The 60948-nt window shown below is 52.8% G+C and overlaps 1 protein-coding gene and 1 long non-coding RNA gene across 2 annotated transcripts; one reads left to right on the top strand and one right to left on the bottom strand.

The window, feature by feature from the left end:
• Positions 1–12173: 12173 nt before the first annotated feature.
• On the bottom strand, positions 12174–18285 carry LOC146894992 (uncharacterized). Its single transcript, XR_015001438.2, has 2 exons — positions 18065–18285; positions 12174–12886 (listed from the first exon to the last, which is right to left on the bottom strand). It is a non-coding gene; the product is annotated as an uncharacterized LOC146894992 (long non-coding RNA).
• A 381-nt stretch (positions 18286–18666) lies between these two features.
• On the top strand, positions 18667–44412 carry Cdk18 (cyclin dependent kinase 18). The gene is made up of 16 exons (XM_048430706.3): positions 18667–18993; positions 35346–35494; positions 35691–35770; positions 36217–36342; positions 37605–37661; positions 38523–38637; positions 38792–38886; positions 39170–39232; positions 39809–39932; positions 40088–40208; positions 41156–41253; positions 41410–41515; positions 41622–41664; positions 42174–42264; positions 42523–42600; positions 43125–44412. The coding sequence occupies exons 2-16, from the start codon at positions 35371–35373 to the stop codon at positions 43157–43159; spliced, it is 1356 nt and encodes a 451-aa protein (XP_048286663.1). The 5' UTR covers positions 18667–18993; positions 35346–35370; the 3' UTR covers positions 43160–44412.
• Positions 44413–60948: the final 16536 nt, after the last annotated feature.

Here is a 60948-nt window from a genome sequence, read left to right on the forward strand (position 1 = left end):
TGTCTAAAAGTGTGTATGTGTGAATATGTGTGTGTGACCATAGATGAGTGTGTTTGTGATTTGGAGTGTGTGTGTGTGTGTGTGTAAATATGAGAATATACGAGTGTGTGAATGTGTGTGTATCTGCCTTTGTATTCTCAACTTCTCCTGAAGACCCACCCCTAATTCCCAGGGGAGCCGGTCTGCAGAAATAAGCTCTTATGTCTGAAGCACCTTTGGGCGGTGTAGAAAGGGAAGTTGGGAAGTTCTACCGGTTTTCCTCCCAATGTGGGAGCAGGAGCACAAAGAGAAGCTGTGGAAGATGGAGTCAGACTCCTTGGAAAGTACAGTCAATAAGTGTAGCCTTCTGCGGGGCATCACTGTGCCAGCTCTGATACCCACACCCTGCTTTCCAGCTCACAGGTTTGGGCAAGTCACTCAATCTCTCTGAACCTCACATCCTTCACCAGAATGAAAGACTATTATGTCACCCGCTCTGCCAAATCAGAGAACACTGGAGGATTCTGCAAGGGATTGAGAAAGAACGGGCTTTGCAAACTGCTAACAGACCTGGGCAGAGAGCATTTACCTTGAGGCCTCACCTCAGTCTGTTCTGCCAGGCAGAAACAGAGAAAGGGCCAGAAGGAAGCCTGGCCCGCCCCAGCGGGAAGCTCTGCATTAGCCGGGTCCTTGGCAGGCTGTGAGAACAGGAGCTGATCAAAGGGCACGATTGTAAACAGCAGGGGAGGGCCTGTCTCCCCAGGCTGGGTACCCTGCAGACCTCCGAGCAGCCAGCAGGGCCTTCCTGCCCTCTAGTGGTCAAACCGGAAAGTACATTCACCTCACAATCTTGTCCATCTGTTGATGCTACACCATCAAGGCCATAGGAGTGCTGTTATCTTACACAAGTTTCAACAAACCTTCAAGATCTGTATTACGGTTCCTGTAGTAAAGATAAAGTTGTTCACACTTAGAGGTATAAAATTTGCTTTCACAGTAGTGGAGCAAGCTGTGCAAAGAAGAGTTGGGAAGACACGGGCTCATTATTACAGGAGCATTCTTACTGTGGCAGGGTCTAGAAAGGCTCTTGGAGAGCCCAGCCTAGTGTGCTCTCCACCTCCACAAGGAGCCTAAGGTCTCCCTTCTTTCTCATGGCTCTTCTCCAAGGCCCACCACCCTTTTCTTCTAGGGCACAGGACTGTCGGCTTTTCGGTAAAGGGAGAATAAGGAATGATCTAAGTCCGAGAGGCCTGCGTGGCAACTACCAGCCTCTGTCCACAGGCAGCAGTCAAGGACATAGTCTAGCTAACAGCATGGTTGTGTGTCGATAAAACTTTATTTAGAGATGTTGAAATTTTGGAGCCTTCTACTATTTTCATTCATTACAAAAATGTTATCTCTTGTATCTTTTTTTAAGCACTTAAACAATGAAAAGTCTTGTCCAAGGCCTTGAGTTCAATCCTTAGCATCCAAAGAGAAAGAGCTACAGCTCTTAGCTTGCAGGTGAACAGAAACAGGCACCAAACTGCCTCCGACCTTTGCCCTAAGACGTGGGAGTCTCCCGTATCCATCCTTGCTCAGCTCTGGTCTGATGGCTCCTTCTAAGGCCTTTCCATTGCTTCATTTCCTTATCCATTCCCCTCACCAGAACCCATCCACGGTCCTGCCCCCAACCCTGCATGTCCCCTTTAGGCCTTGCCTCAGCTGCAGAGCCTGCACCCAGCCACTCCAAAAAGCTTAGGGTCATACTTCCAACACTGTACGTGAGGTTCAGGGGACGCTGGGACTCTGTGTAGTTCTTTGGGACTGAACAACGGCCGGACCGGGAGGGACTGGGCGGGACAGAAACCTCTGTCAACGCATTGGCCTGCTCTACTCTCACTCGGGAGGAATTATGAGGTGCTGGAGGGTTAGAACCTTTTTCAGTTTATGTGCATTGGTGTTTTGCCATGGGTATCGGGTGCCCTGGAACTGGTGTCACAGACAGCGGTAAGCTGCCATGTGGGTGCTGGGAACTGAACCCGGATCCTCTGGAAGAGTAGTCAGTCCTCTTAACCGCTGAGCCACCTCTCCAACCCTGGGTTAGAGCCTTTTGCACTGGGATATGCCACCCTGGATCTCAGAAGAGAAAAGGGATCACTAGTCAAATAGTCCCATAGGCATCAGAAATGGTCCCTTAGCCATGGGAAAGGATGCCGTCCCTTAGAGAAAAAGAGCTTTCCAACACCCCTGGTGGCCAGCAGGTGGCAGCAGAGGTCACCGAGGAGGGTTCTTGGAGACTTGGGAGCGAAGCTGTTGTCCCAAACTTGAGGTTTACCTCCTGTGTTGGGCAGGAAAAAGGGAAACCAAATCAAAAGGAAGTGGTTCTCCTGGTGCTTTTCAACTAAAAACCTTCTGGATCAACTCAACAGATGCATGGACAAGAACACTGAAGTAGAAACTCAAAGCCATGATCTTTGGAGCAGAGCTGGGGAGAGTGGGCTACCCACTCTGAGGTTGCCAGGACCCAAATTCCAATCGGAAGGGCTTCGAGCTGCGTGGCCTTGTGTATATGTTTTATTTATTTCAGTGGCGCATGTGTGTGACTCCAGCGCTAGGGAGGTTAAGGCAGTTGGGGCAGCTTGGACTACACAGTGAGACCTTGTCTCAAATAAAGAAATAAAACTTTAAAATATGTATGAACTAAATGGATATATATGCAATGACTGAGTACATGCATGGATGATGCTGGCGGCATTATCTTATGGAATCGGGTGAGTGCTGGATGTATGTGGAAGTGTTTGGCACTTGGAGAATGTTCAGAAACTTTTAACAACAATTAATATGGTTATTTACAATGTTTCACTTTTATTCTGAGAAAGTCTCATTCAGTTACCAAAACTGAACTGAAACTCATTCTGTAGCCCAGGCAGGCCTTGAGCTTGTGATCCTCCTGCCCCAGCATCCTGAGTTGCTGAGGTTACAGGCTCATACCATCAGGTCCACAGTACGATGTTTATCTTTAAGATCATTCCTGAATGGGAGCCCTCAGGTCTCTCCTTTCCAGGAGGATGCCCCAAGATCTAAGCGTGAGACTCCCCCAAGGCACTGGCAGAAGCACCAGTATCATACTGCCCCAGGAGCCTCAGGATCTGGATGACACAGTGGAATAAGACAGCTGTCTGGCTGGGGTCAGCTCCCCCTTCCAGCATCCCCTCCCAACATCGCCCTGTGACTGTTTTGGACCCTTAGGGATGTTCTAGGCCTAAACTCCTTCCTGTTCCAGGACTTGGGGGTTGGAAGCTGCCCTCAGGTCTCTTACCCCACACATTGCTTTCCAAGTGGCCCGCATCAGACAGGCACGCGCGCGCGCGCGCGCGCACACACACACACACACACACACACACACACACACACGGCACCTGTGCTGGCTGGAGGAGAGGCAGGCTTTAGATTCAAGAGCGGTGACTTTCTGCTCAAGAATTTCAGCAGTTGAAGTACTGAGCGTCTTGCCCCTAGGCCTTGCAGCTTCTCCCCAGGCTCCCTTTCATCTGTCTCCTCTCTCAACCCTCACAGTGGGTGGCACTGTGAAAAGTGAAAGCTGGCACTCCGACGTCCCCTAGAGCTAGAAATGGGTTAAAAAGGAGAGTAATTCAGTTCCCAGCCTGAGAGTGCACCTCCCTTCTCCCTTCTCTCAGGCAGTATTGCTTCTCAGAAATCAGGAGGAGCAGGCTACCAAATTAGCAAACTCAAGGACCCCTGGGAGCAGCAGTCTAAAAACAACTAAGGGGCCACACAGGAGGTCAGAGGCCTAGAGCAGTATAAACTGAGACGGCAGTGGGTTAGTTGGCCTCCTGCATGTCTGCAGACTGACTCCCGACCTTGCTGCGTTAGCTCTGTCTGCTGTTCCTGCAGCCCTTGCTCCAGCAAGGTGGGGAGCAGGCCACGATACCCTGGGAGTGGCAGACTCCTCACTTGGATAGACACTTGATCCTTAATTGAGCTGGTGGCACTGGGGAAATGCCCCTTGATGTCCAGGTACCAGGGCTCAAACTCCGGGTGAAGTCCCACTCCTGGGAAGCATCATTCTGAGGGATCCAGAAGGCCAAGAAGAGGTGTAATGCACCAAGCTCCGATTTCATGTAAGTGACAGAAGGTACACGGGGGAGGGGCAGAGTGATACAGTGTGCCCCTGAGGCATCATGACGGGGGAGGGGGTTGGTTTGGAGCTGAACACCATAATCCTTCTGCATTCAGAGAACTGACCCCAAAGTGAGATCCAGGATGAGCTAGATAATTTGGGGGACCCACAGGAAAATGAAAGAAGGCAGGGCCTTTTGTTTAGTGGTATTAAGGATTGAACCAGAGGGGCTGGAGAGATGGCTCGGAGGTTAAGAGCACTGGCTGTTCTTCCAAAGGTCCTGAGTTCAGTTCCCAGCAACCATATGGTGGTTCACAACCATTCACAATGATATATGGTGCCTTCTTCTGTCCTGTAGGTGTACATGCAAGCATACAGAACACTATACATAATAAATCTTTTTTTTAAAAAAAGAATTTAATCAGAAATCTGGGGGTGGGATAAGAGGGGGTGGGGGAGAGGGAGCACACCTTTAGTTTTTAGTCCCAACACTATGGAGACAGAGGCAGGCAGATCTCTGTGAGTTTGGTGCCAGTAGAATCTACATAACAAGTTCTAGGCCATCCAGGGCTACACAAAGAGACCCTGTATCAGAAAAAAAGGAAGCAAAAAATAATTTAGCCAGGTGTGGTGGTTACATACCTGTCATTCCATAACTTCAAAGGCTACAGCAAGGAAGATTAAAAAGTTCAAGGCCAGCCCCATAGAAAGACTGTCTCAAAACAACAGCACCAAGACTCTCAAGAAGTTAGCAATAGGGCACTCAGCCAGGCATGGGACTGCTGAGAGACCCTGCTGACTCGGGTCCAGGTGGTCGCACATTCTGAGTCTGAGAACTCTTTCTTTTCTCTTTAAAGATTTTATTTATTTTTATTTTGCGTGTATGAGTGTTTGCCTATGTGTATGTCTGTGCATCAAATGTCTGGTTCCTGAAGAGGCCAGAAGAAGGCATTGAATCCCCTAGAACTGAGGTTGAAAAAGTTGTGAGCCACCACGAAGGTCCTGGGAACTGAACCTGGGTCCTCTTCAGAAGGATCAAATGCTCTTGCCTCCCTCTCTCTAGCTCTGAGAATTACTTCTCTTTTTTTGTTTTTTTGGTTTGGTTTGGTTTTGGGGTGTTGAGATGGGGTTTCTCTGTGTAGTCCTGGCTGTCCTGGAACTCATGATATAGACTAGGTTAGCCTTGAACTCAGAGATCTGCCTGCCTCTGCCTCCTGAACGCTGGATAAAAGGTGTACACCATCACCTCCTGGTGATATTTGTCATTTCTTAAGTACTCTACAGTGTGTGTGTGTGTGTGTGTGTGTGTGTTGAAGTGTGCATGAGGCCAGAGGAAGACCACTGGTGTCCTCTCTACTATCCTCCACCTTATTCCTTTGAGACAGGGTCTCTCACCAAAACCTGGAGCTAGTCAGCATCCCTCAGAGGTCCCCCATCTCTGTCTCACCGCACCCCCAGAACTAGGGTTAGAGGCATGTGTGTGCACAGCCACACTGGGCTTTTAATGTGACTGCTGGAATTTCTAACTCAGGTCCTCATAATTGCACAGCAACGAACCATGCCCCCAGCCCACGCTAGATGTTTTATAAACAAGATTTCATTTAACTTTCAAAAAGCTGCAGAAATAGTCAGACCACATTTTCCTCACGGAAAGCAAAGCTTAGGGAGTCAACCCAGTGCCCAAGGCCACAGGCAATCCCGAGAGCATCTGAGCCAGACTCTCCTGTGGTCAGAGACCATTTCTTTCTTGAGTGACTCTATGGTCTATGACTCACAGAATCTCAGTGGGGATGGAGCTGCATCCTTGTGTGTGGCAGAAATCAGCCACACACATCCTGGAGCCTGACCTGCTCCAGCCTGCCTTGCAGGTCAGTCGTAGACAAAAAGCACACTTGCTCCGGATAGACACCTCTGCATGAAGTGAGCGAGGGAGAAAGTCCCTCGCCTCGGCTAGCCCCCGTCTTCTCAATCCTAAAATGAAATTATAACATTTGTTTAGCCCTCAGGGTAAATGTGACCTGCTGCATAACTGCCATGCGCACCTCTTCAGGGCAGCGCCTGAGCTGTCTTCCAGTCTGCGCTGTCGCTGTCCAGCCCTTCTCTGATCTGTTCGCTCTCTGCTCGCCATCTCCTCCAGGTGCAAGGGCCAGGGGATTCTCAGCTGCCGGTGCCTCCTGATTTCAGGGGTTACTGCTATTCACACCAGCAGGGTGACTGGGGTGGAGATAAAAGAAAATGCCAGCTGTGGGGGAAACCGGGCCCCACAGGAATTGCTGGATTCCTTTTTTACGTTTGTTTTTTTGAGCCGGGGTTTCTCTGTAGCTTTGGAGCCTGTCCTGGAACTAGCTCTTGTAGATCAAGCTGGCCTCGAACTCACAGAGATCTGCCTGCCTTTGCCTCCTGCGCTCTGGGATTAAATCCGCCCGGCCCATTGCTGGATTCTTTTTTCTTTTTTTAGATTTATTTGTTTATTATGTGTACATCATTCCTTCCATGTGTGCCCGCAAGCCAGAAGGGGGCGCCAGGTCTACAATATAGATGGCTGCTGGGAATTGAACTCAGGGACTCTTGAAGAACAGTCAGTGCTCTTAACCACTAAGCCATTTCTCCAGCCCCCATTGCTGGATTCTTACCAGCACCGCAGTACCCGCTTCTGAGGAGGCAGCTGCCTGCTGGTGCGCATGGGGGGGCTCTTTTATCCCATCACTCAGCAAAAGTCTCACCCGGGTTCCCGTCCTGCCCCTCGCCTCCTCTCAGGAAAAGAGGCCAATCCTTTCTTGTGGGATGCCTCCTTTTCTGGAAGCTTCCATCTGGGTTCCTGGTCAGGACTGTTCTGGGTGCCCTTGGGTCTCAAGAGGGCATTTGTGTTTCTGCCGAGCTCCGCCTTGAAATCCTACCTCTGTTCAGGTCTCATTCTTCTCAGGGACAAAGATTCCCCCTCCAGACCTTTACTACCCTGGAGGGAAGAGAAGGCAAAGGGGTGGGTGGAAGGAAACCTCAGGTCTGAGAACCTCCCGCCATTCCAGAGAAGAGAGAAGCCTGGCCCACTGACCTCCAGCTGCCCGGATGACGTGTGTTCCTTCTATCTCTCCAGGAGTAAATATTGGCTTAAATTCATTTACCAATTGTTTAATTAAGAGCAGTCAGTCATGGCTCATGAGTGGTAGGGATCCTGGGAAGAAATGTTCAAAGATAGCAGTGCCCACGGGAGCTGTTGTGTTGGCAGGCTCCCTGGGCCAACAGTAGCTCTGGGTAAGTGCAAGCCACAAATTCCTTCCTTTCCCTGGCTACATGAGCCTCTGTCTGGTGCCACCAACTTGTGAGGCTGGGCTGGGCACTTGGAATGCAGGCCTCTGGAGGGGCTGGTTTCTTGCCAGTCCATTTGGCACTTGTCTGATTCAGGACGGCCTGGTATTTTAGGTATTGTACCCGGTCACGCCACCATTGTTTGGTCACCTGTCAGTGACCGCACATTCAGACATGCCTGAATCATTCAGGCAGAAGGTCCGTGGACCAAGCTGATCACTCAGATGGGTTCCAGTGAGTAGGTCTGGTATCTGCCACACCATGTAGCCAGATTCTACTCCGGGGAAACTATAGTGGCTCACAGTACTGGGTCACATGGCTCATCCCAGAAGAAACCCGATATAAGGCTAGGCCCCTTCCTCTTCCTCACTCCTCAGTGCCCTTTGCCTGTCCACGATGACCCCAGATGCTGACCCCTGCCCGCCCCTCCCTGTTCTACAGGCCCTGTGATCACTCAAGCCACACCTGGCTGTGCTGGGGCCCCAGGGCCTCCTAGGCTGCAGGAAAAGGGGAAGTTGGCTTGAGAGGAAATTAGGAAAATCAGCAACAACTCCAGACTACAATCTTCCCAGGGCTGGGTTCACTCGGTGTGACTGCAGAGACACCCTGCTGTCTCTCTAATGCGGGGCCTCAGACAGTATCTTTCCCATTGGCCCTTGGTCCCCGTCTGGCTGGACCCAGTCCTGCCCGACAGCTGGGACTTGAACAAGTGGTAAGAGGACACAACCTGCCTAGGCATTTCTCTGGGTTGTGCTAACCCTCAGAGGCCATGACTCATGACCACAAGGCTGTTTGTACCGCTCCATCTCCAGATTGGGGGTGGAGGGCAAAATCAGCACTGGCAAGGTGCCAAACAGAGCCAGCATCACTTTGGGGAGTGGCAGGGCTGGAGAGGGTTCTGAGCACTTCCTGGCTGTAACAGCAGAGACAAATTCCTGGGCTCTGGCTAGGAGATGAGCACAATCTAGTGCTTGACTTTAATATAAAATGCTAGCTGAGCTGGGTGGTGGCGCACACCTTTAATCCCAGCACTCAGGAGGCAGAGGCAGGTGGATCTCTGTGAGTTCGAGGCCAGCCTGGTCTACAAGACCTAGTTCCAGGACAGGCACAAAAGCTACACAGAGAAACCCTGTCTCGATAAAAAAAAAAAAAAAAAAAAAGCCACACTCACATCTTTTATCTTTATAGTTCTGTTTTTCCCATAAAACCCAGAGCTAGAACATGCAACGTGGCATCATGCAAGCCCAGGAGGCTCAGACAGGAGCGCAGAGAACTCGGGGTAAGGATGGGGAAAAGGTGCTTCCTTCCCAGCCTGGGCTGCTGACCTTCCTCCAGCCCCATACCCTCACCCCGGGCAGCAGTATTTGCATAGGACTGCTAGCCGTGTCCATTTCTCTATTCTATGGCTAGTGGTCATGGCTGGCTGGAGCCATGAGGGCATTTATGCCAAGCTAATCGCTTGGTACCTCTCCACTGTCTGGTCAGCCCACCACTCTGTCTCTATGGAAGCCTCTCTAGGGAGGGGCCTTGCCTGCCAATCCATTTCTCCTACCACACATCTGCCTCCACGCCAGGATGATCTGTGAACCTGTCAGCCAGACACGTCTCACACAGCTCTGGCCAGAAGGCTCTGAGTATTCCAGCTGACTCTGTCGGTCACTGTCATCCAAGCATCTTTCAGTGGAGTGGGGAGGGAGGTGAGGTTGTATGTGGGTGTGCGTAACTGTTCTAGGACAAACTTTGAGCCAGGATTACTTCCGCCCCTGTGTGTGTGTGTGTGTGTGTGTGTGTGTGTGTGTGTGTGCATGTGCGCACACGCTCAGATACATGCCATGGCACACGTGTGGAATTCAGAGGACACTTTGCCAGGGTTGATTGATTCTCCTTTTCCCTGGAGATGGATATCATGTGATCAGATTACATGAAAAGGACTTTTTACCTTCTGAGCCTTCTCAGTGCCCCACCATGCCTCTTTCTAGGACCTCACTTCCTAAAGTCCACCCTCAGAAGGTGGACACCTCAGAAGGTGGACACCCTGGAAGTCAGTGTGTCCCCCTGGCTTTTGCTGGGTTCTGGGTAGCCATGTGGCAAGATGTGGGGCTCCCTCTATTTTACTTGATCTCCCCAAGTCTCCCGGAACCCCATAGTCATGGGAGGGCCAGGCTGGAAGCTCATGATTCTCACCTTGAGTTTCTCTTGCCTGCAGCAGGGGAGGCAACTTTGTTGCTTCCTGAGAGGTGGGTTAGGAGCGGGTGAGGTTGGGGTTTTGGGTTTAATTATGGAGCAGGAACTTGGCGGTCAGGTGCTCCCACAGGGCATATGGCACCTTCTCCCGGCACCCGTCTAATGAGATGGTGCCAGGCGGTTGGCAGGTGGGCTCTGTAATTTAGGGGCCTGATTGCAGTGGCGGTGAAGCAGCTTCAGCTTCATCAGAGCCAAAGCCTCTTGGACTTTTTCTGACTCAACTGAGGGGTCGGGGGGTTTGAGTTCTGATCTCTCTCAACGTGTTGCAACATAGCACGCTTTTCAGTGGCACAGTGGGTGAGTTCAGTGGCCTCTAACTCCACGCGGCTGTTCGGAGCAGTCCCTGTTTGGACACTGTTTGGCACAGGATGCCGCAGAGAGGAAAGTCAGGATCTCAAAGGCATCTCCAACAATTCCTCCTCCGCACCTGCCTCAGAGGCTGCCACATTGTACGTGGGGGGTGTCTGTCACCTACAGGGGGAAGCTCTTAGAACCTTCTGAGACCCTCAGAAAAATTTTCTCTCTGAACACTGACAACAGCTGATGATTCATTAGTCTGTCACTAAAAGCTAAAGTTCCTTCCCTGGGGGGGAATGTAAACAACACCAGCTCTCTCCTTCTGATGTCCCAGTGACAAACCAAAGTTAGATTCCACCAAAGCTCATCCAATGAGTTTCTCCGATTGGCTCATACAGCATGGAGGGGGGGGGCTCCTGACAGGAGCACAGGTGACCCCCAAAGCAACTGGACTGGAAGGTCTGTACCCAGCATGGATGACCTTTCCTCAGAGCTGCATAGATGAACCCCTCTCCTCTAGTCTTTCTCTGGTCCCTGCCTGAGACCCCAAGCCTGCATATAATTTGGGCAGAACTGCGTATGATTGGCTGAGAGGGTGGTTGGTTCAACGGCCCTCCCCACCTGCCGATGGTCCACAGGTCTTGAACACGGTGGACTCTCAGGGAAATGATGGCAGTGTGTCTCAGAGGACAGTGCCTTACATATTCCAAGAACCACACTGAGCTATTTTCAGTCACTGTCCATCTGCCAGCACATGACCCCAGAAGAATGGCACTATTCTACCCATTCTACAGACTAAGAGACCGAGGCACAAAGTAGCAGTTCATCACACAGATAGACCGGAAGCTGGTAGGTCTGCTCTAGCACGCTAGTGTGCAGAGGCCCTCTTCTTAGATGAATGCGTCTCTTGCCCCTGTGTTTCATATGTCCCTCTTTCGTAGTCCATAGGATGGGTTTGGAAACTTTTTACAAAGCGCTGAAGTCACATCTAGAGCCCTCCTAAGCTCAGGGTGTAACATTTGTAACATTCCCCACCCTTAGGAGGTCAGGAGACTGGGGCCCCAGGAGAAGGGCTCGACTACTGAAAAAGTAGCAGTTAGTATCTATTAAGGGAAGAAAACAGGTGAGGGACACGGGGAGGCCCATCCCTGTTTTCAAGCTGGGTCATCTATACAATGCAATGTGTGTGTGCTTGCATAGTGCTGGGATCAGATGCAACACAAAGCCTTCATTCAGCAGGCCAGTAATCGCTCTACTGTTGAGCCACACTCCAGCCCCCAAATGAGATTCTAGACAACACGTCTACAGAGAAGACCTGCCTTAATCTAAGCAGGAACCACGGTGCAAGCTGAATAAAGCCTCCAGGTGCCTGTCCAGCCTGTTAGAAGGCACAGGGCCACTGTCTTCTGGGGACTGGGGCAGTGGCGGGATAAGTTGAGGGACCCAGGTAGTGGGCTTGGGGCCTGGCGTTAAGGAAGAAGCCATTAAGCGTGAACAGGATGTCCTGCAATTGGCTTTGTTTGCCTTCTCTGCAGGGTAGAATGCAGGAGACAGCCTGGGAGGCTGGCACACTGTCAGGCTCCTCCTCCTTTAGGTCTGAGTGACTTAGCATTGGCAATGCCCTCAGTCTTCCTTCCCCGCCCTCCATTCACCTCTTAGACTAGCACTCCGGCTTCTTGCCTGCTCCTAGTTCCAGACCTGCCCTGGAAAAGGTCACCAATCAGGTGATCAAGCCCATTTCACGCCAGGACAGAGCACATCCTGGGCAAACCAAGGCAACAGGCCACCTACCCAGAGTTTCCAGTGCTGCCTTGTGGTCATATAACAGCCTGGACCATGCGCTCCTTCCGACTCCCCTCACTGCCTCCCCTCCTCTTGGCTCTTGTCCTACCTTCTCGTTTGCTCCCCCTCTTCTCTGGTTAGCTCTTGTTCTTCAATTCTACCATCTTGGTTCTCCAGATTCTGGAGAATCCCTGTTTGTTCTGTACTGGATACTGGGACAAGACACAGTCTCTGGTCTTGAGCGACTCACAACCCAGTAAAAGACACACAGAGACCCTGTGCTTGAAAGGTAGAGATCAAGCCTGTCTACACAGCATCAGGGGCCATATGTACCAGGGAGACAGTAACTGAGCTGGACTTCAAAGAATGAACAAGAGTCTAGTAGTCTAGGGGGGAAGGGGAAAGCTTCCCTAGCAGGTAGGAATGAAAGCGGTAGAGTTGCACACCAGGGAGGTGGACATAGTTTTATGCACCTGGACATGCACTGTAAGAGGGAGAAAGTCCAGGGGAGTTGAGGAGGAAGGCACGGACAGGTCACAAAGGACCTGGTGTGTCATGTCTCTATGACAAAGTCCCTGCTTGAGCTTGAAGAGGCCCACAGCCCCCGACAATGAAAAGGCTGTGCTTCTATGGCTTTGACTTTGGTAAGGGGGCCATCAGATTCCAAAGGCAGACTTGGTGACTCCAAGCCACTACCAAGAACCGCTGGAAGCTGCTGGGCGGAGGAAGCCGCTGTCAGAGCTCTGTTTTTAGTTACAGTCTCTGGTGGCCAACTGAAGCAAGAGTTGTAAGCGGTGAAAGTCGGGGGTCAGTTTCCAAGTGCAGCCCTCAGGTTTTGGCCTCTCCGGGGCAGTGAGGCACCTTCGTCTCCCACCTCCTGGCCCACTCAATACTCTCCTGGATATGTCCACGGGCTTTCACCAGGACGTTCTCACATCTGAAACCAATACCTGGCTTCTTCACAGGGCACATAACTGAGTAGATGTTTCCTACTGGACCTGAGGCCAGCTCTAAAGTGAACTTACGCGATGAGTCCAAGGGTTTGGCTTACGACTTCCTAGCAATCAATCAACTCTTGTTCCCAAAAGTTTTCAATTTCTTGAGGTTTTCTGAGAAGAAGAATCTGTAGCTCCCAAGTCGGAAAGTGACTGTACATCCCTGTAATACAGGGACGAATCTTCAGCCCCATTCCAGGAATGGGCAAGCCCCAGACCCAGCTCCAAGAACTGTTCCTCTGGACCCTGCCGGGACATCCTCTCAGTGGCCTGCCCTCCCCGCCAACCTCACCAGCATCCTCCCCAACCACTGCTCCAGCCTTGTTGCTAAGGGACACCTTCCCATTTACTCAGGCTCTGTGGGATGGCTTTGTTGCCATGGTAATGCATCAATCTGGAGAGGGAGAGGGAGAGAGAGGTAAGTGTTGGGACTGCTGCTGAATGCAGGGGTGGGGTTCTAATTTGATGATTGCCAGGGTCAACAAGACAGGTGTGTCTACCCTGTCGCAAAGCCCTCTGGGGATGAAGCTGTCATTCCAATGCAGTCTAGAGTAGTTATGCAAGGAGTGTGTGTGTGTGTGGTGTGTGTGTGTGTCTGTATGTGTACATACATGAACATACCCATGCCTGGGCATTTAGCACAATGCGGAAAGCAGGATGGGATACCTGATACAGTGATAAAAAAAAAAATCCTCAACTCAGCTGAAATCACACTGGAATGACATTTTTCTGCAAATTATTCCCTATCTCTGCACATCATTGGAAAATAATGACCAGGAATTAAAATGGCTCTTTAAATCCTGATGCCCCCAAGATATGGACATTCCTACTGCACCATTCTGCTGAAGAGAAAAATTGAGACTGGGCCCTGGATAAGTAGAGTAAGGCTCGCATCTTCATGGAAGGCTTGGGTCTCCAGCCTTCCAAGGGTCCCTGCAGGGCTTCTGGAGACCACCTACGTGTGTGTGTGTGTGTGTGTGTGTGTGTGTGTGTGTGTGTATGTGTGTGTGTGTGTCTGTATGTGTGTGTGTACACACACGCGCACGTGCACACCAGAGAGCTTCACAGCTGGCCAAGCTCTCCCTGTCGCCTTCTGGGGAAAGAAGGGGAACAAGCTTGAACTTTGGGTTTACAGAAATTATTCAAATGTGCTGCCCACACAGTCTGTGAGGGAGAGCAGTTTCCAGATCCCCCACATATCCCTCAGGCACCTCAGGACACCATCCTATCTTCAGAGCTCAGAACAGAAAGGGGGGAGTTGGGCTGCTCCTCACCCTCACCCTTTGCTGCTCAGGTCTGCCCGAATCATGCCGCTGCAAGGACCACCCCGGGCCTCCCAGGAATACTCCAAGTTCTCCCAGATAGGAGGAAGGGGATGCTGAAGGAAAGACCCCAGGAGCTGGGCTGCTGGGAACACTCCCAGTTGAGAGCCTGCTGTCTGATCCTCTGAAAGGATGGAGACACATGGGCTGCAGAGAAGGGAAGGAATATTGATGGGGTGTCGGGTGCCAAGTTTACATCTCTCTGAACTCACAGAGCCTCATGAGAGAGGGCCTGTTACCATCTCCTGCACAGATAGAAAACAAGCCAGAGCTAGAACAAGCCAAGGTCACACAGTCTTTGGGGCATTACAGCCTGAGGTCTTGATCAAAGGCTAGCAGAATGGCCGTCCTGCCTTGGTGGGAGGTGCCAGGTAGTGCTGCAGCTGCCGAACTGTCTGGAGAGATGTGTGCAAGGAAACTGCCATAACTGAGGGAGGACAGAGAAAGCTTTGGAAGGAAGTCTCGGAAGGACACAGATGGGGAGCAGATGAGGGTGTCTCAAGCGTCACATTGTCAGCTCCTATGCCTGGATGGACATGAAGTGCCCACGGCATACTCAGGACCCAGCTGGGGCCCTGACACATCAGACCTTCACTCTTAATCTAGCTAAGCCTTTTTCCTGGGACTTTCTCTGGGACTGTTGACGCTCTGTGTGTCATTCTCTGTGTGTCTAGATACCCATTGCAGCCACCGATGCTGCCTTCATTTAGGTTTTTGGAGACAAGATCTCACTGAGTAGTCTAAGCTAGCTTCCAGCTCCTTGAATCCTCTTGCATCCCCGGTGTCGGGGTCACCACACCAGCTGAGACAATGACTCTATATTTTACAATTATTCTTTTTATTATTGGTACTGGAAATGGAATTTAGGGCCTTATGCCTGCTGTACAAGCACTCTACCACTGTGTTATACCCCAGCCCTTTGTATTATTTAGACACCCAGACTGGACTGGACTCCATATGTAGACCAGACATGTGTTGAACTTTTCGTCCTCTTGCTTCAGCCTTCGGAGGAGCTGGGATTGCAGCCGTGAGTCCCTCTAAGACCTTTTGAAATCGCCCCCTTTAAAGCGATTTAAATGAATGGAACTCCCAAATGGAGCTGGGGTGATTTGACAGTCTCGAGCCAGGCAACTGGCCTTGTATTGTTTACGCTGTCATTGTCCTTTGTCAAGGGATGCTGGGGCAGAATAAGGCTTCTGTCCTCTGCCCCAGCCAACGTTGTCTCGGCATGTGACAGTCCCACTGCACACCTCTCTCCCAGTAGACAATGAGTCGTGTGAGAATGGGCTGAGCCCAACGACCCAGTATCTTACATACAGCAAGCACGTCATAAATGTTTCTTGGGTAGGGAAATGATGGTAGTTACCTCGACTGCTTATTGAGTCCTTGTGAGGCAAGCCCTGGGCTAGGCCTTTAGCATACATGATCTCTGATATATACCACAACCGTAAGATTGATTTTAGTGTCTTTGTCCTATAGATTTGCAAAATTGGGCCCAAGATCACACCGTGGTACAAAGGAGGGCCGGGTATGAGGGCACACTGTAGAAGCCTCAAGGCCCTGTCCAGCCTGTCACACTGCTACCCCAACCTTGACTCTCTTAATTCTTTGATCTTGAGGCACAGACACACAGTTCTGTGGGTGTTCTAACCAGCTCTCGAATCAGGTCCCGCCTCTCCACTTCTGGGACTGTCACAGTCTAAGACTGCCTCTCTTTTTTACAGGGGATTGGCCCCTGTCTGGGATTTCCATCTCTGGCTTTGCCCGCTCCGGCAGCTTTCCACTCGGTCACTGGAGTGACCTCAGGTGACCTGGGGAGATGTTCTACGCTACTCCATGTCATCCTGGCTTTAGCATCACCCGTGCTAGGAAAAGAGAACGACCCTTCTTCCCTCCCAGCTTCCCCTCCAGGAACCCTCAGCTCAGGCAAGCGCAGGGACCGTCGCTGGGCCACCAACACTGACCCCTGTGCTGCAGAACTGTCACAATGGGCCTTGTTCTGAAGGCTCAGTTGCCATCCTGTGGCCACACTTCAGGACTTGGTGGTCACTGAATTTGTACCCCTGAGGGGACAGAGGACCCCAGCTCCATTCTTTTCCCTCTTTGACTTTCAAGCCCTGAGATGAGTGGCTTTGCTCTTCCACCTGCTCCTAACCGTGACGTACTATGTGACGTATTATGCTGTCATAGTTTCGAAAACAGTCATTTGTTCATGGACTGGAACCTCCAAAACCTTGTTTGCTCTCTCTCTCCCCTCTCTCTCTCTCCTCCCTCTCTCCTCTTTCTCTCTCTCTTCTCTCTCTCTCCCTCCCTCCCTCCCTCCCTCTCTCTCCTCTCTCTCTCTCCCTCTCTCTCTCTCCTCTCTCTGTCTCTCCCTCTCTCTCTCCCTCTCTCTCTCTCCTCTCTCTCTGTCTCCTCTCTCCTCTTTCTCTCTCTCCTCTCTCTCTCTCCCTCCCCCTCTCTCTCCCTCTCTCCCTCTCTCTCTCCTCTCTCTGTCTCTCCCTCTCTCCCTCCCTCTCTTTCCTCCCTCTCTCTCCTCTTCCTCTCTCCCTCCCTCTCTCTCCTCTCTCTCCCTCTCTCTCCTCTCTCTCTCCTCTCTCTCTCTCTCCTCTCTCTGTCTCTCCCTCTCTCCCTTCCTCTCTCTCTCCTCTCTCCCTCCCTCTCTCTCCTCTCTCTCTCCTCTCTCTCCCCCCTCCCTCCCTCCCATGTTCCCTTTATAAATTGGCTATCTCAGTCATTTGATAAAGCAACGGAAAGCGGACTTGAGCATCTCATTTGCCGTTTGCTTCCCTCCCCTACAGGCTCCCGGAGGAGGGTAGGGTCTGGGTTTTATATATCCTCTGTGCACAGAGGCCTGACTACTGTTTTACATGCAGAAGATCCTCAGAAACTGTTTGTTGAGACCTTTTGATCTTACCCCCTGGCTCTCTGAAACTCTACCCTTTGGCCCCATCATCTCTAATCCCCTAGATACTTAGCCATAGTCCAGCCCTCCAGCCCTGCCTGAACTTGGTATTGCCTCCCACCTCCTGCTCTTACTGCTCTCCTCCTCTTCTTCCTCTTCCTCCTCTTCCTCTTCTTCCTCCTCCTCCTCGTCATCTTGAAACTGGGCCTCACTGGTCAGCCTTGACTGGCCTGAAACTCACTCTGGAGACCAGGTTGACCTGTCTTTTCCTCCTGCCTGCTGGGTTTACAGGCCTGGGCCACTACACCTCACTCCCTTTCCTCTTATTTACTCATTGAGCAGTACAGGCTGTCTCCTCTGCCCCCAGCCCAGAGGCTCTGGCTGCAGCCTTCAGCTTGTGGCAGACACAGTTTGATAAAACACTCATGCCCAGAAAAATCTCTATGCCCTGGTAGAGAAAACAGGTGGCCTAGAGTTGGGAGGCCCTTTGTGGGATGTCAACCATCCGTAGGTCACTCTCATGCCTCGGCCCTCTGTCTTCTTTCTCCTCTCTCCAGCTGTGGTTGTGACCTCAGGCCCATGTCTTTTAGAAGACAGCCCTACTCCCAACATCACATCCTCCTCAAGCCAAGAGTTGGATTCAAAGCGCCCTTCTCAAGAGCACCCAGATTGTAGAAGTCATGTTTTCTAGGGCATAGGCCTGTGACGGAGGACACAGGGCGCCTTGATGAAGACCCCTCAGAGCACAGGACGGAAGACTAGAGGACCCTGCCTGAGAACACTGTCCTACAAGGCTCTCCAGATTTTTGACGTTGTGTGCTTTAAAAAGAAAGATATTTATTTTTAGCTTATGTGTATATATGTTTTACCTACATCTATGCATGTGTACCACATATGTTCTCGGTGCCATGGAGACCAGAAGAAAAGGCCAGTCCCCTAGAACAGGAGGCACAGACTGTTGTGAGTTGTCATACAGGTACTGGGAACTGGACCTAGGTCCTCTGCAAGAGCAGCCAGCACCCTTAACCGTTGAACCATCTCTCCAGTACCCCCCAGGGGGCAGTTGTTCTTTTGACCCCTTAAGTCAGATGGTGCAGGTAGGATGATCACTGACCTGGTTCTCATCTTGACTCCCTATGAACACCTTGCGGGACTTTGGGCCTCTTCAGTCTCCTTTCTGAGACTCAGTTTCCCCTTGTGTAAAATGAGAACTGAATTAGCATTGGCTATCTGCAGAGCTTCTTAGATGACTCAGTTGGCCAAAAAGACAGTTCCTCTTCACAGTGGAAGTGGAATGCTGTAGGGGAAGGAACTCTTCCTCCAGGCCTTGGAGAGGCAGAGCTGGGGGCAGGGAGGGGGGATTCAGAGACACATTAGCAGATAACTAGTAATCTTAGGCTTCGGAGAAAGGGCAGGAGAATGGCCAATGCCCTATGCCCTGTGCTTGAACATTAGTCTTGGGTGATAGGCACTGGGCGGGAGGGGCGAGTTGGCACGTAGCAGGTTGGGTAGGGGCATTTAGAGACCTGTCCCCGTGTGGTCCAGACCAGAGGACCTCACCCTGTACTCAGGGCCGGCTTGTGAGGGGAACAGGAAGACGCACCGGCCCTAGTTTTCAGAGTGGGAGAAAGGGGTGGCCACAAGGACAGAGGGAGAGCAGGGGATTGGCAGCGGCTGTGGGCAGGGCCGGTCCGGACAAGGGCGGAGTCAACTTGTACACGTGAAAAACTCTGGCTGGGGCCCGGCTTTTGCCTTCCTCCTCCTCCTCCTCCTCCTCTTACCCACCTTCCTGCACCCCTCCCTTTCCCCTCCTCCCGCAGCTCAGGTTGCAGCTTATTTTGGGGGGGAATACCACTCACCTTTAGAAAGCCGGGAGAGTCAGGGTCCCGAGTAGGGACCCCGGCAGGGCGTGGGGCGCGGGGCAGGTCACCCAGCCTTGGCAGTCCGGCCGCGGCGGGCGGGAGCCGGCTCGCCGCGACCCGGACACGCGCGGAGACCGCGGCGGTCAGAGAGGGGCACCGCGCCGGGCAAAGCTGAGCAAAGGTAAGCCGGGCAGCCCTTAAAGGGGCCGTCTGCCTTTGCGCTGGAGAGATTCGAGCAAAATTCCCTAGCTGTTGTGGGCGACTGGCGATAACTGGGCGCGCTTGTGTTTTGGGGGGTGAAGGATGCCCTGGGAAAACCACTCCCAAGTTCCAGGTGCTGAGGCAGAATGCGTGCCCCGCGGGGACTCTTGATCAGGGACTCCCTTTGGCCCCGGGCTCCGTCGGAAGCCTACAAAAGCAAAGTTCCCACCCAGGCTCAAGCCAGACGCTAAGTGCGTTCCTTATGGAAAGGACAAGGGTCAGGAGTCCCGGCTAACGATAGGGCCCAGGAGTGTAGGGCCAGATTGCCTCCTTGAAGGGCTTTCTGGGTTTTAGTGAACTTTCCAGCCCCAGAGGCCGTGGGTGGTAGGTCAGAGACCTGGGGAAAACCGAGGACAGGTGAAGCCCGCAGCTTCCAGCGTTGGCTCCGTGGTGAATAAGGTCGCTAGAGAACGTGTCTCTTCTCTCTTGGGGAAGTCCAGAGAGGCAGTGGCCCACACTCTTCATGAGCTAGGGACAGGGATGATAGAGTGTGGAAAAGGAGGGTGGATGGTTTGGGCTCAGAAGTCGTAGCTTGCTATGTTTGGAGGACGCAAACAGGACTCTGAAAATGGGGTGGATCAGAGGCCCTGTTCCACCCTGTTGGAGGACACGCCACTGGCTTCTGAATGCCTTGTGGTTGTTTTTTTTTTTTTTCTATACTGAGGGGTCAGCGCCCCTCTAGGCCCCAGTGGCCTCATTTATTTCTCCCTAAGCCTTTCATAGAAGCAGTGCTAGGTAGAATTGTAGGATAGACGCTTTCCTCAGAACCTTTGGACTTTTCCATCCCAGCTCAGCCCACAACAGCCTTCCCCATCCTACCCTGCTGTGGTCTGTGGCCTGGGCCCTGTGGTTCACTACCAGCCGGCCCCCACCACGTTAGATGTGAGATTCAGCATAGACACATAGCACACAGTGAGGTGGGGGTGAGGGCGCTGGGGGAGCCAAATCCTTGTATTCTGGACAGCTCTTGTTTTTATCATGCCTTGGGCCTGGGATATCTTCTGGGGTGTGGCCCACAGGCAACTGTGGTTGTGGGCTTGGTGTGCATGGTAAAAGACCCAGAGAGAGGTTTCCTTTGCCCCAGCCAAGCTCCTGTCTCCCTCCAGTCCCTACTGTGTGCCAAGCAAGGTGTCACAATAATCTCAGGATATTTCATGATTGCTGCTATCACCATTTCGCTAGCCAGGGAACAGACCACAGGATGAATGCTCCCAAGGGGATGTAGAGGTGTGATCTGTCTCCTTCTAGCTGAACCCAAGCCTGCTCTCAACCCTGCTCCACCTGGGCACGGCCCACCCTGTGCTGGAATCCTCAGCAAGGATGATTGGGGTAGTTTTCTCAGTGATCGGGCTCCCCTGTGAACCAGGCTTTACTAGAGGGACAAGATCTGAGAAACAAATCGGTTCCTAGTCTGGGATTGTGCACGGAGGGGCTCCCTGCCCTAGGATCTAGAGGGAATGGATCTGTGTCTCTCTGCAGACTGTGTGTTCTCTGCTGGTTCCTCCATCGTGCCCCCAGAGCCTGCTTGATGCATGTCCTCTGGCTCTAGCCTCCCCCTTCGTCCCTCCTCCTCTGATTCCTCCTTGCCTTTCCTGAGTTTGGGACCTGGAGGGGAAGAAGGATGGGCACACCTAAGCTTTTACTCGGTGTCCTGTGTGAAGAGGGGCTTCTGATAAGGAGGCTATTATGTGAGCTGTGTAAGATAACAACACATGGAGGCCGTGTGTGGTAAGAATTGGGAAAGTCAGTCTCTCAGCGATGCCCTGGGGCTGAGTCTGGACTGGAAGACGTTTTGTCCCTTTGGGTTGGAGAGGAGGGTTCTCTATAAGAGAGTGGGGGAGCTTAATGGAAACCTGCCAGGAAGGGCCAGCGTTCTGTGCTAGGCCCAGTGGGCCAGGTAGGCCTGGAGCTGTGGGACTTCAGCCCTTAGCAGGGTCCTGCTCCTGGGCCGAGAGGACCCTCTGCTAGCACTTAATGATTTGCGGTCCCGCTCTGCTCCGCTGTCCACGAGGGACTGGCTGGCTAGGTTCCAGACCTACCTGCTTGGCTTCACTCCTGTGAGAACCAGTCACGTTTCTCTCCCTGGGCTTTGTGTCCCCCAGTAACCCTTCCTCTCTCCTTCCCTGGACCCTTCACCTTCGCTCTCTGGGTACTGGCTGCTGATCTGGCACTTCCCCGTCTCAGAGGGTAGGAACACACCAAGGTTAGCCCCAGCTCCTACAGCTGCATGTGCTTATGAGTGCACATGAGCACGTGCACGTGCGTGCATACACGCACACTGTAGGTCCCAGGTGGCCAAAGCTAACCTGTGGCACAGCAGGAGGGAGGAAGAGGGTGCTTTTCTGCTTAACCAACTACCTGCAGGAAGTATCTGCCCCCAATGCTCCCAAGGCCCTGTCAGCTGAGGAGATGGGTTTGGGAGGCAGGTCAGGGTCACACAGTTGCCTGGCAGCAAGCAGGACCTTGGTAAGTCAGGACACTCTGCCGTGAAAGACATTGTCCCAAACTTTGGAAAGGACCATGGTGATACATACTCTCTTCCTGCGTATGTACACCCTGGATATACTGAATTCCCCTTTTGAGGCAGAGTCTTTCTACAAACCCCTGGCTGTCCTCAGACTCACTTTGTAGGCCAGGCTGGCTTCGAACTCACAGAGATCGGCCTACCTTTGCCACCCAGCCTGCTTTTGCCACTCAAATGCTGGAACTAAAGGCGTATGGCACCAAGCTAAGCTGACCCTTATTTAATAAAACCAAAAAAACAAAAAAACCAAAAACAAACAAACAAACAAAAATCCACTGTGTTTAGACCAGAGACTGATGTCAGATGTCTGCGCCACCTTTTTTATTTTATTATTTTTTGTATTAAGAGTCCCTTGCTGAGCCTGAAGCTTACCCCATGGTCAGGCTGACTGGCCCGCCACCTGTCCTTTGATTCGCATGTTTCCGACGCCTGATGATGGGATTTTAAGTCTACTCTGCTGTATCTGGCTTTTCCATAGATCCTGGAGATCTGAACTCATGTCCTCCCTCTCCCCGCCATTAGCTGGTCTTCCCTAAAAACAGGTGAAGCGGAAAGAAAGGCCCAGAAGAGGCGGGTTGACTTGTTCTCTCACTATTTACATGTACGTGTCTCCTGTTGGCCGCTGGTGCAGGCTGACGCTTAGTATAAAATCCGCCCCTACACTCAATGACTGGTTGCCTTTGGGCAAGCAATCTGCTCCCCACTAGCTTCAGCCTCCAGGCTTTACAGTGGTTCCTGTGGCTGTGAGGATTGCAGTGACGTCATGTCTTCCCTGGGCCTCAGCTTCATGCCTTACCTGCTGTCATTATTGAGAGGTGGTGCTGCACGGGGTTGCCGGGCCTGCACCTGAATCTTCTCTAAAGAAGGATCCAGATCTGTGGTAGGGGCACAAGGCTTGGTCCCCAAAGTAGGAAGAGTTCTCTGACAATAACCCTTTCCTCACTCTGCACACCAGGTCTATCTTGCTATCACAGGAAATCCCGAGAACTCTACCGATTTCTACCTACGCACTTTAGATGGCTCCCTCTTCTGTCTGGGGAGTCCCTTCAGGAACCGAGCCTTTCTTTTCTCTGGTGACAGCCATCCAGCCAAGGAAACCCTTGCAGGGTGGATAGACCTAGGGGACATAGCTGTCCTTTCCATGTGCTGATGGGAGTCACTGCCAGGAAGCAGGTGTGTGGCTGGAGGGCAGGGTCTCCAGACTAGCTACGGCTAGCCAGGAGGTCACAGAGCCCCCCCTGATCTAACTGTTGCATTTGAGCTGGGTGCCATTTTCTGAGCTGATTCTCTCATGAAGCTTCATCACCAAGCCAGGCAGACAGAGTGGGCAGTTGGCTTCTCTGACGATGGTATCCAGTAGCTGTGAGGAACAGAAAGGACATTGAGCTCCATGTCACAAGCTCACTTCTGGTCTCAGCTCTGCTCTGTCACTCTTAAGAACCTTGGACAGAAAACTGGCCTGCTTGAGACACAGAAACACAGGCTACGGATTCCTATACCCCATCAAGCCCCTTCTTATGCCACCATCTTTTGCTGGTGAGCTTTATTGTGAGGCCCCAGCAGGATCTTAGCCTTACGACCCTCCAAACTTCACAGCCCAGAAACTTCTGGTTTCTAGTCCTTGCCATGGTTCAGAGAGGCAAGGAAACTCCAGGAACCTCATCCTCCAGTCAGGTAGGAGGAGAAAAGTATAAGCAAGGAAGTAGGTGCAGGATTCAAATATTGTATATATTGGATACTCAAGGGCAGGGGCTGTTTGGTATGGCCCCTTTCAAATCTCGCCTACTTTAGAATAGTCTATGAAATAAGAATGGTTTTATTTGTTTGTTTGTTTATTGAGCCAGGGTCTTATGTATTCCCATGCCAGCCTGGAACTCACTATATAGCTGAGGACAACTTGAAATTCTAATCCTCATTTCTCTTGGCATATGCAACTTTTATAGTTTATGTCGTACTAGGATTGAACTCAGGGCTTCATGCATGCCAGGCAAGAACTTTGCCCACTGAACTTTATCTGTAGGCCTGATTTGACTTTTTTTTTAAAAAAGATTTATTTGTTTATTATGTATACAGCATTCTGTCTGGATGTTTGCCTACAGGCCAGAAGAGGGAGCCAGATCTCAGTATAGATGGTTGTGAGCCATCATGTGGTTGCTGGGAATTGAACTCAGGACCTCTGGAAGAGGAGCCTGTACTCTTAACCTCTGAGCCATCTCTCCAGCCCCTGATTTGACTTTTTAAGACAATGTCTTGCTATGTAGCCCTGGCTGGCCTGGGACTTGTAGACCAGGTTGGCCCCCAACTTGTGGCAATCTTCCTGTCTCTCACTCACGAGTACTAGAATTATAAGCGTACGCTACCGCTCCAGGCCTAAGAGTCGTTCTTAGGTATTTTTTTAAGTGGCTGGGAAAAACTCAAAAGAAAAGAATGTTTTATGGCACTTAAATTTGTAAAATTGAGATCTTAGTGTCCTTAAAAGTTTGCTAAAACACAAGACACGATCATCCTTCACAAGGGTGGCATCGCATGACCGCTGCAGTAACCTATGAGCCCGGGAAGAGTGGCTGGCTGACTTTTTACAGGAAAAGCTTGCTGACCCTCGCTCAAAGTAATCATGCCATTCTCTGGGCCTTGCACTAAATTGCTCTGGAATATCAAGCTAAAAATACTCTTTATTTACAAAGAGGCATGGCTGTCTCCTTGCTAGGTGAGCGGTAAGTGTTCAGTATGGAAATGGTAGAAGGCACAGTTGAGGGGCAGTGAAAACCACCCACAGCTCTAGAAGCCAGGCGACCACTCATGGCATGGGGACCAACTGCCTGCTCCCCACCTGCTGCAATGGTGTTTGTATATGCACGTGGGCCGGTGTGTCTGTACCCTGACATGCAGCTTCCCCAGGTTATACACAGCTGCCCTTTTTACTTGAGAGTGCCTCTTAGACTGGACTCATGGGAGACATTTGGCCAGAGGTTCCTGGTAGATAGTTGGTCCTTGCATGCATGCCAAGGCCCAGGGCTGAGGGGGCCTGGAGCTGTGGGTCTGAGAGTCACCAGCACGGGTGCTGTGGTTTCCACCCCGGGAGAGGATGAGCTCACCCAGGAAATCTACTGTAGAGGGGAAGAGCAAAGGGCTAAAGAGGGAACTTGGGGTGTGCTGTCATTCGGGGACAGGTGAGGGAGTGAGTTCACTAGATACAGGGGGCAGGGGGAGGGGAAGAAATGGAGGGAACCCAGGAGTTGAGCTGTTATTAAGGCCAAGCAGCACAGAGCATGGGAGAGGGCCTGGTGCTTGTGAGCCCAGGAAGCGGAAGGGAGCCCTCGAGGGGCCTGTGACCGGGCTGGGGAGTGACATTGACAGGGATATTTAGAGAACCATGGAACAGCCAGGGCCACCCAGAGGCTCTCTAGAGGAGGCATGGGGGAGCCCAGGTCAGGGTGGTCACCTGGGGCAGTTCAAGGAGAGCCTGGGCTGGCCAGTGAGCCTGGCGGTAGCTGTGGGAATGACCTGCCACTCGGATGGGAACAAGGGGCATTAGAAGAAGAGTGATCCATCAAAATGTGCCTAGGGGTTAGTGTGGGCCAGGCTGGTGGGGGTGGAAAATAAATAGGACCGTGGCTAAAAGACGCCAGGAAATTCCCTTATATACTCACTCCCTGCTTTTTAGGACTCTGTGGTCCCTCGGGACACTAGCGTTCAAAGGCCCCTGCAGTTCTGCGCTAAAGTTAGGCATGGAGATAAAAACGTGAGACGCCATGAGCTACCAAGGAAAACCAAAGGGGCCTGAACTTGATGTCCTGTGTTTCTCCTTTTGTTCCGAAGGTGACGCTGGCAATGTCTGCAGATGTAGAAGGAGGGAAAGCAGCTGTTCCTTTAGGGCTTGAAGAAAACCCCAGATAAGGCTACAGAATTTGGATTAGAAAATACGCAGATTGATCTTGAATTGTCTAGTAAGAATGACACGCGTTTTGAGGACGCGTTGTGATGTGATGTTACATGTAGCCGTCGCCTAGTGATTAAATCTGGGTATAACTGCTACTTAGCGGTGGGAATGCTCTGGGTCTTTCCTAGGTAGTTCTAATCTCCATCCTATGTGCAGCAGGATTTATGCGCCCTACTCCAACTCTGCCCCGCTGGCTCTCCTTCTCCTGCCATCTCTATGCCCCAGCCCCGGGACCCACCATTCTGCTGTCCTTTTTTATAAGAGCAGCTTTCTGTGTGTCTCCGTGTCTTGTCTCATCCACTTGGCTCGCCCGTGGCATAACCGGCAAGATTTCCTTCTTAACGGTTGAATGGCATTCCCAGTTTTAAAATCCACGCACGTGCCCTGGACACTTGACTGTCGTGTTTCGTGGGCGCTGAGAGTGACGCTGCAGGGAAGTGACTCCTCAGACAGCTTTCCCTTCCCTTGGGTATACACCTCGCAGCAGGATTGCGGGGTCACAGACTTGAGGGGCATCTGAGGGAGGACCTTTAAGGTGGAGGCCGAGAGGAGCAGGAGCAGACGGAGAGAGTTCTGAGGTGGGAGCAGAGGGCATGAGAGATGGAGGCTGGGCCTGCCCTGCCCCTGCTCCCGGCTGTGGTGTGGTCATGTACTGACTGCTTCTCAGGGAAGTGGCACTTTAGTTGAGTTTGGGAGTGGTTTTGCCAAGAGAAAGATTGAGGAAGGCCCTGTCAGCCCCCATAGCTGGTTTGTTCTGTCTACCAGGCCCAGGGCTGACAGAGGAGAGAAGGCAGCTTGTCCTAACTCATCGCTGGGAAACCCAGAACCTCCTTGAAAATGACAGGCAGACCTTAACCGAGTACCACTCCCCCATCCCTCTCTCAAAAGAAAAAACTATTAGATTCTATATGTGCAGAGGTCCCTGTGCACCGAGAAGCCAGAGGGTAAAGAGGATATCAGAAGGGCTGAGGTGTCCACATGGAGGGCTGGAAGTGGGGTTGGAGCCAGGGCTGTGCCTAGCAGAGCCTTGCCCAGTGAGTCTCTGGTGTAGTCTGCCTGCAGGTGATGGGAGGTGAAGAAGAGGCCCCAGAACAGCATCCACCGCATCCCACAGCCCTGGAAGCAGCCAGATGCATTTGGTTCTTTTCACTGTCCGCCCTCATTGGAACACCTCCAGATTCGACACTATGTGACTTCCTGTGAGAATTTGTACTGGCCAGGAAGCTGTCCCTTCTGCCCCATCCTCCCATCCCCACAGCCATAGATGCAGATGAGGAGGGCTAGGGCATAATGCAAGCCTTCAGCCCAGCCTTTGCATGTTCACGGGTAGCTCTGAGCAGACCACGATCGTGGGGGTGTGATGAATTAGACCCGGCCTTTGTCTATGCACAGGCAAGCAAGGGAAGTAAAGGATCAGACAGCTACTGGGCTGAGTCAGGTGCTCTGCCGGGTGTGCCAGAATGATATGGCTGGGGACCCCAAAGTCCCAGGCTGGAGGAGATATCACTGTGGGGGAGAGGTCACATTTGACGTGGGTCTGGAGGGTCAGTAGCTGGCTATCCTCTGGTGCCTGGTCCAGCTGCCATTGCCATCCAGTTTCCTCTCTAGCCACAGAGAGCCAAGGAAGAGTATCCAGTGCTGGGGAGCTGTACAGCTTATTCTAGGGTACCCAAGGAGAGAGCAGGGCCAGGCTAGCCCTCCTGTGACCCTACCAAGGGGATGGTAAGCCTAGAAACAGGTCTTTGACTGCTTGAAAGAGGCAGTAGGAAGGACAGTAGTCCCTGACTGCGTGTGGCAGCGGGTCGTGGAGTTCACATTTGACTGAGGTACCATCTTTGTCTTTGAGGAGTCTAGTGTTTGTGTGCATCTAGGAAGAAAGTTCAGTGGGCTTCTCACTCCCTTTTTTTTTCCTTCTGAGGAGCTGCTTAGTCCAGGCACTGCTGTGTATAAGGGAAACACTGAGTGAGGAAGGCCCCATACCTGCCCTGACCAACGTCAGGCTTGGCTCTGAGTATATGCAGGCTGCTCGGATGAAGAAGAAGAAGGCCTCTCCTTTACCCTGGAGGAAGGAGGTGTGCTCATGTATAGCTTCCCCAGGAGGTGGGGAATGAGGAAGAGCATTCCAGAAGGGTGCTGTATGCAGAGCAGTGAGGTTTGAGTGTGGCAAGGACAGTCAGCTGAATGGGACCCTCTCGGAAGGGTTGGGAACTGACCCTTGAGAAGACAAGAGGGCTGGATGTGGTGGTGCACACCTTTGATCTCGTACGTGGGACACAGAGGAAGGAGGATCTCTGTGAGTTCGATGCCAGCCTGGTCTACATAGTGGGCTCCAGGACTGCATAGAGAGACCCTGTCTCTAAAACAGCACCAGAAGAGAAAGGGGCGGGGGGAGACAAGGAATCCAGGCACCAGAGTCCTGTGTGCCAGACCCTGGAGTTTGTGCTTCCTGTGAAGGTTCTGCACACTTGAGGGATTTCTAGCACATCAAGGCATCATGCTGGAAGCCTGCTAAGGTGGAGCATAGGTGCCCGTCATAGTAGGATTAGAGGCTAGGCATTACCTCTGCTTACAGGCAAGATTAAGACACAGGGTACCTTCTGGCTCGCACTGCCAGAATGTGTACCTTCTTTGACACAGATGGAGAACTTTGGCGAATAGGGCTCATGGCATGTGGCTCTCACCATAGGATCCTTCTGGTCAGAATGAGACACTGCACCCATTTGACCACTGAGCTACATCCCAGTACCAAAGCCAGACGAAAGCCGCGACAGAGCCCAGAGCCCAACATTTAGCCTCCAGAGCCGGCTTCCTCTAGGCTTTGCCCAGCTTGGTCCCAGAAGGCCTTCTCTTGCTTCCTGCATTCCAGAATCTGTAGGAATGTTCTTTGAGTTCAGTCACTGTCCACATCATCTGTTCGTTGGCACAGTGACCGCAGGCCTGCCTGTCCTCCTCAGCTCTGGCCACCCTGAAGGATCCAGACCCACGGCCTTTCTCATCCAGCTGGGACAGGGTGTCAGTGAGGCGAGTTCCGGCTGCTGCTCTTGCGCCAGGCAGCAGGGGCAGCCAGCTTCCCTGTGCCTCATCCTCCCACAGGGCCTGGTGGCGGGCGGAGGATGATGGGATCTGCCAGCTCCCTCAAGTACCGCTTTCCCTGAAGGTGAATGCCTTTGAGTCCCTGCTTATGACATCCGCAAACTTGGTCAGCTGTTGCCTCTGGTTCTTTGAAATTTCTCCAAGGCTAGGTGCCTGAGATAAGGGCAGGGCAGGGAAGCAGAGGGTGTTAGGAAGTCCCTAGTTGTTGGTCTGCCTTTGGGACTGAGGGTCAGGCCCTCTTGGGCTTTAGGAAGTGGGTAGCCCCTCTATATCTTTCAGCCTCTGACCGTAGGCCCCCAAAACTGACTCCAGAACAAAGCCTCACCCCCCAGTGAGTGGTGCCCCAAACAGAGTAGGTGTCCACGCGTGCCTACTGTCCAGTGCCAGCAAAGCCTCACCCCCAGTGCCCCAAACAGAGTAGGTGTCCACGCGTACCTACTGTCCAGTGCCAGCAAAGCACATGAACCACCGTGCCCTGGTGTGGGACAAGTAGTAAGTTAGGCCCCATTGGAAGCAGGGCACCCAGCTGCCCTGGGTTGGGACTGACAAAACTGAAGACCCAAGAGACCCAGAGCACATGTGCAAAGCTCGCTGGAGGCAGAGCCTGTGGAGTAGGGCTGGTGAGACAGGAGGCCAGGCAGGAAGGCCCAGATCCTGACGGTGCTTGGTGCAGGCTGGGTAGCGGCAGTCTTGTCTAGGTGGGAGGCTCCAGAGTGCCCGGAAGGAGTTTGCTGAGCAGATTCTCAGGGATGGCCTCTGAAGTTAAGAAGTCATGTTCATCCCTACCCTTAGCTCCTTCCTAGTGCCCGCCTGTTCTGACAACCTCAGTCTCCATGTTCTCCTGGCCAGGGTCCCGAGCTCAGGGCAGGGGTAGGAGATACCTGAGGTTGTCCTGGGCTAGGGGACAGCAGGTTAAGTGTACCCTCCATCTGGACCATGGGCCCCTGTAGCTGGCCTGAGCTACTGTGTGGTGCTTGCTTCCTGCTAAGAGGGGCGTTAAGACCTGTCCCCTGCTTTGCACCGGCCCTGCCATGTGTGACCTGCAGAGTTGTCTGAAGAGGGGGGCTGCAGCATCTACTCTTCCAGTGTACCTAACTGCTTGCCCCCTGCGCCTGCTCTCTTCCCTGCTGGCATCTGGGCCAGTGGAGAGACAGTGGGCGGGGCTGTGTGGTTAGGTTGCAGCAGCGCGGAGAGCCACCGTGGGCTGTGCTGATGCTCCCCAAGGTCATCTGATACCAAAACCTTACCCGCTCCTTCCAACTCCTGATCTTTCCACACAAACCTAAGTTCCCAGCCTTCCCCCTCCCCCCACCCAGACTGCTCCACGCTCTGACTGCTCAGCCGCACGTCCTTGACTGCTTTCTCACCCCACGTAAAACCTATCCGCCAGCCACTGCTTCCCTCCTCCACGGCTGCCATGACGGGCCCAGTCCACTGTCTCTCACTTGGGTCTCTACTGGAGCTGCCTGACAGGGCTGCTTGCCTACGTACAGTCTGTTATTAGCATAGCAGCCAGAGGGAGTCCATTCAAACATGGGTGGGATCTTGCCACTCCTCTGTTCGCAGTACTCCAAGATTCCTAGAGCAGCAGCTGCTCTGCATTCCCCCCCCACACACCCGGACTCAAAAGGCTAGCGCTCAGGTCTGCCTCAGGACCTTTGCACCTGCTCCCCCCCCCCGCCCAGCCCGTCCCCACTGACCTGCGGGGGCTCCCCCTGCCCAGCCCCGCCCCCACTGACTTGCTCCCTCCATCCTCGCTGACCTGTGCACCCCCCCACCCCGCTGATCTGCTCCCCCCCAGTCCCTACTGACCTACTCCCCCCCATCCTCGCTGACCTGCTCCTCCCACCCCATCCTCGCTGACTACCCCCACTTCCCCCACTGACCTCCTGCCCCACGCTGACCTGCTCCCCTTACATTCTTCTCTGAATTACTTCTGAGGCTTCACCTTCTTCAGGATCCCTTCATTTTAACAACTGGCGTGTTGCCTGCATGTGTGTCTGTGTGAGGGTGGCGGATCCCCTGAAACTGGAGTTACCGTGCTGAGCTGCTGTGTAGTTGCTGGGAGTTGAGCCTAAGGTCCTCTGGAGAAGCAGCTACTGACTCATCTCTCCAGCCCCAGGGAGCCCTTTCCCATTCACCCTTTAAAACTCATCCCTCGTCCCCATTCCTCCTCCCCACACGATTTTCCTTGGTTGCCCTTCTTGCCGGCTACAACCCTGCCTGCTTCCCTGGCTGTTTATCTCCTTCCCCATCAGAAGGCACAAGGCCAGGCTGGAGGGTGGCTCGGCCGGAGAGCGTTTGCCTGACTGTTGACTGAGGTGGAAAAGAACATTTGCAACTGCGGGCTCAGGGGGAGGACAGGACTGGGGAGAACCTCAGCTAGCAGAGAGGAGTGATGTGGTCACTGCCATGCACTTGGTTTGAGCAGGACAGTCCCTTCTTGCGGGCGTCTATGGTGCAGACTGAAGCTCTCCATAAGCACCTTCTCCTTCCTCGCTGGCTCCCTGCTGGCCTCGGAGTCTGGCCCCTAGCAAAGCCTCCCTTTCCTCCAGGTCTGGCTCCTCCTCCCTGTGACACCCTTGTCTCTGGCACCAACAGGAAGTGCCTAGGAGACCGAGGCTTACCTGGGCGGGAGGCGGGAGGCCAGCTGGCTAGGGTCTGCCTACCCAGCCCCCAGTCTCAGAGGGGCCTCTCCTGTGACGCCCCCCATGCCGCCCTGCCGGGTGACACCCCCTACACCACACTTCTCTTCCCCTGGCACCAGTTGCACGGGAGAGACCCAGATGGCTCTTTGGCCTGGGGACAAAGGCCACACTGTGCCTGGCCCTGGGCGGGCCTCTGACTGGGTCACACTGGGCCTTTCTGTCTCTGGTTGGGGACGAGAGGCAGACAGCACCAAGGTGACAGACCCTTTTCCTGTCTCCCTTCCCCCTCAGCCCCCAAATCTGTGGAGCTGATTCTCCCAAGGCAAGAGCGACAGAGCATCTTGTGTCTTAAGCCAGGGAACAACAAACCATTCAGTGCCCCGGGTGCCCTGTCACACCCAAGACCCTATTGAGTTCAATGCCCTAATTGTCCCTGCCAGAGAGAAGTAGCCACTCTTTGCTCTGGTCACCATTCCTGCTGCCTGTTCCCATGTCGCCATCAGGAAGTCCATCCTAACGTCTGACCTTCGTTCCTCATGCTGTAGTGACAGCCATTTCCTCTTGGCCACTTCTCCAGTACAGAGAACAGCTGGTTGCTATTGCTATGCGGTCATCCATCACACTGCTCAGGTCGAGCCTGGAGCCTGGAGCCTCGGTTCTGTTCCGCTTTTCCAGCTCTTCCTCCCTGTTCTGCCCTCCACTCCATCCTAGGCCAGCTATAGGCTCTTTACTCCCAAACTGAACCCTAGAAAGAGCAGATGCGATTTTGGCTTGATCTTTGTCTGATAGAAATTATCTGCCCTGAACAAAAGCCAGCGTGTAAATCATGGCAACTACTGGGAGTTACCGAGCCAGCAACCCATCCCACCATCCCATAAGCCCACGCTGTAGGATGGACTTATGGGAGAACTGCTTTCAGACACGGCTGGTTCCTCTCGATAGAGCTGACACCACGAACAGCTAAGTGCATGTGTACCCTGCATCCCTTGAACAGCCTTGGTCTCGTGCCCCATGTCCCCTCAGATAGCTCTTGTAGTAGGCACGCACGCACACGCACACGCGCGCGCGCACACACACACACACACACACACACACACACACACACGCCGTTCCACTTGGCTCACTCCTAGAGTTTAGGAAACGTATATGTGTGTTCCCCAATCCTAGCAGCGCCCTTGTGGGGCTCCTGCAGCTGTCTGTCTCCTTCCTGTACCCTCTGCAGCTCTGAGGGCTCCCTTCCTAGCCCAGATGGTAAATTGGAACCCCACCTCACCTGAACCCCAGATGCCGCCAGCCATGTCTACACGTGCTGATTATCAGATACCCTATTTTTTTGTTGTTTTGTTTTGTTTTTTTGTTTTCTTGAGACAGGGTTTCTCTCTGTAACAGCCCTACCTGTCCTGGAACTAACTCTAGACCAGGCTGGCCTTGAACTCACAGAGATCCACCTGCCTCTGCCTCCCAAGTACTGGGATTAAAAGTGTGTGCCACCCCTGCCTGGCTACCCTGTTTTAAATACACATCTTCTCTGCCTGTTTTGGAGAGACAGGGCTGTAATCTTAGCCTTGAGAGATTGAGGCAGGGAGATTGGAAATGTCAAACTTGCCAAGACTGCATTGAAATACTCATTGCGACAGTAGAGTGGGTGGGAACCATGGCTCAGTGGTTAGGAGCGCTTGCTGCTCTTTCAGAGGACCTGGGTTCAGTTCCCAGAATCCATTTCAGTCAGCTCTCAGATGCCCGAAATTCCAACTCCAGAAGATCCAACTTCCTCTTCTGCCCCCACAGGGGTACCTGTACACATATGATACACACACACACAGACACACACACACACACAGACACACACACATACACACAGACACACACACACACACACACAGACACACAGACACACACACACAGACACACACACACAGACACACAGACACACACACACAGACACACACACATACAGACACACAGACACACACACAGACACACACACACACAGACACACAGACACACACAGACACACAGATACACACAGACACAGACACACAGACACACACAGACACACACACACACACAGACACACACACACACACACACACACACACACACACACACACACACATTCTTTAAGAACCCTGAAGGAGAAGGTGGAGGCAGAGTCCTTGCCTACCACTTGCAAGGCCCTGAAACCCCAAGCATTTTCACAGGCTCCAGCTCCAGAAGCTGGTAGTTAGCGTGTGTTCGGATGTCCCTGTCACGCCAGCATTCGGCTGTACGGCAGCGGACTTGTACGTGGAGTGTTCGCCACCCTCTGGTCTTGCTAGGAGCGAGAGTTACCAGGCAGGGAACGACTGAGTCTTCTTGTCCCTGGAGCCCATCTGTCCTGTTAGCATCACAGAGCCTCTGTGGGTCCTTTCAGCCAGATGCCACACACAGGGGCATGTCGCAGGGTGGCTGTCCTCTGGGAGCTGAGTTCTGCAAAAGGCAGGCCTGTGACGTCATACAGGCTGGGGCCATAAGTGGGAATCCAGCTGGGGTGAACCCTGGTGGGCAAGGCAAGGAAGCTGAGAAGAGCCCTTGGCAGCGTACTGTCATTAGCCTGAGCTCCTCGTGAGGGAACCGGGATCTTGTTTAGTTACTGTAACAGAGTGTCCATCGCCAGGCTGTATGTAGGAGATGCTCCACCCACCAGTGGAGCCATCCTGACTGACTTGGTCTGCAAGTTCCTCAGCAGAGGAGGACTGAGCGGTGCAGGCCAGAGCCTTCTCTTGGGTCAGGAGAGCCTGAGGATCAGCTCAGTTGTGGTAGGGACAGTCAGGGGCATGGGGGTGCCAGGAAGAGGGCCTTCTCCAGGCTAACAGAGGACAGAGGATATGATCATTAAGCAAAGCAAACATGTTACTGACCCATAATCCTTTAAACCAGGAGGATTCAGGAGGGGCCTGGTTGCCTTGGCAACTGGGTGCCGGCCAGCCACAGGCCTGAGCATCCTCCAGAAGTGGGTTATAAGTAGGCTCAGGGAGGAGTGCAGATCCCCCCTCTCATAGGGTTGGCCCTCCTGATGCCTTCCTGGCCAGGGTGGGGAGCTAAGGGGGTTGTATAGCCTCTGGTGCCTGCAGCCTCTCTGTAACTGAAGGCAGTATGGGGCCCAGCAGGGTGTCGATGTGGCTGCTGATGGGTGCTCTTGAAGCCCACGGAGGGTGGGGCCTGTGGGAAAAGCTTTTAATCCCAGCACTCAGGAGGCTGAGGCAGATGAATCTTTGTGAGTTCGAGGACAGCCTGGTCAATATAATAAGTTCCAGGCTAGGCAGCAGAAATACACAGTGAGACTATGTCTCAAAATAGGAATAAAAGAGGGAAGGAGGGAGAAAGGGAAGGAGAGAAGGGGAAGGGAGGGAGGGAGGGAGGGAGGGAGGGAGGGAGGGAGGAAGGGAGGGAATGGAGCATCCACCTGTGGGAAGCAGCAGTAACATTCATGGTGCCGTCAGAGGCCAGAACTTAGAGGGCAATAGAACAGGGCAGCTCCCACCCCACTGTGTCCTCAACCCAGGGCACCCAGGCCTGCTCAGAGGACTGAGGCGAGGGAGGGGCCGGCAGTTCCAGCTTCCCTTTTCCTGGGCTGCCTGGGTTTCCCACGCTGCTCCTGACTTGCACCCTGCAGCTGGAGCAGAGGTTGGACTTGGCACTCGCTCTCCCTTGACCTTCTGCCTGAGGACCCAGGATGAGAGCGGGGACATTCTGGTATCAGTATCAGGTGTCACGGAGTTCGAAGCCTATTGACAAGTGGGCCCCGAGCAGTTAGGGTCTTTCAGAAAGAGCCAATGGCCTGAAGGCCATCCAGGTGTGGTATCCTCTCTCAGAGATCTCCAGACACCCTCGCTGAAGGCTGGGTGTCGAGAGTCACCTCTTGGAAACCTGTAGCCGTACACACGGATGCTGTAATGGCAGGGAGGAAGGAACAGGGTTAGATCCGTCATCATAGAACTGAGGCTCTGGTCAGGATGACCTAAAGCCTGGCTCCCACGGGTATAGAGCGGCCACATCGCCGCCTTGTTCTTTCCTCTCTGTCCCAGGACCCACAACGGCCCCCTGCTGACCATGAACAAGATGAAGAACTTTAAGCGAAGGCTTTCCCTGTCCGTGCCCCGCCCAGAGACCATTGAGGAGTCCTTGGCTGAGTTCACCGAACAGTTAAACCAGATCCACACCCAGAGGAATGAGGGTGAGGGTCAGGCCACCTTGCTCTTTCCCGCCCAGACTCCCTGTGAGCCCTGCTGATTAGCTGTACATCAGGGCCGGGGTGGGGGTGCCCTGGGCTGTCCACAGACCGTGGAGTGGGAGGTAGGAACCGATGCCTGTCCCGCTCAGGCATGCCTCTCAGCGCTGTGGACCGAGACGGAGCATGTTCTCTCCCACAGATGGCGGGGATGAGCCCAGGCAGCTGTCCCCTGGCATGCAGTACCAACAACGGCAGAGTCAACGCCGCTTCTCCATGGAGGTGAGGCCCCTTCAGTCTCCATAGCCATAGACATGGTAGGGTGGCTCCCCCAATCACTGGGGACTCAAATCAAAGTAGGTTATTGAGGGAACTGCTTGAGAATATATGCCAAAGACTAGAATATTCCTGGCTAGATAGCTTGTCTGTTGTTATGACCCACATATCTGTTGCTAAGTACAGGAAAAATGTGCTTACAAAATTACATTGTGAGGGTATGAGGTTTGTGCTCGACAGTCCGGCTTCTGTGGCCCAGAGAGGGGATGAAACCTCTTAAAGGTAGCACAGTAATTCTTGTAGGTTCACATATGTATACCCTTCAGGTAGTTGTGAACCTGAGGTCACAGCCTGTGGCTTGACCCTGCTCTATATGAACAGATAAATCCAGAGTGAAAGGCAGGGACCTCCCGAGGCCAACATGGTATTCCCCCTCTCATCTGCCACCTCAGGACCTCAACAAGAGGCTCTCTCTGCCCATGGATATCCGCCTGCCCCAGGAATTCCTGCAGAAGCTACAACTGGAGAACCCGGGGCTGCCCAAGCCACTCACCCGAATGTCCCGTCGCGCCTCCCTGGTGAGTCCAAGGAGGGTCAGAGTTTGCTGAGTGGGAGACAGCGGTTAGGGTAGAGGCAGAAAGATTCCTGTGCCTCTGGCGCCACCTGCTGGCCACTCCGGATTCCAATCAATAGTCTCCCTGTGTCAACAACACACCTGGATATGGAGCTAAATGGGCTCCAGGGTCTCCCAGGTTAAGACCAATAAACCTGTGGTGTGAGTCATATCTGTACTCCCAGCATTCCTTGGGAGGCTGATGCAGGGTGACAAGAATTCAAGGTCAGCCTGGCTGCACAGTTCCAGGTCAGCCAAGGGTACACTATAAGACTATGTCTCAAAAACAAAACAAAACCAGGAGCCAGATAGGGTTCAGGTGGTGTTTTGCTGTGTAGAGACGTGGTTCGAGACTCCCCTGTCTCACCATCGTGGGCATATGCTTGGTCATCCCCCAATAGCCACTGTGCACACCCACAAGTTCACTAATGCACTAATGGGAGCAAAGTCTAGAGAGCTGTGGCCACTTCCTCTCCAGTGGCCTTTGACAGAAAGAGATAGGCGCGTCTCTGGAGTCGGTCACCGCTGTGCATAGGGGCCTGGAGAACATGGATTAAGGAAGCATTTTCCTGCTGATGAGAAGAACAAGCAAGCACACTCAGCTATGGTCCTCTATTTCCGCTACAAGTCCACGCAGTCTCTTATATAGCTCACATATGTTATGTAATGCTTAATAAAAAATAAAAGACCTCCCCAATAAAACAACAAAGAAACAAACAAACAGCCCGACCTGTCAGAACACCCATCACAGGCCTGCAGGTTCCAGCTTCCTGTGAGGAACTCCTAGGAGTCTCACCAGTGAGTGGGCCTCAGAGCCCTGTCTAATTAAGATCTGTCCTGTCCTGAGCCAGATAAGATGAACTGATGAGAGACTTTGGATGTGTGTGGGGTGTCTCTACAAAGTAGAGAATGACAGGCCTGCCCTGGAGGAGCCAGTAACCTACTGAGCAAGAGAGCCAGGCAAGCAGTGAGGTGGATGCTGGGAAGGCAGCTCGGCAAGGCGTGTCCATCTCCGACTCATGGAAGAAGGGACCCCTATCGAAGGGGTCCCTCAATTCTCATGAGGAGAAAAAGATGACTTTGAAGCTGCCCTCCCTTGAGCTTGTAGTCTTGGAGCTTCTCTGTGCAATGGGGGCGTCTCACTTCCTGCCCTCCTCCTGAGGGAATATGGACTAGAAAGATCTGCTGGGGCTTTGAGTCTCACCGTCTCCTATGTCTCCTTCCCAGTCAGATATCGGCTTTGGGAAACAGGAAACGTATGTGAAACTGGACAAGCTGGGGGAGGTAAGAGTCGGTGTTGTTCTGTCTGGGCAGCAGGATGATTGGTGACGACTCTTCTGCCCCTCACGGCTCCTGACCCTCCGAGTCACACTGTCCCAGCCAAGCAGCCTGGCCTGGCCTTCAGCAGCTGTTGAGATGTCCCTTGATCTTGACTGAGGCCTAGAGGACAGAGGTCTCTGGACAGAATCTAGTCAAGTAGTTATGGCCTGGGTTTGAACCCTTGCTAGCCCTATGACTGTGACACGTCCCATGGCCTCTCACCTCCGTTTCATTGTCTATCAAAGGAGGAGAGTAGTGACTTTATTGTTGGGGGGATTGCAGGGTACCGAAGGAAGCTGATACAAGTTCCTGGTGTCTGACACACAGCAAGAGCTCTTTTGCTAAACTGCTTCTGCATCGCTGTGTCAGGCTTTGGGACTGGAGTGGGTATAGACTTGTGAAGGGGAAAAAGGCCCTGTCTTTCAAGAGCCATATCATCATGACCTAAGAGCAAGGCTGGGCTGTGGTAACCGAGGGCCAGCCAGCCGGGGAGCAGAGGAATGGGCAGCCCTCTCCAGCCAGGGAGCAGAGGAATGGGCAGCCCGCTCCAGCCGGGGAGCAGAGGAATGGGCAGCCCTCTCCAGCCGGGGAGCAGAGGAATGGGCAGCCCGCTCCAGCCAGGGAGCAGAGCAATGGGCAGTCTGCTCCAGCTGGGGAGCTGATTGAGATACTTTAAGAGAAAGCAGTCTTTTGAGCCAACAGTTTGGACAGAGGGAGTAGGGTACCCAGCTTGAATCCTAACCCGAGCAGACACGTGAAGGGTGTTACTGGGAAGAGAGCAGGAACAGGATCCTCCTGGGGCTGACCAGGGATGCTCTGTCCCAGGGTACCTATGCCACCGTCTTCAAGGGGCGCAGCAAGCTGACAGAGAACCTAGTGGCCCTGAAGGAGATCCGACTGGAGCATGAGGAGGGAGCACCCTGTACTGCCATTCGAGAGGGTACAATGTCCGGGTCTGCACCCTGGGCCTCTGGGAGGAGGGGCTCAGCCTATACCTGGTGGGAGCCTGGGTGAAGGGCCGTCTTTGGCCCCTGGAAGGGATAGTGGGGGAGGTATTGGTGGGCCTGGGGACCCAGGTGGGCCTGTCTCCCCAGTGTCTCTGCTGAAGGACCTGAAACACGCCAATATTGTGACCCTGCATGACCTCATTCACACAGATCGGTCCCTCACCCTGGTGTTTGAGTACCTGGTGAGCTGGACTGGGGCTGGCAGCCTCTTCCCCTGTGGTGGGTGAAGTGGGTAGGAAAGAGGGGGGGGGGTGAGGGCCTGGGAAGGGTGGGGCAAGGGAAGGACCCTAGCGTTTGTTTGTCGAGGAAGTTCCCATGCGGAAGTGGGCCAAGGGTTCAGAGCCAGGGCCCTGTGCTGCCAGCAGGCAGGGGCCCAGACTGAAGAGGGCTTCCTTTCAGCTTGGGTCTGGACCACTGGGCAGGCAGGGGGGGGGGGGCAGCACTGAATCTGACTGTCTGTTCCAGGACAGCGACCTGAAACAGTATCTAGACCACTGTGGAAACCTCATGAGCATGCACAATGTCAAGGTGAGGGCCTCTAAGGTAGGGACCTCATCATGGCAGCCATCTGTCATCAAGGCCAGCGTGGGATGCTCCTCTTCCCACCAGCTGCTGAGGTTGCTCAGCGCTTCAAACACAGGAAGGAGGGAAAGGTCACTCGGCTAGTCTAGAAGCCATTCTGAGCACCCCAGCCAAGAACAGACTTACCTTCCACTTCTGACTAACTGCTGGTACAGATCCCTCTCTTAACTCTGGATCTCAAGCATGAGCTCCGTGCCAGGGTGAGGGGAGGCCTCTGAGAAGCGAGGAGGGCGAATGACCAGCTCTAGTAATGAATAACTGAGCACATCCATCCCCCCCCTAGGGGACTCTCATCACTACACTTTCCTACTTCCCATCTAGAGGCTGTGCCAGCCTCTTACACTCACTGCCTCCTCTCCGTGTGTGACTCCTGGTGTGTACAGGTCCCAGGTGGTCTGCAGGGTGGCCGACAGAACCAGGGAGCCTTCCTAGAGATTTCCTCTCTAGTCTGAGACAGGGGCGAAGGGTCTCCCATATAGGACCTGGTCCTATCACACTTCCCCGTTTCCCTCTCTCTGCCAGATTTTCATGTTCCAGCTGCTCCGGGGCCTGGCCTACTGTCACCGCCGCAAGATCCTGCACCGGGACCTGAAGCCCCAGAACCTACTCATCAACGAGAGGGGCGAGCTAAAGCTGGCTGACTTTGGTGAGGCAGACGCCAGGGTCAGGGGTCAGGGTTGGCAAGTGGGTCTGACCCCTGGGATGCACAGTCTCCTCAGGATAGAGGGATTCTGATGGATGCCCGAGAACCTGACTCTTCAGGACCCTTTAGCAGAGATTCAGCGACCTGTCTGTTCCTAGGCCTGGCCCGTGCCAAATCAGTGCCTACGAAGACGTATTCCAATGAGGTGGTGACTCTCTGGTACAGGCCCCCAGACGTGCTGCTGGGATCCACAGAGTACTCCACCCCCATTGACATGTGGTGAGTGAGCAGCAGAGGGAGAGTAGGAGAGACTTTAGACCCTGTCCAGGAAGGCCCTGCCCTAGTTCAGAGTACCACTTCTCCCTGCTGTGCTACTGCTAGCAAATTAAATCAGAAATATATCAGTGTCTCTGAGTTTATAGACCCTCTAATGCTGTACTTCTGATATGCCTCCCCGTGGGTAGAGGTGGGAATTGCCAGAGGGTAGATGAGTTTTCTCCCAGAATATTTGGAAGAGACATACTATTTGATTGTTAAAATTGACAAATATATGGTTTGGTATAGACAGAAGTTTCTGTCCCGCCTGGTCCTGTAGACATTCAGTTCCAAATAAACGCAGAGGGTTATATTAATTACAAACTGTTTGGTCTCTTAGCTCAGGCTTATTATTAGCTAGCTCTTACGACTTAAATTAACCCATAATTCTTATCTATGTCTAGCCACATGGCTTGGTACCTTTTCCTGGTAAGACATTCTCGTCTTGTTTTCTCTGCATCAGGCTGATGACTAAGTCTCTGCCTTTCCTCTTCCCAGAATTTTCTTAGTCTCATTGCCCTGCCTATACTTCCTGCCTGGCTACTGGCCAATCAGTGTTTTATTAAATCAACAAGAGTGACAAATCTTTACAGTGTACAAGAGCATTATCCCCACAGCAATTTAGTGTAAAATGAAAACCAGCTCAATTTGAAAGCCAACCCAGGTTTCTGGCCAAGCCCACGGCTCCCCAGAGAGTGAGAATATGCACCTGCCTTTCTGCCTAGCAGACTTAAGTGGACCCAGGACACACAGAGAGGGACCGTAGTGGGAGTCTGGTTGGTTCTAGGAGCCTTTCAAGACCCAGAGGTGATCTACCAGGCTTGTGTTAGGGTGTCATTGAATCCCTCACACAGAAGCCTTAGGAGGGATGGTTGTGCTTCTTGGCCTCACCGTTGCCCTTGCTTCCCCAGGGGCGTGGGCTGCATCCTCTATGAGATGGCCACCGGGAAGCCCCTCTTCCCAGGCTCTACTGTCAAGGAGGAATTGTACCTCATCTTCCGTCTCCTAGGTTAGTCTCCCTCTGTACCCTCCATGTCGCCACCAGGGGTCACCAGAACTCTGTCCACCCAGGAGCACAGAGGACTGGGCTGGGTGGGAACCACTCTTTGTTGGCTTCTCTGTTGAACCCTTACAATATAAGCTTCTTACCGTTCCAATTCTCCAGGGACTCCTACAGAAGAGACATGGCCGGGTGTAACATCCCTCTCTGAGTTTCAAGCCTACAACTTCCCCCGGTACCTGCCACAGCCGCTGCTCAACCATGCTCCCAGGTAGTCCCTGGCCAGGCCCCTGGCTCCCCACTGTGATCTCCCTCCCAGAGGTTCGGGTCCCCAGCCTGCCCCTGGCTGTGCCTGTGCCAGCGCCTCCTCCTTGCAGGTTGGATACTGAAGGCATCAACCTCTTGACCAGCCTCCTCCTGGTGAGTCTCCTCCAATCCTACCCAGAGAGAGACAATTAAAGAAAGCCTGGCCGGTAGCTCAGGCCTGCGGCTCCAAAGCCCCAAAGGGGCACTAGTCCCTGTGCTTAGTACTCAAGGCCTGGTTGGGCACTTCCTGAGGACGGGAGGCTCAGTTTTCTCAAATGCATGGCGGGTATCAGTTCATGCTTTAGAAGATGCTGAGGATACACCAAGATTGTGGGGCTGGCACAGCGCCCACCTGGGAGCAAGCACAGGGTAAAGGGTAGTTAGGGGCACAATCTGTGAATAGCACGAATACTCCCTCAGGGGATGATTGGCATCGTCTGCTTATGTATGCCCATCCCAAGAAGTAATCACCCCATTTTAGTTTCTTCCTGGCATCTGAACCCTGGTATCCTAAGCCCCGCCCGAGGCTGCCCGGTTTGGGTCAGTTGGGGGCTTCTCCCAACTGGGCCCATTTTCTAGAAGGTTCTCCAGCAGGGCCCAAGAGCCTACCCTGTGCCTTTCAGTACGAATCCAAGAGTCGTATGTCAGCAGAGGCAGCCCTAAGTCACCCCTACTTCCAGTCTCTGGGAGAACGCGTACACCAGCTTGATGACAGTAAGTATCCAAGAGACCGGGGCCAGAACAAGGAAAGGGGCGGTGGATGTGGGTGGGGCTATCACAGGGGCTGGACCCTTGGGGTCCAGGCGAGTGGTCTTGGACACATGGCTTCCCCCTCCCAATTCTCATTTGGAGAACTGAGTCTTGACAGGAGGCTGCTTCAGCTCTGTGGGTTTAGTGGAAGTGGGAACAGTAGGTACAGGAGCAAGCAGAGTGGCTCCCCTGAGGCCTCCCCTCCCCTCTTCTCTTGCCCAGCTGCCTCTATCTTCTCCCTGAAAGAGATCCAGCTCCAAAAAGACCCAGGCTATCGTGGCCTGGCCTTCCAGCACCCAGGTAGGGTCACATGCTCTCCCTATACCCTCTCTTAGAAGCAACCAAGTAGACTGCCTTCCCCAGGGAGGACTCTCCTTTGAGGAAGAGATGGGCCTGGCAGTCTACCCTTGGGATGAGGAGTCAACACCCCCCATACATACCTTATGTGAGGTTCCTCCCTCACCCACTGCCTTTTACAGTAGCCCTGACAGGGGCGCACCCTGTCCCTGGTGTTTTGTCTTTGAAGATCCCGAGCTCCTGGCCAGTCCAGACTTTGTCCCTAGCACAGCCAAATGGCCTTGGACTGACAGTGGTTCCCTTCCATGCACGGTCTGTCTAATCTTTAAAACACCCTGTGGACTGGCACTATCAATGCTTTCCACTTCAGTGAAACCGAGGCCCCTAGAAGTTAAGTCCCCATTTCGCATGGCTCACAAGCAGCAGAGATGAGGCCGGAATCCAAGTCCACGCCCTTGCTTCCTGGATCAAAGCGTGTGAAGGACAAGGGTTCCTTTAATCCTTCCTGTCCCCCCTCCGTTCTCCAGGGCGAGGGAAGAACAGGCGACAGAGCATCTTCTGAGCTATGTCCACCGTGCTGTGACGCGAGGGACGGGAGGCCACAGGGAACGTGAATTCAGAAGTATGGGGCCTGTGTGGCCATCAGAGGGCTGAGCAATGAACGCCTGTGGCCAATCTGGAGGACCATTTGGCAGCCCTGGTGGTAGCAGTTGCTTCCTTTCCTTGCTTGCCACACACCTCTGTGATGGTTCCTCCCTGGACACCAACCCCTTGGTCACCCACTGTGGGATGGGGCGTAAGCTGCTTCCCTGAGAGGAAATGAGGGGCGAGGAGGGACCTGGGACCCTTTCCTGGCTGCAGTGCGGGGGAGTTAGGGGACCCTGGGTTTGCCTGGCTCATCAGCTTGACAGACCCCTTCCTTAGCCTTTGGACGCTCTCCCTTAACCTTCTTCCCCTCCAAGAGCAAGGACTGCTCCAGGAACAAGGCCCTGGGACCCTGGGATTGGGCCAGTGTGTGTGCTAACCCCACCCCAAGGCAGACCTCCCTGGAGCATCAAAAAAAAAAAGGAGCCCCTCCTGTCACCACCCCTCCGTGCTGTTGTCCCCTCCTTGCCAGAGCCCTGTGCCCTCTGGCTTGAACCAAGGCTAAGGAGCACAGCATGCTGCCCGTGTCCAGCTGCACCTGGAGGTAATCTGGGACTCCCAGCTGTACTCCTGCCACCTCAACCATCCCCTGCCCATCCCCCAGTCTGGAAAGGGTCGCCTTAAAACTGGCAGGTGGGAGAGTACACTGTTCCAGGAGCTCTGACCTAGCCCCTGTGTCCCTTCCCCCCTAAGCCACGCCCATGGGTGTTATCAGCCCTGAGGGATGATAAGTCAACCCTGTCTCAGGGTCCCGAGGCTGACACCCAGATATGCAGGTCACCCCGACACTGGTACCAAGGTAGCCTTGGCTCTTTGGGGCTGGTGCAGCCTCTCCTCCATCCCCCACCTCCTTCCTAGCCCTGTCTACCTGACCCTGGCACCAACCTCCAGAGAGGGTGGTCCTGAGAGCAAAGGTGCTGGCACCGCAGTGTAAGCTGGAGAGGGTACCCTTCCTCCATACCCACCTAGTGTTCCAGGGTCTCCGCAACACTTGGCTGAACTTGAAGGGGAAAGGCCAAGGGGACGTCAAGCCCATGTTTTCTCCACAGGCCCCATGCCCACCCCAACCCCTCGGAGCCTGGGTTCTCCCTAACCCCCTTCCACTGACTGTGAATGTCCTGTGACTCAGAGCAAAGACAGAGAATATATTTAATTCATGTTGTACAGAAAGCAGTGAGCCGTCTCATTCAGAAAATGTGACTAATAGGACAATGCCAAAGATAAAGGACTAAAGACTCTTAAGTGTCTGGGCTTCCCATACAGACACACAAACCAGTGAAGAGTCTGGTCTGGGACATCGCTGAACCTGCCCTGTGCTGGGGGGAGGGAGGCCATTTCAACTCACCTGAGGATCACGGGTAAGGCAGAAAACACACAGGCCTGGGTCTCTGTGTTCTGCATTCTGCCTTTGGCTCAGGGTGTGCCTGCGAGGTGGGACCAATGGGGATGGCCCAGAGATAATCCTGAGGAGGTGAATGGAGTCTGGCTTCCATGGGTCACTCAACTTTGCCAATACCACACGGCTCCTTGGCTTCATGAGACGGGAGGGGTACAAAGATAGAAAGAGAATTGGGCCAGGTATAGTAGTGTATACCTTTATTCCTAGCACTAAGGAAGCAGAGACGGGTGGATATCTCTGTCTCTGTCTCTGTCTGTCTGTCTGTCTGTCTGTCTGTCTGTCTCTCTCTCTCTCTCTGTGTGTGTGTGTGTGTGTGTGTGTGTGTGTGTGTGAGAGAGAGGGGGGGGGGGGTGAGTTGGTACTGAGGTGGCCATGGCAGTGGCAAGTGCAGACCTTACTAGCTCTTGAAGGCACTTCCTCATGCTCTCAAATGCACTTCCTGGCTCTTCTTCACGTCACACAGATCTTAAGTGCTGAGAATCCAGCTGTTTTCCAATTCACTGCTCCAATTTGTTCCAAGCCCATGCAGAATGCCCTAAGGCATGCCTCCTGGCCTTATTTGTTCTGTGGCTTTTAACTTGAGGGGGCTCCTGCTTCCTCGCCAAGGCCATGGAAGTTGAGCTAGGCCAGGGCTTGGTCCCTGGTCACACTGTTTCCCAAGCTAGACCCCATCCACCAAAGCACCAATGTGCAGAACTTCTCGGGCGGAAATTAGTGTTCTCTGTAGGGGAAAGGCCAGGCAGCACACAGACGGAGATCCAGTGAGAAGATTGGATGCAGCCTGTATGCTAAGGTGCCTTCCCCGTGCCCGCCTCCAATGCTTAGACCCATCTCACCGAATTGCCGCTACAACCTCTTTCTGCCTGATCACATATGAAAACACTGGAGTGCCCAGAGATGAAATGCCTGGCCTCAGGTCACATAACAAATTAGAATCCCAAGTCCGTTAAGACTTGGAGACGTGGCTCAGGGGCAGAGGCTTTGCCTACCACATACAAGGCCCTTGAGTTCTATGGGCCCCACGTTCCATCCTCAGCGCCGGGGAAAACCAACTCAGGAACAAAAAAAAAAAAAAAAAAACCACCTTCCTAGAATTCTTGAACCCTAGGTCTGTGTTCAGCCCAGTCCTCCTTGGTCTTTAAGGAGGGGAGGGGAGGGAGAAGGGATCGTGTAAACAGTGAGACAGGGAAGCACGAAGCAGGTACAAGGATGGGCCGGGAAGAGCAGCACTCTGGAGGCCAACATTTACTACACTGTGGGTCCAGTGTGTGCAGAAGCCCCTGCATCTTCCAGAGCCTTCCTGTGCAGCTGTCCCTGTGCTTGGCTGTGGTTGTGAAGGTGCAGAGAGGCGTGCCTGGGTCAAGGAACTTTCACCCTAGAAAACGGGCAGGCTGGGGGAGAGGTGTGCCTAGACCCTGCAGAGCAGGCTTACTCCGGGTTTGCCTGTTCTTGGGAGAGATGTTGGCTTCGGAGAGGGAAGCTGGATCTAGGAGCCAGGCGGGGCTGAGTGACTATCTATAGCTGCCAGAGCTGTGGTCTGCAGGAGCCTCTGTTGGTCCCCAAGGGACCAAGCTGAGCCACAGCCCAGCCCCAGGCCCTGGAGCCCTGTTTCCTGGGTATCCAGAAGTCATTTCCTGATGCTGTGTGACACTCCTAACAGAAGCCTTTTGCTGGAGTCACTGGTGAGTCATTGTCCCCTCTGGTACCACATTTACTGCCCTCATTCCTGGGTCAGGAATGCCCAGGGCCACATCTGGCCTACCATCCCCCATGCCCGCTTCCAGCTGCTGCTGAGAAGATCCTGTGTACTGAGTGCTGCATAGCAGGGCTGCCTCTCCCACCGATGGAACCTAGGGTTGGCGCTCCCCTGCCACATTCTTCCAGGTACTACAGACCTCTCCTGCGGGATCCATCCCTAGACCCTGCCAGCCTTCTAAGCCAGAAGCTCCTTGGGCCTGATGACCCCTCACAGACTCGGGCACCCTTCTTCCTGCCTGCACAACCACAGCCACACCATGAGTGTGCCGACTTCAGCACTTCCCTCCATATTAGAGGTTTGCTCTTGCCCCCACTTTGGCCTTCTTTTTCTCTCGCTCTGTGGTGCTGGGTCCTACCCAGTGAGTGACTGAGTAGCACTCATACCCCCACCTTAGTTTCTCTTCCTGTTGCCATGATAAAATTTACAGACAACAGTAACTTGGGAAAGACAGCTCCAGCTCTCGGTTCAGTGGCCCAGATCGCCATGGCGGGAAAGCCAAGGCCGTGGGAGCTTGAAGCAGCTGGTTACATCGCACCCACCAGCAGGAAGCCGGGTAATGAGTGCCTGGACCCATTTCACTTTCTCTTATGCAGTCCAGCGCCCAAGCCCGCTTTGGATGGCTCCTCCCTCCTGAATTAACCTATCAGTCACTATCAGGCAATGCCCAGAGGCTAAATAATCAATCCCAGGTCTGCCTGGAGGCTTGTCTCCCACATGATTCAGGATCATGCCAGGCTGGCACCACCACAACCCTCCCTTTTGTCAAGTTGACACTCAGACACATCACTTAAATCATAACCTTCCACCATCTCATGACCAATTTATAATACCAAAAATATCCATTATTTAATTCAACTTCAAAAGCCACCCCCAGTCTTTAATAATTTTAACGCCTTTTAAAATTCCAGGTCCCATCTGATGCCCACAGCAATCTCTTCCGTGTGAGTTCCTATAAAATAAGAAATAAATGACATACCTCCAACACATAATGGTACAGAGTTAGCATGCCTATCCTAAAAGGGAAGAACCAGGGCTTAGCAAGGAATAATCAGAACAGACACTAAATCCTTTAATTCCATGTCTGGCACTTGGGGTTTCCAATGAAATCAACTGGTCTCCTATAGGATTGGGTGGCCCTTCACCCCTCCATATCTCTCTTGAGTCAGCCCAGCTCTGCATATGGGTTTCCTCAGTGGACACCCCACATTTCCTGAATCTCCAATATCCAGTCATCTCCCTGGCAAGTTGGGCTTTACTTTCACAATTTCACAGGGGCCTTGACCAGCAGGAACTTTGACTCTGCCACAAGTCTGGCCATAGCCGCTCTCTGTAACAGTGGAACAGAGCGATGGGCTCTTACTCCCTTGTTACAGAGAGCAGCCATGCCAGGAGATGTGTGGCAAAGTCAAAGTGCCCCTACCCTCACCCATCCCTCCCCTGGGTTTCTAGTCCCACTGCCCCTTATCAACTTAAAAGGGCAGCAGGCCCTATTCCTGTTCCATCTGCTATGACACTGGGTGGTGACATTGCTGATGGCCAGTGGCTTGCTCCAGACGTGTGTGCTGACTTTCCTCAGACAGATGGACAGACCAGGGTGCACTTAGTACAGCAACATGATGAGACACCCCCAGCCACTTCCCTCCACATTAGATGTTTGCTCTTGCCCCCCCACCCCCCACTTTGGCCTTCAATGGAGCAAGATCCCGTAGCTTTCTCAATTTTGCACCTTTTGTATGCAAGGGACACAGAAAAAAAAAACTGCTGACATGATCATTCCATAATATGGTTAAGGTTTTTATTGTAGAGAAATAACAGAAAATAACCAGAGGTGTCTGGAGAGACCAGGGCAGAGAAAGACATAGACTGGACATGGTCTGCAGACTGGACGTGGCTCAGGGCTAGGGAAGTGGGAGAAAATAGTGGAAAGCAAGAGACAGAGACTAGAGCGTAGTGAGGGAGAATAAGAGAACAAGGTGGGTGGGTAGGTAGGTAGGTAGGTAGGTGGGTAGGTAGGTAGGTGGGTAGGTAAATAGGTAAATATTAGTGAGAACAGCAAGGCTATAAGGATGGGTAGCTAGGGGTAGAGAAGCCTATGAGCTGGAGGGAGTTTAGGGTCAGGGAGTAGGTGAGAAGGGCTAGGATGTTAGCATGGACTTTGAAATCTGTTAACAAGTACTTGTTATACTGGTCAGCACGAACTTTGGTATTCTGACAGACTCCGCGAGTAGCCGTATGTCCCTTCTACCAGAAGTAAGGGAAATGCCTCTTTTGCGCAGATAGGAATTGGTTTTGTGAATTCCTGAGGAATTTTGGCTTTTATCTAACTGCCAGAAGTCCTATGGTCTAGCCTGAACTCATTTCTGGATATGTGGACTGCCTTTTGGAGTTTGCTCTGGAATTGACTCCTTTCATGCCTGCAAAACCTGCGCCACTTGGCTGATGCTCCCAAGCTCTGCCATCAGCTTAGGGTGGAACCTCTCATGGGTGGGTGAGGTCTGCTCTCAGGACACCTTTCTTGTGGTCCCAGTGCCACGCAGAAGGTTGCTCTTCAGTGATGCTGGCCTCAATTACAGCTGCTTTCTCAGCACCAGCCTGAGAGCTCGCCTGTCTTGAGATGTTCTCTGCCAAACAAATTGGTCCATTAGTTTCAAGTTCAATTTCACTCAGGTTCTCAGGACACAGATAGAAAGAAACCAGAAATGTCAGATGGTCCTCGACTGCACTGATACAAACTTTGTCCCCCTCAGAAACCTCATGAGCCATTGCCAGTGTCTCTGTTGGCATGCTTGTCTCTCAAGCTCCCACAAGAATGACCCACACGCTCTGCTTCCTCCATGCTAGGACATTTTTAACCCCAACTCTCAGATGGTTCCACATTCCTCCCACAAACCAGTTCCAAAGGTCAGGCTCATCACGGTGATGATAATCAATGTTCTGTCTTAGTTTCCGCTCCCATTGCGGGGATAAGACACAAGCACACACCCAACACCCCATCTCACACACAATAATAATATAAATACTTGTTTAAAGTGTTCTAAGGAAAATCAATGAAGAAAAGATTTAGTTCAGCTCCCAGTTCAAGGACCAGTTAAAACACAGCAGAAGCCTGAAGCAGGTGGTCACATCTCATCCATCACAAAGCAGAGGCTGATGAAGGCTCAGCGTGTTGTCTCCTTTTTATACAGTCCACAACCCAAGCCCACTTTTGGGCTGGGTCCTCACACCTCAGGTAATCTAATCGCAGGCATGCCTGGAGGCTAAATAATCCTTTCACGTGTGCCCAGAGGCTTGTCTCCTGGGCGGTTCTAGAGCAGAGGTTCTCAACCTCCCTAGTGTTGGGACCCTTTAATACGGTTCCTCAAGTGGCAGTGACCCCCAACTACAAAATTATGCTGTTGCTCCTCCATAGCTATAATTTTGTTACTGTCATGACTCGTAATGTAAACATCTTTGTTTTCCAGTGGTCTTAGGCAGCCCCTGTGAAAGGGTCGGTTAACTCCCGAAGGGGTCACGACCCGCAGGTTGAGAACCACTGTTCTGGAGGGTGTCGGGACAACAATCAGAGCAGTCATGTGACCCACCTGGGCGCAGTGGCACAGGTTACGGTGCCAACCACTTGGCACGCAGAGGCAAAATTCAGCGCCAGTTTGGACAGCATAGAGCTTGTCTCTAAAATAAATAAATAGCCCAACCCAGGTTCTTCCCCAAGCAAGAAGCTAATAGCTGTACCTTTGTAACCATCCCTCAAATCCCGAGAAGGCTCAAATATCAACCCTTTCAGCACCCCGTCCACTTCCCAGTGATGTCAGCACATGGCTTAGCAGACGTAGCTGTCACAGCAAGAACCAGGAAAGAGGACAACTGCCCCTGCTCCCTGCTGGACTGGAAACATCACATCAGTTCCTCCTCCTCCCCCAATGTCTCCCAAGCTCCCTCCTCTGCCACCACTCCCAGTTACCTGCCAGGCTGTCCTCAGGGCCATGTGTAAACATCATTCTGGTTTAGCCCCGCCTACTCTCAAGAACTGTATATCCTGTGGCTTTAGGATGTGGGTTTTGCCTCTTCTCCTGAGACTTCAGGCCTTGAGGGATGAGGAATGGCCCATTAGTCACTGTTTCACTAGTTCCTGGCCTGTGTCTAGCCCATTGGTAGAATAATTGCCTAACATATGTAAAACCCTGAGTTCCAGTCCCTTTACCACATAAGTAATACATATAAATTGCCAGAGTTTCTTCTTTTAGACACAACAGAGCCGTGTGGCAGTGCCTGCATAGCCTTTGACAAGGACCTACTCGTTCCAGCTTGAGGGGTACAGAGTTGCAAGTCTAGGGATACAACAGTTTAAGTCCCACCCCGTCCCCAGTGCTGGGTCACTGTGTTTTGTGACCGCTCTGAGCCTTCATTTCCTTTTCTGTAAAACAGCTGGTGCCAGTGGGCTTCACAGAGTCCTCACGGGGGCCCCCCCGACACCCAGAGAGCTGCCACCCGGCTACACCAGGAACTCCAGCTTTCTCTCTTCCCAGGGGAGCCCAGCCCAGGAAATAAAACTGAAAGTCATGTTTACTGCTGTCTTTCCCTGTGGTAGGATCTCAGTATGAACGCATTTAGTAGAATCTATTTAAAATCTATTGTGAGGCTTCCAAAGACGATTTTAGATCCAGGCGGTAGTGACACACGCTTTTAATCCCAACACTGGGGAAGCAGATCTCTGTGAGTTCGAGGCCAGCCTGGTCTACAAAATGAGTTCCAGGACAGCCAGGGCTACACATAGAGAAACCCTGAAACCAACCCTCAAAAAAAAAAAAAAAATCTAAAAATCAGATGACTATCTGAGAGTGTTTTTTTTTTAAATTTTCTTTTATGTGTATGAGTGTTTTACCTGCACATATGTCTATGCCGTGTTTACATGTCATGTGCTTGTGGAAGCCAGAAGAGGGCAACAGATCCCTGGAACCAGAGCTGCCCTGCAGGTGCTAGCGATGAAGCTGGAATCTACGGAAGGGCAGCCCGTGTTCTTAACCGCAGAGGGTCCCGAGGAAGGCAGGCAGATCCTCTTCTACTCTAATTCTGCCCCCATCCCCCTTTTATTTTGAGACAAAGTCTCACCCTGAAGCCTTGGCTGGCCGGGAACTCATAGGGATTCATCTCTCAGCCTCCTGAGTGTGGAGATCAAAAGCAAGCACCACCATTCCTGGCCTGACCCTGTTGCTTGAGCTTCTCCTGTTTGTTACACAGGGCAGCCAGGTATAACTGGCTAGTTAGATGCGTTCTCTAAGAATTCTCTAGAAAGACATTCTCCAGAGCCTGGAGAGGAATGTGTCCAACAAGCTTTCTGTGCTTGTGGAAGTTTCGCCTCCCTGAACTTCAGAATGCGATCAGGTATTGGCTTTCAACCAGATGGCCTTTGAGGACCACAGATTAGCGTGAGGTTCTGGGATTCCTGAGGCCACGGTGTAGGAGAGTAGAATGCTGCCAGGGCTGGGGATAAGGGGGGAAGTTAGGGCCTGCTCTTTCTTCTCACCTCAGACAGACATCCTGAAGTGGCCACCTTCAGTCACCTGCCATTCTGCCCATTCCCTACTTGGTGAGGGCATCCTCTGGCCAGAGTTCCAGCCAGTCTGCTCCTCCTAAGCTCTAGAACTACGGAGCTCACAAACGTCCGCCTGCCTCTGTCTCCTCAGGACTGGGATTAAAGGTGTGTGCCCCCACGCGTGCTCAAAATCATTTTTATTAAAACAAGAATGCTAGAAATCTTTTTAGAGCCCAGCATGGTGGTGCACCTTTATCCCAGCACTGAGGCGGCAGAGGCAGGAGGATCTCTGTGAGTTTGAGACCAACCTGGTCTATAAAGGGAGTTCCAGGACAGCCAGGACTGTTACACAGAGAAGCCCTGGGGGGGGGGGGGGGGAGAGAGAGAGAGAGAGAGAGAGAGAGGATGTCAGTGAGAGAGACTTGAGAGGCTGAGGTGGGTGGATCCAGGAGCTAACCCAGGGACTAGCTTGGGCACCACAGTGAACTCCTACCTAAAAAAGAAAACCACTCGGTTCAAAGCGCTCTGTAAAGCACTAGAAGTTAAAAAGTAAATACAAGGATCTTTCCTTATAGTCCGGTCAAGGAGAAAGCAGCTGCTTCAGGAAGGACAAGCATGGCTGCAAGAGTGGGCGTTGCATCTGCATTCCATAGGTTTGAGCAGAGATGATATGTACAGAGGGAGCCCCTCCTGCAGAGGGCTCAGCCCCGTGGTATGGCAGGTGTTTCCAGTCTCCGAAACTGCATGGGACTTCCACCTCTAGGCTCAAAAGTGTCTGAAAGTCTAAATGGGTTAGCATAAACAGGAAGCATCTGCTATACTGGGAACCTTCTGGAACCCACCTGCCAGCCAGGCCCCTCTCACGGGGCAGCTTGCTGGGACCCCACTCCCTTGAATGCTGGCTCTTTAGACGTCAGCGTCTATGCCCACAGGTGTTCCTTTCAGTGTGCTTGTTTGGTGCCCGGTCTATGCCCACAGGTGTTTCTAGTCACAGGCTTGGGGAGCTTCAGCTCATGCTGCTGGCTGGCCTGTTAGCATCGGTAATGGCTATGCTCGCTCCTCAGCAAGGTGCCCTTGTCCTGTTTTGTATGCTCTGCAGTCTTACTGATGGCCCACTTACCCAGAAGGGGCCACCTTCCTCAAGCCTTTGCGCCCTTTGCTGGATGCCCTGCCCACCCCTCTGCAGCACCTCTATCCCAGTTGCTACTCAGTGAGCCTTGGTCAGGCCCCTTGTGTGTGCTGGACGGCAATGCTCACCTCCCTATCAGGAAAATGGACCCTAGATGTCCCGATTGTCTATACAAGCTGAGAATGAGCTCTACCAACATACAACCCTGGTTCCCGAAACTGGGCTCCAGATGCCTTCAGAATGCCCTCCCTGTCTTGACTAGCCTGCCAACCTATCCCTATACTGGGGGTGAACCCAGGGACTCACACTCGCTTGGCAAGTATTCTACCATTGAGCTACATTGCCAGCCCCATGTTAATGCTTTTAACCTAATTTTTAATTAGCATTCAAAGTAACAGATTTCCTTATGACATAGTCTTTGCATGTGTGTGTATATGCATGTGTATGGGGGAGTATTACGTACACGTATTGTTTGTGTATGGTGCACATGTGTTCACCAGATGTCAACACTGCCTTTGTCTCAGTTGTTCTCACCTTGTTTTTTGAAGCAGGGTCTCTCACTGGATGTGGAGCTCTCTGATTGGCTACACATAGGGATTAGAGTCTGCCTGTGTCCACCCCACCTGCTGTCCACCCCACCCAGTACCAAGTGCTGATCCTGGCTTTTTACCTGAGTGCTGGGGATTCCAATTCAGGTCTTCATGCTGAGCCACCAGCATCTTACTGACGGGGCCACCTCTCAAGCCCACAGCACTTTCTTTGAAATACTATTCTTGTTTTATGTGTGTGGATGTCTCACCTGCAAGGATCTGTGTAACATGCGCATGCAGTTCCTGCAGAGACCAGAAGAGGGCATCAGATTCCCTGGCGTCAGAGACAGTTGTGGGCGGCCATGTGCGTGCTAAGATCAAACCTAGGTCCTCTGGAAGAGCAGCCAATGATCTTAACTGCTTCACCGCCTCTCTGCCCCACCTCCGTGGCATTTTCATGCATCCTTGGTTTTAGGCGCTCCCTGCACTTCCTCCCCTTCCACCCCCAGAGTTCCCCTTCCCACCTTCACAGGACTCACATGACACATCTTCCATTACTCTCCCCTACTTTAAAGCCTCCGCCTCTGACCCTTCATGGGCCTCTTTTAATTTCATGACATCCGCTTACACTCACTTCTACGTAAGCAAACACAGACAAAAGAATTAGAAGACAATGTGGACTACTTCGTGGGTTTGCATGTCGTCCTTGTGGGGGCCGGTGCTCACCTTCTCTGCATGGCATCCTCAACCCCGGGGTGGGGGTGGGGGGCGTGCTCACCTCCTTGCATGTCGTCCTCACCCGGGAGGCCATGCTCACCTTCATGCATGTCATCTGCCATGGTGGTCATGCTCACCTTCCCTGCATGTCGTCCTTGGCCAGCGGGCTGTGCTCACCTCCCCGCCCCATTGCATTCTCACTGCCTGTGCTGCCCAAGTGAGCGCTTCAGGGTTTCGTGAGCGTTTCCCCTTCTCTTCCTCTCAAGCTTGTCTCAAACTCCCCTCTTCCAGGAAGCCCTCCTTGGCGTTACATCCCCCAGCAATGCTGGCACAGAGGGCCATGGGACCCACTCACCATCACAAAGCCCACCCAGATAGACACAATTTAAACATCGCAGAACTTAGGGGAGAAATTGCACTTCTAGGAGGGCCCTGGAATACAGATCATCTCGGAATTCTCTCTCTATTGTGGTCTACCCCCGGCCCCCAGGGTTTTAGCACCTGTGGGATCTCTGCTGGACTGATCTTCCTGTGCTGAAGGGGGCACACGCCGTATTTGGTTGTGCTCCTCCTCGGGTGAGCCCTTCCCCGAGGCCTTAAGTGGTAATACTACTTGAGGACCAAGGAGCCCCTTTTAAGTACCGAGGCATCTCATGCACAGTAGCCCAGTTTTGCTTCCCGAGCTTTCCCAGGGCAGAGAGGGCAGGTGGAATGACTAGAAACATCGAGAGCGTTAGCCCCGTGCGTGGTGAACGCAGCAAGCCCACCAGGTATCCACCTGCCGAGCCCTCCGATCCTCAGCCATGCACTCGGGACTGTTTTGTGTGCTAGCTTGGGTTTTACTCCTGTCCGGTGTTGGCGCTGTGAGCAGCGGTCCCAGGCCTGGCAGGGGAGCCAGACTAAGTGGATTTGGCCTCTAATCTGACTCACACATCTGTTCAGAGTGTGGTCAAGTTGGGGGATTTCAGCTGTGCATCCCATCCAGCCTGCGCCTCCCCTGCTTGCTGCCACAGCTGGCCTCTGGCCCTGAGGTGCACCCCCCCTCTGGGAGCCCATGTTGGTCATGGGATGAGGGGTGTCCCAGGAGGACGGCAGCCTATGGACAGGCGACAGGCGGATGTTTTCTCTCCTCGACATTGTTCTGACCCCAGTCTATTGTGTGTGCCAAGAGCGCCGTCACCAAGTCTCCTGGCAGGCTCTCAGCAGAGTTAGGGAACATTTCCGGAGAGGAGTGGCCCATTATGAATGCTGAGACTTTTACAGGCTTTGCCATTCCTTGGGGTTGGCTGGGCTGCAAGAGCCTAGAAGGGCAACAGTGGAGACTCCAAAATCCCCGGAGGCCAGCTTCAAAGTTGGAGGTTCCAAGGACCTTGACAAGCTAAGAGTTTGCCCAAAAGGTCTCCCAGGTTGGGCCTGAAGCCCACGAGGGGCTTGGGAATGGGAAGTGGAGGAGATCTGGCAGGGAGTTGGTGGATAGATAGAGATACACAGCTGGGGACATCAGGAGAGCCAGAGTTACATTGTATTTTATTCACAATTCCTGACCCCTAACCTGAGCTGGCTCCCACCTGAGGATGGGAAAGGACCTGGTCACCTTCAAAACCTCCACCGAATCTATCCCAGAGGAAATGGAAATTCAGAATTGTTATGGAGTGTTTGCCAGTGGGTGAGTAATGTGCACTGCTGGTGACTGGCTCACAGCTGCTCCCCCAGAAAGAGCAGCATTTATGTCTGTGCCTCTCTTTATCAGGCTGAGGCGTGCACTTCAGGCAAGCAAGGGTTTGTGTAGATCTGTGTGTGTCTGTGTGTATCTGTGTGTGTCTGTCCATCTATGTGTGTCTGTGGGGGGGGAGGAAGAGAGATAGAGACAGAGACAGAGACACAGAGAGAGAGAGAGATTAGTCCCTCTGTGGGGACAAGCAAAACCAAAACATTTGAGGAGTACCTAGTTCATAGAGATGTAGAAATAGACTCCCACAGGGGTAAGGAATCAACTCTGACCACACAACGACTCTATGGCAGAGCTGGGATTTGAACCCAGGTCTGTGACACTCTAAAGTACACTTCCTAAGCAAAGTTACTCAAAGCTCCAGTGCATAAGACATACTTTGATGCTGACATTGCATGCCAGACTTCCGGACTCTGTCCTCTTGCCCTGGGTGAGGGCAGAGATCTCATGCATTAATTCACAGGGATGATTCAGAAACGACTGGATCACAGCTTAAGAAACCATTTTGAGGCTCTGCTTTAGGACCTCGGCCAGGAAGCATGGCCTGGTCAGAGAACATGAGAACCCCAGATGGCTGCTAGCCCTCAGGACCTCTGGCTAGAGACGGTGACCCAGGAGAAGCATTTGGTCCTCCGTGTCAGTTGGTTTTTGTCAGTTTGACACAAACCTAGACATACCGTGGAACAGGAAATCTCAGCACCCCCCCCCCCTTCTATGAGAGTGGCTTCCAGGCAAGCCTGAGGGGCGTTTCTGAGACTGATGATGGATGGGGAGGCTCCAGCCCACTGGGGTGGTGCCATGCCCGGGCAGGTTGTCCCGGGTGTCTAAGGAAGCATACTGAGCAAGCCAGTACGTTGTCTTGTGGTTTCTGCTTTGGTTCCTGCCCTCAGTGCTGGAGCCCGGCCTAAAGAAGATGAAATAAACCCTTTCCTCCCCAAGCTGCTTTTGGTTGTGGTGTTTACCACACCAGCACAAACCCTATTTAAGACAGTCTCAGTACAGAAATAGGACTAGTCATTTTAGCCCCCCCCACACACAAGAGCAACACCCACACAATAAAAATCAAGACTAAAGGGACGTTCACTCATGGGGAGGACTTCTGTTGTTCTGACTGACTTCCTGCCAGAAGAGAGGACTTGGGGCCTGGGAACAGATTTCAGAACCAGGTGTCCATGACCCTCCTGCTTCATGGTGTTTGAGAGCACCCTACAAATAGACAACCCTGGGTCCCTCCTCCTGGGGCGAGGGAGGTGGCTCACCTTTAAGATTTCTCCCTGGAATCCCAACACAAATGAAAACTTGAGAAGGAGAAGCAGGAATGGGATCGTTTTGGGGTCCTGAGGAGTCACTCTCCCATAGACCCCAAAGCTACAGCACCCCAGAAAAGCCTGCAGCTGTGGGTTTGTCAAAAAGCCAGCCTATGGCATGAGTGTTCTGCGCTTCTGTCCTGCTGGGACACTCGGTGGTCTTGGCTGACTGACCGTCCCTGGGCTGCAGTCCTTCACACCTCTGACGAGGGAAGCTTGCCACCGGCCACCATCACTGTGGCACTCTGCAAAGCGGGCACGGAGTAGTCTCTGCAGGAGCTAGAGGGGACTTCTCATGTTTCAGGAAATACCAGCAGAGGGCTCCCAGTGGGCTCAACATGGTTCATGCCCACGTATCCTGTTGGGGAGTCTAGAGCTGGGTGTGGCGTGAGTGGGTAGGCACCAGAGTCGTGACCTAGGACACAGGTTGGTGTCACTGGGCAGAGGGTCAAGTGTCAGGCCATGTTTGCAGTACTCTGAAGCAGACAGCATAACTCTGGCAGGACAAGTTCACGAGTTAAGGGCCTAGGGCTCATATCCTCACTGAAGAGTTTGTTAAGTGAGCCACCCCAGGCCACTGAAGTGTGCTTCTCTGTGTCTCAGTGCCCTGTGTGTAAAATATAATAAAATGGACCCACTTCTTAACCCAGAGAAACACACCCAAAACATGCGTGGCATACATTAAGGAATCAGTAACTACTAGTCGTGATGGCCTGTTAATGGGAAGACTTGGCGTGCCAGTTTCTTGAGTGAGTTTCTGCTTGTGTTCTCCCCATGTCTACGGTTAGCCCTGGCTGCCCTGGCTGCCCTGGCTGCCCTGGCTGCCCTGGCTGCCCTGGCTGCCCTGGCTGCCCTGGCTGCCCTGGCTGCCCTGGCTGCAGGTGATGACAGAAACAACACTAGGAATCAGAGTTCTCAGGCTGGGCCTTCTGCTCTTGGTACAGCTCCCTGGGAATGAGGGTCAGGATGACGCAGCACTGGCTGGGTTAGAGGGCACCGCCACCGGTGTCTCAGGACACTGCCACCGGTGTCTCTTTTTTTAAAATTTATTTTTAATACTTATGTATTTATTATGGATACAATATTCTGTTGTGTGTATGACCGCAGGCCAGAAGAGGGCACCAGACCCTATTACAAATGATTGTGAGCCACCATGTGGTTGCTGGGAATTGAACTCAGGACCTTTGGAAAAGCAGGTAATGCTCTTAACCTCTGAGCCATCTCCCCTGCCCTCCACCGGTGTCTCTTAAGCCAGGCTTCTGCTTCCTTAGGCTCAGCTTCCAGTGCTTGGGGTGGTGCCCAGGAAGGAGACAGACAGGGCACTTTGTGAATCCCTAGATCTTTGCAGTCAAGAAACTAGGGAAGGACTGGATCCTCTGCCAGCTCTGTCCTCTGTCAGCATGAGTCCAAGGGGAAGTAACTGTCACCCTCCTCCGCAGAGGAGCTACACGTGGGTGGGGCCCTACGCAGGCCTCCTCTCTCCTGTTCTGTTACCCGCTGAGTAGGGGCTGGGAAGGTTCCTGGGAAATACACTGAAGTCTCTGAGGAAGCCAGCCCAAACATGACCTAGTCTTCCAAAAGGCCATATACCTTTATCTCAGGCAGGCCAGCCATTCTTGGAGAGCCTCTTCCCCTCAGTGCACGCCATGGGGAAAAGAGTGGTACCCACCATGAACATGAAGATAATGCTCTGCTTAAAGGATGCTGTTAAAGGCTTGGGTGTGGCTCAGTGGAGCTCGAAAGGACCTGCTATTCATCCTTGGAAGAGAGAGGGTGGAAGAAGAAAAGAAGGCAGGAGAGGGGAAGGGAGGAGAAAGGGGGAAGGTGGAGGGAGACAGATAGCTAGGTGGAAGTACCTGTAATCCTAGCACTTGGGAGGTAGAAGTATGGGGGTTAGGAGTACAGGGCCAGACTAGGCTACAAGAAACCGTGCAGAGAAGGAGGAAGAGGGGAAGGGAAGAGAAAAAGGCTATCTTTAAGTCAATATTTATAGGGGGAACTCAGCAATAGAGGACATGCTTCCCATACAAAAGGTCTTAGGTTCCTTCCCCTCTACCAACAAAAAGAAAATGTCACCAGGTAGAGATCCCTAGCAACCGGTGAATACAGACAGACTGCAGTCACATCAGGCAGAACACCAAGACTGCTCCGGAGACAGCAGCAGAAAGGAGACACTGAAGTGGTATGAGGGCTTCAGCAAGCTCCACTCTGAGGCTCTTAACTCACCCATCTGCCAGGAGGTGGAGGAACCAGTAGGGTCTGGACCCACGCCCGTTGTGGGAATGCTCATCCTCATTCTGAGCCAGGGCCCGGCCTGCCCTGGTAGCACAATGACCCACACCAGCAGGTCCACCACCAGAGGAATCCAGGCCAGCAGGAAACAGGTGGCCACCCTGTCGCAAGGGAGACACTGATTCTGCTGGATGGCGGTAGCATTTGAGCCAGACCCTAAGGCCGAGTGCATTTCTGCAGAGCCAGGGAGAACCATCAAGGCCCCTGCCCAGGAACTGCAAGACCTCTCTCCTGGGGAGCCTAGAAGATGAAAGGGAGGGCGGGAGGCACGTAGGGGCTCCCACTGTACGTGGCAGAGGCCCTGTGTAGGGGTGCAGGCTAAGGGGGCCTTATCACTACCTACTGACTGTTAGAAGCAATATATGTTCATCATTTAAAAAAAATGGAGCACAACACGGGGTGAGTTGCAGCTCAGCTGGGAGAGTGACTGGCTGCTGAACATGAAGACCTGGGTCTGACCCCCACTGTCACACAAGCTGGCATGGTGACACAGTCTGTGATCACACCTTAAGAGGTAGGGGAACTACGATCAGGAACCCAAGGACATCCTTTACATAGGAAATGCAAGAGAAACCTAGGGTACATGAGGAGGAGGAGGCGGGGAGAAGAAAACAAAAATCACTGTTACTCATGTGCCAGATTCCCATAATTAATCGGTGCCAATAGACACCTGTATGCTTTGCCTTCAGACTTTCATAAACATAACACTAAAAAGAATACACAAAAGCTGGCTTGGTGGCACAGACCCTCAATCCCAGCACTCAGGAGGCAGACGCAGGTGGATCTCTGTGAGTTCCAGGCTGGTCAGGACTATATAGTTAGATCCTGTCTCAGGATAAAACAAAACACAAAACAAACAAACGAACAACAACAACAAAAAAAAAACATCACAATAAGAGTCTGGAGTATTCCACTCACTTCTTCAAGACTCACGGATCCTTTCTGAAGACGAAGTGAAAAATGACAAGAGCCACAAGTAGCAGGCATCTGGTTCCAAACATTATCTGCTGGACCCGATGGGAACACTGCATGAGAACAAGCCAGCCCAAATCTCAGCATGAGCAGGGGCAAGGCTCATAACATCCCACACTAGCTGAGACAATATGGCTACCCGGGGGAGAGCAGTAAGTTTTCTTCAGGGGTGTGACCCTTGAAGATTATCCATACTCTTGTGATGGCCCTACACACTAGGTACATAGCACAGCACTAAGTAGACTTAATGGGTGAGAGGAAGAGAGAGAGAGAGAGAGAGAGAGAGAGAGAGAGAGAACACATGAACACATGAAGTTGTCAGGAAGGAGTGGTGAGGGAGTA

This window comes from Myodes glareolus, chromosome 5 (genome assembly GCF_982192425.1).
Source record: "Myodes glareolus chromosome 5, mMyoGla1.1, whole genome shotgun sequence".
Taxonomy (NCBI): domain Eukaryota; kingdom Metazoa; phylum Chordata; class Mammalia; order Rodentia; family Cricetidae; genus Myodes; species Myodes glareolus.

Excerpts from the sequence above, each read along its gene's own strand:
- Cdk18 (XM_048430706.3), top strand. The coding sequence starts at position 35,371 with ATGAACAAGATGAAGAACTTTAAGCGAAGGCTTTCCCTGTCCGTGCCC. Across the intron at positions 38,887-39,169 it reads CCCTGGTGTTTGAGTACCTG|GACAGCGACCTGAAACAGTA; the intron begins GTGAGCTGGACT and ends TGTCTGTTCCAG. Across the intron at positions 41,665-42,173 it reads TCTTGACCAGCCTCCTCCTG|TACGAATCCAAGAGTCGTAT; the intron begins GTGAGTCTCCTC and ends TGTGCCTTTCAG.